This window comes from Lactuca serriola, chromosome 2 (assembly GCF_051521515.1).
Source record: "Lactuca serriola cultivar US96UC23 chromosome 2, Lser_US96UC23_V15, whole genome shotgun sequence".
In the NCBI taxonomy this organism is placed as follows: domain Eukaryota; kingdom Viridiplantae; phylum Streptophyta; class Magnoliopsida; order Asterales; family Asteraceae; genus Lactuca; species Lactuca serriola.
In genome coordinates, this window is record NC_136409.1 from 117,277,968 (window position 1) to 117,344,841 (window position 66,874).

Consider the following 66,874-nt stretch of genomic DNA (forward strand, 5'->3'; position numbering starts at 1 on the left):
CTCCACGAAGAGTCCTAGGCCCATACTTGGTTGTAGTACAAGTTTAGGGTCTTAGAAATGGGTTTGTGGTTCTATGGTGTGTGTGTATGGTCGCACAAATGTGTGTGCTGCCGCACACATGAGTGTGTGTCCGCACTCCTGCAACGAGATGAAGAACATGACGGGACTTTCATGATTCAAGGCCTAGATCAAGAGGTTCTTCATGCTCAACAAGTTAAGGGATGGATTACTCACATTTTTGAAGCCTTGGGAGGGTTTGCGGTTGAAGATTCTTGAGAGAAATGGTGTTGTGTGCTGCCAGGATGCTTAAGGAATGAAAGGAAACGGGTCTACCCTTTATATAGGGTGGGTGTGCTGCCTAGAAAGGAGTGTGCTTCCAGGAGGTGTGTGTGCGGCCGCACACCCATGTGTACGGCCGTACACTCCCTCTAAGGGTGTGTATGGCCCTTTTTTGACAGTATACGACTTGCTGACTCATTCCTAAACTCGACCTTGGCCATACTCAAGCTTAGAATCACTTAAACGAACCCTTAAACAGTGCCAGAAGTCAATGAAACATGTTTAACTTTGATTGAAATGGCTAAGTGTGCGAGATAGAAGTTTTGGATTGTCACAGTAACTTAGTCATAGGGGACCAGATCTATGGTTTGGAAGCATTGAACCCGACTAGAAACGACTGAATGGGTTTAGAGTATGGGGGACTCGACGAGTTGTTCATACAACTCAGCGAGTTAGGTCGTGGTCCCCCAACCTTTTTTGTTACTGAGCAAACTCGTTGAGTCTAGGAGATGACTCAGCTAGTTGGCCATGGTTTTGGGTTATGAAGATTGAGGAACTCGACGAGTTCAAGGAGGGACTCGGTGAGTTTTGAGTAAAATGCCCCGACTCTATATGAAGGGGAACTCGACAAGTTCATGAAATAAATCGACGAGTAGGATCGAGATTCCAGGGTTTTATGGATCATGGAACTCGACGAGTTCATGAAAGAACTTGACGTGTAAGATCGAGTTATACAGAGTTTTATGGATCAAGGAACTCGATGAGTTGATGGACCAACTCGGTGAGTTGAGTCATCCAGGATGTTGACTTTGACCAGGATGTTGACTTTATCTTTGACCTTTGACCATAATTGAGCCTTAAAGGGGTTATTAGTATGAAAGAGTAATTAAAAGAGATTTATGTGTAGGAGTTTTAAGAGAGTTGATCCTAGAGCCGAGGACAGTACAACTACTTCACAACATTGAGGTGACTTACCTTCCCATAGGAATGGGTCGAAGGCACCAATGCCGTCCCACTAGTAGGTGATTATAGTTGAGATGATTTTCTTTGTGATAATTTTCTGGTATGCCACTATCTGTTATGCTTTATGTGCTAGTATGCTATGATATTATGTGGTAGTGGTAGGGGTGAAATAGTCCCCGGTTGCCAGTTGAAAGAGACTGAATGGGAAGCCAACACCCAGATATTCTAGGCTGTATATGATTTATATGTTTATACTAGGGTATTATATGGTAGTGGTAGGGGGTGAAATAGTCCCCGGTTACCGATTGAAAGAGACCGAAGGGGAGGCCAACACCCAGATATGCTAGTTAGTTACCGGTTTTAAGAGACCAAAGGGGAGACCAGTACCCAGATATGCTAGGTAGTTACCGGTTGAAAGAGACCGAAAAGGAGGCCAGCACCCAGATATGCTACGCGTTATGTGATTATATGGTATGCGCTATGATGGGGGAACTCACTAAGCTTTGTGCTTATGGTTTTCATTTTTTGTTTCAGGTCCTTCTTCGAAGGGAAAGAGCCAAAATGGTAGCAGTGCATCACACACATGATTTTTTGCATATGAGATTCTTGGGATTTGTACTCTGACATTATTACTAACTTATGACATGCTTTTGAGACATATGATCTATGGTTTTTATGAAATAAGATAACTTGATTTTTTTCTCTATAATATGTTTTATGAATCAAAAATGAAATTTGTGGTCTTGAATTTTGGGATGTTACTGAAGGGTTTAATACAAACAATCCTATGTGTGCATACAACCCTAGATACAGATCTATGTTTTCACTATTTGTCATACAACATTATGAACACAAAAAGAAAACCTAGCATGCATTTACTATTTTTGAAATTGACATAGGAGAATAGAATACATACATTTTGTTGTTATATAGTAATAACAACTAATTCCTTGAGTTTCCTTAGCTCTTGAAAGCAAGTACCACAAGTGTAGTACCTCTAATGGCTCACAAACACACTTTGAGTGAAAGGATGAATATGAGAGAGAGGAGGAAAGGTACTAAGCTCCAAAATTTGGCCCTATTAGGGTTTTCCCAAGGGGTGGTCGAATTCTAGTGCTTTAGGGTGCTATTTATACTTGAGGCTAGCTAGGGCTTCAAGGTGGAAACCCTAATCCCTTAGCTTAGGGCCTAAGCAAGTCCATGGACTCCTTTCCTTAAGCCCTTGGACAAAAACTCCTAGATCCTTCTAGGATTTTCGTTCAAGCCTTAATAAAGGTGACCTAATAGCCCAAAGTCTCAACTGTCAAATAATTACAAAACAGTCCCTGTACTTTTAATTAATTCCTTTAATCCCGAAATTAATTCCTAATTAATTTCTGATTAAATACTAATTAATAATATGATTCCAAATTAATATATTATTCATATAATATATTAACAAATCATATTTATACCCCAATTTATTATTCTTGACAATAAACCAGCCTCTCTCCTGAACAGTCATCCTGTCTAGTCACTAGTGTGAAGGCAATCCAAAAGGACCATGCTCACAATCGGGTTAAGTACATACCAAAATAGTTATGGACTTAGACACTAATCCAATAATCTCCCACTTGGATAAGTCTAATAACTATTATGCGTATGACTTCAGAACCTGATCAACAATCGTAGCTTTCAAAAGCCGCTGTCAACTCTGATCTTATCAGAAACGTGTCCTTTAGATAAGGGATCATATATTCCTTCATTCTAGATATCGTATGAACCGAGACATGGATTTTAATCATACTCTTTGTTCACGTGTTGTTTCCCGATTTCTGATTTATGACGACTGACAACAGACTACAATTGAACACATCAACTTAGTCTCGGCTTGGCCAAGCGCTTAGGGTGTCATCACTAAATCATCGAAGGGCCCACATATATCGCTTTTATCCCACTTTGGGTAAAAGGAAAGGATAAAATTTGACTCAATGCTCACTTGCACTCACTCACCGAATCACACACAACAATACGTTTTATAACACCAAGTTACTGGTGCGTTTACATATTATCAATGTGTAACCGACTCGCAAGATACAACTCACACATCTTGGTTTCAAAAGTATAAGATATTATCGTCTCACCAATCATTCGTGATAAAACCCATGAAGCGATCCAAGTGAGCGTGAGTTTATTCAAATACTCTAATCTTATAGCAACATTCATGAACCCTGTAACAAACTTTTTCTATGTCTAAAATACTTTAGACAATCTACAGTCAGATTCATCACAGTCTTCTTTCATTCCTACTTCCAAAGAATGAGCAATTGTGGAGGGTTTGAATAATCTTATTATTCGGGAAGTTAAAACATGAAAAGTGAAACACAAGAATAATACTAATCATATATGGCCCCAAACCGTTGAGTATAAATAAAACACCTTTTATTTTATCACCATGTTGATTACTCATTATTTGTTGTTTCGGGTAATCAACTTCTTACTTGAATTATAACAACAATTGTCCCATGCTCATAGCATGCACACTATGTTTTCCTATGGTCTTTACTTTGTGAAATAGATCAAATGAACACATTTCCAATGATGCTCATTTAACAATTCCTACCCGTTAGTGCAAGAATACAAAATTCTCGCCACTACTAGAATATGTTAGATTTTAACATTTTATGCAACGGTCCTTTCGTAATATCACAACGCCAAAGTCACAAAGACTTTGCCAATGAAGTTGCAAAGCACTCTATTGAAGATTGTTACAAGACTATTCCATAGTCATGAAGTCTCATATTCAAAGTACATTCGTTTGAACATCGTTCTTGCATAGAAGTTTCTAATCTAGACATAGATTCTTAACGTCCAACTCCCAATAAGGAAACATTTCCATATTTTCCATATGACAACTCATTTTAAATAGAGTTTTATCTATTCATAATAATGTCAATATGGTCCATCCATGACTATACTTCCAACTATCTGCAAGCGACCAATCCTTGGCGAACCTTAGATTGTCCTTGAAAATTGTTTAATTATTTTAGTCAAATCCGGTTCTATTTCATTTTCCCTCTAAATGCCCTAGGCATTTTGAAATTTTAGAACAGTCAAATATTACTACATATGCAATTGATCCTATACCCGAAGCGTATGAGATACAATTCATAATGAAAAATGTGATACTTTACCAGTTTCTTACTATAATATTGTCATAATATTTCTATTAGCCATGTTCTCGAAATACGAACTACGAAGAGGGATGCCATAATCATAATCGTATTTTGAGAATGCAAATAATAAATATACCCTTGACTAAATACAATTAAAATTTCTCTATCAAAGCTTTTAGATTGGAAACGAAGTATAACATTCTCTCCCTTAATTATAGCAAACACAACTTTTCTACCCCTGCAACTTTGCAAAGTGAAACTTTTGTTTTTCTATAATTAATATTGCCAACTTTCAATACTTAAATAATAATCTTGCTCCCACTAACATGATGATTATATTCATTCCAGCATAACATTTATGCTCCCACTAAATTTGACACGTATTTAGAAACCAGCCAAACTTCTAGAAAACAATACTTATTGACTTCCAAAGTTCATTGTTTCTAATACGATATGCTTCGATAAGCCTTTATCTAAGCTTCTCAAAACCACACACCTTTCCTTAGACAACTCACATGTGTGTCTATACTAATTCAGAATTTATTTTACTAAGTCCCAAATGTTCAGACTAAATTCCAAATCTCACAATTCGAACTATGAAGATGGATGCCGTAATCATAATAGAATTTGAGGATGCAATTTACATAATCGCTTTCTCCTTAAAATCTCTCTTAGTGAAAGCGTTTCCTCACAATCATTTTCATGAAGGAGAGAAACCTTATGACACTTCGATTTTATGGTGTATGTGTTCCAATCCATGTGGATTTGCCATAACCATAATCGAAAGATAATGTTTGTGACAAATTCAAACTCTTATGGACAGAATTAGTTCATTCTTAATCTCTTTCCATCAAGGGTCTAACCATTGCTTCCAAGTTATCTAGCAGGTCACCTATGCTAGTCAATGTACTTTCATTGAACAAGGTGCTTCCCTTATGCAGTCTATTGAGAACCCATATAACTCATATGCATAATCACTCAACGGGATTGACACAAAAATAGAATTTTGTCAACACGATAGGTTACAAACCTTAAGTCGTGTGCTAGTGTTTAATAGGTTTACTCTTCATTAGTTCTTGATTTTTTTTCAAGATCTTTAGACTCCCACTGACCTCTTGACATATTACATTCTCTTATCAAGAAACATTTCTTGATAAACAAATATCCAAGAGTTAGTGTTTGTCTATATCAAGACAAAAACATTACACACATTTGGTCTTAGTTGGTCCTTCTCTTCTCCAAGACATCACAACTTACCAATTTCAAACGTGCAAGAGTAAGAAAAACAATTTTCTACTTCACATTTGATGAGTGTGTGTCACTCAATTCACAATCTTGGAGTACGATTCTAAGACTTGATTTTGGAACGAAGTATGACTCATCCTTTTGATTTAACCATTTCAACAATTTTTGATTCCTCTTCTTAGCCATACTAGTAAACTAAGATGTCCTTAGAGGATCAATTGTGATATGGTTCTTAATCATTAAGATGATTATAAAATTCGATACAAAAGTACTCTCCCTTCTTCTTAGATTGGAGAAACTTTTATCTTTCTGCCTAATTGATTCTTCTTATTCGTTCTGCCATTCATTGAAACTTTTCATTGATTTAGAATTACACTTAATCTTGTAAGTATAACCACAATTACTAAACCTTTTGGTAAATTATGACAAATATTCTTGTTGTTATTTGTGGTGGACTTGACTAGTGCACAACATTGTGTTCTAGTCCTTTAGTCTTTCACTTGACTCACATACTTGTGTGATCAAGGAATTAGTCTTAATTTCCTAAGTACCAAGATTTCCATACATCACATGATTCAAATCATATGATTCCAAGTTTCTGTCCAATTGAAACTTGGGTGATGGGAATCTTTCCTTACTTAGAAAATTTTTCCATAAATAACATAACTAAGAATCACATCCATATATAGAAATACACAAACATCAAATTTTCACAACGATTTAATTGCAAGGATATATAAATAAGACAAATCAAAATTTATTTTATTCATAAAAGCAACGGAAAACATGTCCTTACAATGCAAAATCAACTGGAAAACCATGTAATCAAATATTCCTAACAACTATATCATAACTTTCTAATCTCAAAATCTGATCTTCGAATCCATACGATCGTCATCCATTTCTTCGTGATTAGACTCATCTTGCTCTTCCATCAAGCTTCCTCTATTTTCTCTGATCGTGCAAAACATTCAAATGTAATCTTATCACATTATGTATTAAGAATCAATGAATAGGAACTTAATGGAGTTAGATAGTGGATTTTACCTGAAGTAGAGCCATACTTTTTGACTCTCCCATCTCTTAGATTCTTTAGGTCCTCTGGGTAGCTTCGTTTCCAACGCCCCTTCTCTTGGCAGCAGAAACAGGTGGCTTCTCCTAGAGTGACCATGGAAGCATGGTTGGTTGAATTACCAGAAAAATATGCTCCATTACTTTGCCAAATCATTTCTGATTCATCAACAATAAGCATGTAAGTTAGGTCAATGAGGGTCGCGTCAAGAGCCATCATATAATACTCTCTTATGAACTTATCATATGATTTAGGGAGTGAACGAAGAACCCAGTCTACAACCAACTTCTTTGGAAAAGATGCACCCAACATTGTCAACCTATCGATGTATGATTTCATCCATAGGACGTGAGCACACACGGATTTTCCATCTTCATGTTTCATTTCCAACAGGCTTGAGTGATTTTGAACTTTTCAATTCTTCGATCTTGTGGGTTTGGGAGAACAATAGGAGGAGGTGGAGGAAGTGAAACCAAGCTAGTCCACAATGGAGGGATCGATCTTTCACCTTCATTGTGTAATAGACTTTCACTTTGAGCAGGAAAACCTTTTCCATGGGATTCGAGAAGACCATGGTTAGATTCAGACATCTAAAAACAGGAGAAAAATCAAGTTAGTTGAGTAATTGAGTCCTTAATAAATCACCCAAATGAGATATTAAGGCTAGGACCCAACACAATACTCTACAACTTGGGAGAGGGATGCCGTAACCCAAATTGCAGAACATTTGAAGGTAATTGAATGACGATTCACTAATTTTCCACCATGAAAAACGAATAGGAGAGTAGATTTTAAATGTATTGAAAACTCCTAGATCTTTTGAGATTCACTGAACTTTTCAATGGCATGTTTAAATCTCGATATGCCCCTTGATTTGTGACTGGGATGCCGAGGATCACAAAACAGGGTGTGAATAACCATGCAAACTTACATGGTGCCCCCAATGTTACAGTCACCTATTCGATGTGCCGGTTAACCACACACGCTCCACCGAACTATAACAAACATTGAGTCACCCTTTATTACGTTTGCATAAAACCATTTAGTGTGCCAGTTAACCACATACGCTCCAGTTACGTCTTCACAAGGGTACAAAGTGTAATTTCATGGAATTGCATCAATTCACTTTTACCTAAAGTAACTAGGATTGAGAATTTTTTAAAAACATTTAGTTACTTTATAATTCACTATTCTTTTAATGGAAAGGGGTTGCCCTATCCTACCCGTTCGGCTAATGACCCTCCACCAATCAAGGAAGCGGTGGGTTAGAATGGACACCCATTAAACGAAAATTTTATAGGCCATAACCTTATACACCCCTTATAGATCGGCTTCATGAATGAGGCCTAGTAACGGTAAGACTAGCAGTTTAAGTTATACATATATAATATTAGACTTTAAATGTTATATATAGTATAAGGGTGTATTTTACACTTTTAAAATACTAGGTGGTTTAATTTAATAAATTACACTTTTAATTACATATAAACCACATGATTATGGATTTATTAATTCTCTTTTAATTAACTTAATAAAACCATAAATTTGAACTTTTCAAAAACTAGGGTTTTAATCAAATTTAAAATTTCTAAAATTTAAAACCTTTTAATTTTAAATTTTAAATATTAAAACTTTGATTTAATAATTATGTCAAAATTAAACAATTAATTTGAATTATCAAATTTTGAAGGATTATCTATTAAATTAAACAATTAATTTAACCTAATCCTTTAAATCCCCTAAAATTCAAAAATTGGGATAGGATAATTCAAAAGATCTTTAATTATCTATTTAAACAGTTAAGGGATAATTATAAGATATGACATTATCCACATCCCTAAAATTTGGAATCTTATCATGGGGGCAAGGCAAATTTCGAAACCCAAGGGTTAGACAACCCTAATTTCGAAATCTTGGTGGCTAAGGAAAAGGGTTTGGGAAACCCTAATACAATTCGAAAACTAGGGTTTTGAAACCCTAATTTAGAAAATCCAAGCCCTAGAGTTTATTAGCCATAAACCCTAATTTGTCCAATTCATACATTTGTATTGAATCTAATTGAAAAAAAAACCAATGGCTCTGATACCACTGAAGGATTTAATACAAACAATCATATGTGTGCATACAACCCTAGATATGGATCTATGTTTTCACTATTAGTCATACAACATTATGAACACAAAAAGAAAACCTAGCATGCATCTACTATTTTCGAAATTGAAATAGGAGAATAGAATACATACCTTTCGTTGTTATATAGTAATAACAACTAATTCCTTGAGTTCCCTTAGCTCTTGAAAGCAAGTACCACAAGTGTAATACCTCTAATGGCTCACAAACACACTTTGAGTGAGAGGATGAATATGAGAGGGATGAGGAAAGGTACTAAGCTCCAAAATTAGGCCCTAGTAGGGTTTTCCCAAGGGGTGGTCGAATTCTAGTGCCTTAGGGTGCTATTTATACTTGAGGCTAGCTGGGGTTTCACGGTGGAAACCCTAATCCCTTAGCTTAGGGCCTAAGCAAGTCCATGGACTCCTTTCCTTAAGCCCTTGGAAGAAAACTCCTAGATCCTTCTAGGATTTTCGTTCAAGCCTTAATAAAGGTAATCCAATAGCCCAAAGTCTCAACTATCAAATAATTACAAAACAACCCCTGTACTTTTAGTTAATTCATTTAATCCCGAAATTAATTCCTAATTAATTTATGATTAAATACTAATTAATAGTATGATTCCAAATTATTATATTATTAATATAATATATTAAAAAATCATATTTATACCCTAATTTATTATTCTTAACAATAAACCAACCTCTCTCCTCAACAATCATCCTTTCTAGTCACCAATGTGAAGGCAACCCAAAAGGACCATGCTCACAATCGGGTCAAGTACATACCAAAATAGTTATGGACTTAGACACTAATCCAAAAGTTACATGATGAAATCTTGACTTGGGAACCTTTGGAATCGGAGGATTCGACTTAACCCATTAAGATGCTTTGAGCCCAGTACCCACGTGGTGGCCTAGGTTGCCACGACATGGCGACTGGGGAAATGCATATGTTTTGTCGTTTGAGGGAGACTACATGGCCAAGTATGGCCACGACATGGAGAGTCAACTTTGACTGTTGACTTTGACTTACGTTGACTTTTGCTCAAACCTATAGCCTTAGAAGGAAAGTTAAGGGTGTAGTTCGTATGGCTGTATAGGTGGGTGATTGCATATGTATTCGCAATAGTAGGAGCAATAACAGTTGATCATCGTTGGTTAAGTGAGTCTCATCGTTGTACTTGTGGGTCAAAGGCATCAATGCCACCCCCATTGGATTATGTAATAGGATAGTAGTGGTCTTCGTGACACATAGTGATATGCCTGTATGTTCTTGTCTTCTTGTGACTCTTGCTAGTATGACTGCATGCTTAGTTGTAGGGGTGAAATAGAATTATATTGGTTGAAAGATACTGAAGGAGTTGGAAGGGACTCAGAGAGTAGCAAGGGACTTACCGATTCGAAAGGGACTCATTGGCGATGTTATAATAAATATGAGTAGATCTTCAAATTTGAAACAGGTAATTGAATCATAAATAAAGAACACGATGATCAAAGCTACGCTGAATGATTAATAATCTCTGCCTTAGAAGAATTCGATGATGAATTGCTACTGTAAAGGCAGAGTAGGGTTACAAGAGGATCGACCCTAGATACGGTGCATGCATGCACTATTTATAGCTAAACCCTAATCAATAAAGATATCGGGTGGACAAGCCTAACCCATTACATAAAATGGACTATATAAAAGAATTACAATTGACGTAATCCAATGACCCAACAATCTCCACCTTTGTGTCAATTGAGGAAGGAGGCTCTTCACGGTTGTGTTTGTTTTTGTGTCTTGAAGAGCTTGGGCATGATACTAAGAAATGAACTGCGAACTGCAATGTACCATCATGTCATATCAGAATAACACTTCTTTACAACTGCATCATTTGCCTTGCATTTGTAACATCCAGATTTTCAGGGACATTATTGTGTATGTTAATCTTGAGATTTAAGGAGGGACTCGATGAGTTGACGGACCAACTCGCCGAGTCGATTCGAGTTGCTCACGTGGATTTAATGAATGGACTTGACGAGTCAGAGGAGGGACTCGCCGAGTAGGTGTTGGGTAGAGAAACCCTAATTTCCTGGGTTTGGGACCTATTTAAAGGCATTTATAGCCTCATTTGTGGCTACCTTCCCCTAAGAGCAAACCCTAATTTCTTTTGGAGCTACAGAGTGAGAGAGAACCTCATATTGTGATTCTTGGTGCAATTCTATGAAGAAGGATGAAGAGCTTCATGATGGGGAACAAAGGAAGGCAGTGGATCTGTGGTATTGAGTGTTTCAGCTGCCAAGAGAAGGTACAAAGTCCTCATCTTGTTCACTCCTTGTACTAGATCTCATTTTGGGAGTTTTAAGGCTTTGCCTGCATTCTTTTGAATCTATGAGTCGAATGAGACCTGGTTGTGGTTGGAAACCTCAGATCTGGACCTCCTAAGGTCCTTAGAGTCTATATATCTCAGCTTTAGTGGTCCAAATAAGGGTTGATGAACAAAAACCTTCATAAAGAGCATGTATTGGCATTTTGAAGCAATAGCATCGTGTATGAATGTAAAGATCGAAGCTGTATGTAATTATTGAGCCTTGGGATGATAAATCTATAATTTAGAGTGATAGATTTGGTTGAAATCGTCTGAATGAGAAATCAGATCAAAGGGACTTGCCGAGTCCATGTCCTGACTCGACGAGTCGGCGACGTTTTGTCCTGATGGATTGATTGTGGGATAACTCGGCGAGTTGGGGGTCAACTCGACGAGTTGAGATGGACTTTTGAGACTTCGAAGGATACGAAGGGACTTGACGAGTCGTAGGAGTGCACTTGACGAGTTGGGTCAAACTTGGACCATTGACTTGAGTTTGACTTCTGTTGACTGTGGGGTTTGAGTCAACATATGTGATAGAGACCTTGGAGGGGTAAAATGGTCTTTTACCCACTTTAAAGAGTTAGAAAGAGAAAGAACTGCCTTCGATTATCTGAGTTGTGAAAAGAGTATTAATAAGAGAAATCCATCCTTTGTGTTAGGAGGAGGCTAGTTCGAGATCCGAGCACGAGGTTATTTGCTCACCTGCTAGCTTAGGTGAGTCTTCTCACTATACTTTACCTAGAGTGGTAATAAGAATTATGTGATAGAGTATTTTTTATGCTATTTATGTGATGTGATGCACTGCATTATTTCTATGTGATTTATGGTGTGTGTGTGTTCCAGAGTATACAGAGTTATGACCAAAAGGTCCACAGAGTTAGGACTAGAGGGTCCACAGAGTTAGGACCAGAGGGTCCATAGAGTTATAGCCTCGAGTGGCTAATATGTGTTTTATGGGGTATTTTGGGGAACTCACTAAGCATTTATGCTTACAGAGTCTGGTGTTATGTGTTTCAGGTACTAGTGAGGATCGCGGGAAAGCGCCGGCATGATCAGTACACACACGAGGAGTTTTATACATTATGATCTTGGGATGTGTTATTTGGATTGATATGTGAAACGATGAGATTTATAATGTTTATGAATGAAAATATGTTTTTAAAAATGTGAAAAATTGTTTTGAAATTTACGGTGTTACAAGTTAGTATCAGAGCCTTGGTTTGAGGGATTTGGGTGCACCTTTGGGCGTATCTGAACTGAAACTGAGGATTTGAGAGAATTTCAAATAAAATCACAATTTTTTCTCAAAGAGTAAAAGTTTTGAAAAGATCAGAGCAGAGCAGTGTGTACGTTCATTCAGCGCCGAACTGTGATTTCCCTAAATACCCTTACATTATAAGTTACGAGATATGAAATAATGTGTTATGCATCCTAGAGTAGGCTAGGTATTCTTATTAGGACTAGAGTTGCCTGATTTGTGATGCCTTAGCCTAGGAGATTACTGCTGCTATGAGATGGTTCGAGAGTGAGTAGGTAGAAGTGAGGAGCTTATGAGAAGTCCACCGAAGGGTAGCCTATTCTTAGCGAGATGTAGAGTGCTTGTGATCTGGGATCCTAGGAAGGAGGACTTGGAGTGAATGCTGATGCGGTGTGGAAGGTAGTATTGGGCCCGTACTACTAAAAACACCAGGTCAGTGCGCAGTCCAAGTAAGAATCCTTAGGGTACTAAGGAACAAGTAGGCTGAGTTATCGAGTGCGAGTACACTCGAGTGAGTCTCTGATATTTTTATGTTGTATTTTGGAGACATCATGGTTGAGACACGCCACAAACCAGAGACCAGTAACGTGAGTGACGAGGAACTTCGTTAGATGATCCACGACGAGGGGGGCTGCGGCTATCCGCACAGAGATACCGGGGATGTTTGGGTCTATCAAGACCACTTTGATTGAGACGTTTGACGAGAGTTATGCAGCGGTTACTGAGGCTGCGGCTGCTGCTAGACCTCAGGGGGGGTGACTCGATGTTGTTTCGGGAGTTCAGCAGCACGAAGCCACCGAAGTTTAATGGGACACATGATCCGATTGCTGCAATAAGATGAATTTCTGATATCGAGGGATGCTTCTACAACTGTTCATGTCCGGAGCATCTGAAGGTTCGGTTTGCATTGAACTAGTTTCGCTTGGGGGCGAAGGACTGGTGGAAGTTCGTGGCGGCGAACTTCACTCTTGAAGAGATTTCGGAGGTGACCTGGGAGAGGTTCACCACCATGTTCAGAGACGAGTATGTTCTCCCGTTGGAGCGGGAATGATTGGCACAAGAGTTCTTGTCCCTCAAGTAGGGGACGAAGTCCGTGACTGTGATTACACGGATGTTTCACGAGAGGGCGTTATTTTGCCCTGAGCACGTGTCGTCTGAGCAGGCACGCATGAGCTGGTATTTGAGCATTGAGAAGTGATGTCATGATTCGAGTACCATGATAAGTAGCAGATTGAGAAGTGATGCCATGGCTAGAGTCCCATGAGTTGTAGCAGGATGAGAGTTGATGTCATGGATAGAGTGCCATGATTTGAGGTGGATTGAGAAGAGGGAACGTGGTCTGAGTACCATGATTCGTAGAAGATTAAGAGGAGATAACATTGTACAGGTACCATGATGCATAGCAGATCGAGAGGTGACCAGACGGTTTGAGTATCATGACATGTGGCGGTTAGTGTTTCTGGTTTTTACCAGTTATTCCGTGGGGATTGTCTAGTCTGAGATCGAGGTGAATGAGTGTGGGGCCAGAAGGCCATGATGAACAAGTTTTAATGGAGCATCCCTTGAAAGGGGAAATCGAGTGGGCTCCAAGGGATTGTGGGTGATATGCTAGTTGGAGTCGCAAGACTCAGGGATGAGTAGGGATGGTGCATTATGCGAGAATACAGTCTGGGCTGGGCGACCGACCGATAGTGGACATGTCATTTTCTGTGATCTGAGTGGTGCTATATCCGTTTTCTGTGGGAGACATAAGAGGTGTTGAGATTTCGGTTTTCGAGTTTGGGGGTGAGCCCTGTGGGATTGCACGGATGGTGTTCTTCAAACAGAGTATGCGGCAGTAGGTCTGCCGCAAGGTAAAGATATAGCTTGAACAGGTCGTCAGTGGGGACTGAGATGGTCAAGGAGCAGGAGACACCCTAATTGAGTATAGTAGGGCATGTGTTAGCTGCAACGTCGGACGATCAAGAGGAGTATATCAGGGCGGTGGCCCTTATTGTCTTTGATGGGTATTAAGAGTGGAAATATGGTTTCCGCTCTTATGTTAAGTGACGTGATGGAACATTGGTTGAGGAGTCGATGATAAGGAGTATGGTAGATCATTACTTCCAGACTAAGAGTCAGGGTTTATACTGGACAGTTGAGAGGTCCGATGATGGAATGGTGTGTGATTCTGCACGACTAAAGGCGGTCATGGTAGGATGTTGTGAGGATTTCATCTGAGTTTTGGGGCAATTGGAGTTGCTTGATCTCTGTCAAGAGATCATCGAGTGTTGCGTAACACCCCCTAAGAGTAGGCGCGATGTTACTTGTGGAAACAGTTTGTGGAATAGATTGTTGGCAAACCAATTGGTGATGGTTCGGACCCTGAGTGGGGGAGGACTGGGTACTTTTGAGGAGATCCGAGATTTGTTCAAGAGTGGTTAGAGAACTAGATAGAGAGGCCTACGGTGCGGATTCTTGAGACCAGGGTTATTAGCGGTCAAGGAGCGGTGCAGAGTGAGATAATGCATGTGGTGCGTTTTTGAGAAAGGAGGAGTGTCTCCACGGTAAGTGGCCGCTGTTCGGAGACCTTGTGGTGGTTAGGAATCCTTCAAGGTTAAAATGGTGAATTCGAGGTGGTTGGCTTGTGAGGTTAGTTCAGTGGTTGAAAATTGCTGGTTTAGAGTATGTGCTATTATATGCAGTATGGGAAGGGAAGAAGTTGATTGGGCAACCAACTTCAGGGTCGTTAGGAGTATTCTTGCATGAGTTTTTGGCAATGGAGGAGGAAGTTTCTGATTGTCATCTTCGTGTTCTGAGTCGTTGGCAATTTCTCCGTGTTTTAATTTGGGAGATGGAGTATTCCGGGGTTACAAGTGGCACGAGAGAAAGACCGGTTGTGAGATTCCGAGGAAGCAATGCAGTATTTGAGTATGATGCCATGAGTATGATATCAGTGATAGAGTCTAGACACTGCGAGGCGTTGAGATGTTATTCCGGGGTATCCGAGTTTAATGTCCTAAATCTCGGGTTATTTTGAGTTTTGAGTTTGAGATGACTAGTGGTGTATCAAGTGTCTGTGGTTCCGGTGGGGGCCCTTCGGGTAATTAACATCAAATGGATTTATTTGAGAATGTGAATTGCAGTGAGAAAAAGAGGTTTTGTCATGATAGTGGTCGTCCGAAGCAGTGAGGCAAAGCCTGGATAGGTGTGTGTGTATCTATCTATGCTGGGCCACAAAGCATGAGTTAATGATCACAGTGTGATGTCAACCTGAGGGTGAGATTGTGAAGTGGTAAATGTAAGTGCGGTAAGACTGCAGGGAGCTGCAGTTTCAATGAGTCAGTGAGAGGTTGTGGTGATTCTATGGGGAGCCGTAGTACTCATATTCAGTGAGAGGTTGTGGTGATGCTACGGGGAGCCGTAGTACTCACTATTCAGTAAGAGATTGTGGTGATGCTACGGGGAGCCGTAGTACTCACTATTCAGTGAGAGGTTGTGGTGATGCTACGGGGAGCTGTAGTACTCACTATTCAGTGGGAGGTCGTTGTGATACAGCGGGGAGCCGTAGTACCCTCTAGTCAGCGAGAGAATGTTGTGATGAAGTGTTCTATTATCAGAGCTTGGTGCATAAGAGTTTTAGGCTTGGGTAGCCCTAATATTTGAGTTTTGGAAGCCTGGGGGCGAACCAGGGGTGAGACTGGGGTCTCCATGTTTGTCGGAAGTCGTTATATTCTAAATTGAGTAGTGATATTTGTGGCCAAAGGTAAGTGGATCAGTGAGGTTCGCACTGGTTACAGGTCATGAGTCATGAGTTGAGTGGTTCATTGGGGAGAGTGGTTCCAGCTCTAGGTCAGATCAAACTCTCAAGTTTGAGTTTGGCTCCGGTAGTGCGTTGAGTAGGTAGAATGAGATTCCGGATTTAGAGCTGAATTTCATTTGGATGGGGGTATTGCTTCTATCTGGTGCCTTAGACCTGAGTAGATAAACCGCGAAACACATGGAACTAATGAGTAGTAGACGACAGAGGTCGAGGGTGAAGCAAATTCTGTATTCGCTTGAGGAAAAGCAAACTTCGTGACTTGAGTGTCACACTGGGTCGAGATAGCTAGAGTGGGAAGGAAGTCAGTGCAACATGTTGAGGTGTGCAATGGGTAACCCTTGGAGGTTCAACTGCTAGGTCGGGAGATGACCTGGTGCTCAGTGTTGAAAGGGATTTGGAGAAGGGAGTTGGGGTTTGATTACAGTTCAGTGGATGAGTCCCTGGTGTGATGTAATCCTTCCATTCCTTGGTATATGACCTGGATTGTTATTCATGTCTGGGACGAGTGAGCGGTAGCCAGTTTTGGGCATGGACTTGTTTTATCGGTCCCCACTAGAGAATCAGAGGGGCAGTGAGCTGTAGGGTTCTGTTATTCAAGGAGCCAATAACATGGTGACATATGAAGACGACGGTCTGGCTGGGTGTCTGGCTACTAGAGTTCTAGATTCTTGAGAGTCAGAAGGGGTAGCATAGTGGCAAATGGGTATGTCTACGTTACAAGGAGGAGTTCCTGTTTGGATTTAGGTGTCCAAAAAGGAACAGAGTTGTGTGGTATGAGACCCCCTTTCGATGAAGCTGTTTAGTTATTGGATTGGATCTATATGTTGTGAAGGAGCGATTTCGAGGGTGAAATCTAATTCAAGTGGGGGAGAATTGTAACATCCGGATTTTCAGGGACATTATTGTGTATGTTAATCTGAAGATTTAAGGAGGGACTCGACGAGTTGATGGACCAACTCGCCGAATCGAGTCGAGTTGCTCACGTGGATTTAATAAATGGACTCGACGAGTCAGAGGAGGGACTCGCCGAGTAGGTGCTGGGTAGAGAAACCCTAATTTCCTGGGTTTAGGACCTATTTAAAGGCATTTATAGCCTCATTTGCGGCTACCTTACCCTGAGAGCAAACCAATTTCTTTTGGAGCTAAAGAGTGAGAGAGAAGCTCATATTGTTATTCTTGGTGCAATTCTATGAAGAAGGATGAAGAGCTTCATGATGGGGAACAAAGGAAGGCAGTGGATCTGTGGTATTGAGTGTTTCAGCTGCTAAGAGAAGATACAAAGTCCTCATCTTGTTCATTCCTTGTACTAGATCTCATTTTGGGAGTTTTAGGGCTTTGCCTGCATTCTTTTGAATCTATGAGTCGAATGAGACCTGGTTGTGGTTGGAAACCTCAGATCTAGACCTCCTAAGGTCCTTAGAGTCTAGATGTCTCAGCTTTAGTGGTCCAAATGAGGATTGATGAGCAAAAACCTTCATAAAGAGCATGTATTGGCATTTTGAAGCAATAACATCATGTATGAATGTAAAGATCGAAGCTTTACGTAATTATTGTGCCTTGGGATGATAGATCTATAGTTTAGAGTGATAGATCTGGTTGAAATCGTCTGAATGAGAAATCAGATTATCTGAGTCGTGAAAGGAGTATTAATAAGAGAAATTCATCCTTTGTGTTAGGAGGAGGCTAGTTCGAGATCCGAGCGCGAGGTTATTTGCTCACCTGCTAGCTGAGGTGAGTCTTCTCACTATACTTTACCTAGAGTGGTAATTAGTGTTATGTGATAGAGTATTTTTATGCTATTTATGTGATGTGATGCACTGCATTATTTCTATGTGATTTATGGTGTGTGTGTCTTCCAAAGTATACAGAGTTATGACCGAAAGGTCCACAGAGTTAGGACCAGAGGGTCCACCGAGTTAGGACCAGAGGGTCCATAGAGTTATAGCCTCGAGTGGCTAATATGTGTTTTATGGGGTATTTTGGGGAACTCACCAAGCATTTATGCTTACAGAGTCTGGTTTATGTGTTTCAGGTACCAGTGAGGATCGCGGGAAGGCGCCGACATGATCGGTACACACACGAGGAGTTTTATACATTATGATCTTGGGATGTTTTATTTGGATTGATATGTGAAACAATGAGATTTTATAATGTTTATGAATGAAAATATGTTTTTAAAAATGTGAAAAATTGTTTTGAAATTTACGGTGTTACAACATTACTCTGTGATCTCCAAAAGATAGTTCAAGCAGGAAGTGGAGAATATGTTTTTATCAGAAAAAGCAAATAGAAATTTCTGGACATCGACTCTTTCTTTTGATCCTCGTTGAAACATCATGATCCAGTTGTCCTTTTCAATCTTCCCCATCTTCATCTTCTCGATGTCATTCGCAGAAGCTTCAAGAAGGACTGTTGGTTTCTTCCGCAACACAGAGGCATTTTCAACATCCATCTTCACTACTTCATGGATGTACGAAACAAACATCCTCTTGATATGAGAAACAATTGGTTCATACTTCTTTTCTTCCTTCATCAAGAGGTGTAACAGCATAGTCCAATCGTTGGAATTTAAACATGACGGGTCTGCAAGTGAGAACTCAAACACTAAATTATTCGACCCTCAAGTTGTCTTAAACTTGACAGTGACAAAGCTGTCAGTTTGAATAGGTCCAATGACCTTTACGGTTGTTATTTTCATTATGCTCCAAGTGAGGTGTTAGGGCTTGCCATGCTTCAGATAAAACTTAATGAGTAAATTGTTAACACCTTCATTGATTCTGAAGCATTCGCAATCACATCAAAGGTACGAAACAAAAAGCTTTTGGGTAACTGGAAAATCAAGTTGTGAATGCAATGTGTTCTCTAGATCGAACGAGGTGAGCGTCTCTAACTAGTGAATGCTTGGGTTGTCAACTGCTTCGGTTAGAATTATCTCCATAGACCAAGGAGTAAATAACGTCTTCTTAGCTTCCAGAGTGATTTGAGCATCACAAAGCGCTTTCTATTTTTTTCAGCTTCTCTAACAATGTGATTGTGTTCATCAATCTCAGCTTCACGAGCCTTCCTTCGTTTCAACTCATGCTCATCAATTTTATCTTCTTCACTGTCATTGATAATCTTTTCTTTACCTTTCGAACCCGAAGCTACATTATCCTTCGGTTCGACATTTGAATTTGGCTTTTGAACATTAGATTTTTTAGTAGTAACGGTTGGTTTCTGGGTTTCTTTTGTAGATGGCTTCTTAGTGTATCTCCCTTGTTTCAGAAGTGTGCCAAACTTCGAAACACCCTCAAGCCTGTTTAGCATTGCGAACACAGGCCTAAGTTTATCAGTCAGATGCTTCCTTACAGATATCGTGATTAGAGAATGACGAGTTTCAACATAATTGTTAAAGTAAGCATTCACATAAGCTATGCAACTCTTCATCGTAGCTTTTTCAGACAAGAGATCGTTAATTCTCTTATTAGCATGAGTGAAATTTATAAATAAAACTTTCACCTTTTCCATTTTGACGGTGAGCTCATCCATTATTTTGGTCTCAATAGCCAAATCTTCATGAAGCTTGTCTATTTTCGAAGAGATGGAGGTGTGAAACTTTGTATTGTCAGATTGAATGCCAATGCGAACTTTCTGAAGAGCATCCTTCTCAGTCCGAAGGTTAGTTCTAAGACTAGTTATTATTGGATTCGCCTTTGCGGTGTTTGTTTCAAAGGAAGGCTAGAAAGTACTCATAAAAGATTGAGCATCAGAAATTAGTTTATCAACTTTTTTGGTTGTTTCCTTGCAAACATATGCAGTTTCAGCAACAACCTTGTTTGTTTTGCCAAGATTTGCAGTGTGCTCTTTGGTTAGGGTTTCAAGAAATTCCTTGATAGTTTCCTCAGAATAGTCACTGCGAGAGGATGCTTTGGTAGACTGAAGCAAGGTGTCTAACTTCTCATTGATGGACTTTAGTTTCCCTTTGATAACTGGAGCATCATCATCACTGTCTTCTCGAACTGTGAAAGGATCATAAGTAAAAGCTTAAAAATCATCATGACCCCCGAAAACAGTATCTGGATCATCTTGTCGGAGAGGTGAGATAGGAGTAGAACCTTGACCAAGAGTGAAACCGGAAACACCTGCCCCCGTATCAGATACGTTGACAGAAACTGGAGGTTCAATAGTGGTTATGGTTGTTGTTGTTGTAGAATCAGTGAACAAAAGAGTGGATTATACGAGAGTTGCTTGGGGTTGCGAGATACCCATAGTTAGACATGGTGCAATAGTGATGGGAGTGGTAGTAGTAATTGTAGAGTGAGGAGGTGCGAAACCCTAAAGAAATCATCTGTAATTGGAAGAGGTGTAGGCATGTGAAAAGTGACCATAGGGTTCATAGGTATTGGCTCCGAAACGTGGGGCTGCGAAGTTGCAGTGGTGTCATCTGTCACACCCCAAAACCGAGAACGGCGGAAACGTTCTGGGGAGGAGGACGTCATGTAAAGTATCACAACACAGTATAACAGTAAACAAGCAAACAACATCATCCATTGCATTAAATATATAATTTTAATACAAGCGTGTTCCGTACAATTATAGACACAAAAAATGTAAATCAAAATAATAAGATGAGTCTTGCATGCACTCCATCTTCTCAAAAGCTGGCCTCGGTACCTGTCTACTGATGACCTGAGAATACAAGTTATTTTGAAAGAGTTTATCAGCATTAAGCTGGTGAATTCATAAGTATTTTAGTGTCGGTATTTGTATCAAAACGTTTGAACGTGGCTTAAAGTATGAGTTTTGTAAACATTGGTGATAAATGTATGTGAATGTTTTTAAGTGTTTGTAAAAGTTTGAATCTCTTAGAAAAACCTATATTTTCTATTAATAGCAGCCTTCTACCAAGGCGTAACTGATTCGTAAGTTCGTTTATTGTAAAAGTGTGTAATTTTCCCAAGTGTAACTATCATTGTCAAAATATAGTTTGTACATTAATGTTTAAGTGAAATGATCACTAAATATATTTAAAGGGTAAATTAATGTAGTACCGTAGTGTTGTATTATAGGAACTACTGATGTACTAACTACCTTAAACCGGATTTATATCAAGGTATTATGTGATTAATTGTACCATACTATCGACTAAGTAACACGACAAATGTAGGTCGTAAAAAGGTATGACGTTTGGCACCCACAGACCTGCAAGTCCGGCTGTAGCTAGCAGCAAGGTGTAGGATAGTCAATCCAATATAGATCTATACGCAAACTCACGCTCTCCCTCCAAGAGACTCTGGCTATAACTCGGGCCAGGACATTTAAGGCATGCTCCGATACAGTGGATCACAATTTTGTTAACGTATTCATGTATATGTAATGTATTGTTACTCGTTCTATTATCGTTGTATATGTTCTCTTTCTAGTATAGTTGTATATGTTCTTCTTATAGTATAGTTGTATATGTTCTTCTTCTAGTATTGTTGTATATGTTCTCATAGTAATAAGTACTGACTCATGAATGAACTGACTCAATGAACATCTCATTGATCTAGCAAGTGTATAAGTATTATCCCGTGCTACCCATATGGTAACACACTAATGATGTAACTGGTACGCATGAATATGGAAGAACTTTTATGTCTATATATGTACGCATGATATATAATTAATATTGAGATGACCCTCGGACGACTACCCGATACCCCACGAGACCACATCTCAAGCGTGAAAAGGAAATAGGGCGGACGGCCTTCCTAAGCCTTTTAAACATTGCTTATATAATTATACATATATGGGCATGCAATTATAATAAGTATAAAAGAGTTTAAATAAAAGTATTTGATAAGTAAAAGAGTTTGTAAATCAGTTTGAAGTAAAACAGTTTGAACAGTAATAAAATCATTGGTTTTGTAGTTATTAATCACATGTGATTGATGTAAATAACTATAAGTATTCAACTTGTATTCCCCCCCCCCATAAAAGCATTTAAAACATTTAAAAGTTTTTCAAAGGTTAGTTAAAGGGGTATGAACTCACTTGTAGTGAGTGGATTTGATTGAAGTGTCGGATGCGGTGCTAGGTGACAAATGAAGATTTGTACACACACTCGAGCCTAGTTATCATATATTAACATATATATATATATATATATATATATATATATATATATATATATATATATATATATATAACTAATTAGCCAAATTATAACTAATAAAATTAAGTTGGGACACCCTAGAACATGAAAACACTTTGTTTCAAGTGTTAAATATCACAAGGATTGCATCCAAGTGTTTGTAGGGCAAGGCTAGATTGTTTGGAGTTCAAGGGTAAACTCCCTTGGAGTTTATGGTTTTGATGGTCATAACCCAAGGAGTTTACGGCAGTAAACTCTAGGGTTTACGGTCGTAAACTCTAATCCTTGTAACCATGTGTTGTTTTGAGGTTCCATAAGTCTTTTGAAGCACTTATACTTGGTGGTTTGGCCTTGGAAGGGACTAGGGCAACAAAAACACTCCTTGGAGGAGTTTACGGCCTCATGGCCATTTCCCTTTGGGTTTACTACCATAAAACCTTATGGAAAAGGGTATTGCCTTGGTTTCAAGTCCTTAACAAAACAAGGTAATTGTCTAGGTTGGTTTTTAGGGCTAAGGAAGGAAAAAGGACTCAAATAAACACATATTAGGGTGTTTACGGTTTTGGGAGCTCCCCAAACCGTAAACACTTAAAAGTGTTGGATTTTGACGTTTTTCCAAGGCTTAAACACATAAGGGAAAGTTTAAACATGTCAAGGAAAGCTTAAACATCAAACTAGGGCTTAGATAAGGACTTAGGCACACTTTGGTGCCATTCTTGGTGTTTACGGCCCAAGAACATTCTTGGACCGTGAACACCTCCAACCTTGTGTTCTTGGCATATTTTCTTGATGTTTAAATGTAATACTAGCTTAATAAGACTTAAGGATGGAAGTACTTACTATTAAGAAGCTTGATTTGAGCTAAAAATTCCGAGAACACTTAGTGTGTGTTCTTGGTGTTTTGGAAAATCTAGACAAAATACATAAATGAATGGATGAATAGATGCACAAACACTAGATTATGTGTTTTACTAACTTGAAATTGTTAGAACACTTACAAGTTTGAAGATCTAGGACAAGTTTTTGGATGATACTTGAAAGGATATTTTGGAGTTTACTCTTTTGAGATTTGGGGAGTAAACACATAAGTGACTAGTTGGTGAGTAAACTCATGCATAGGCATGAGTTCACGGTTTTTGGGTGATTTTTCAACCCGAACATAAAAGTTTGGCCGCAAACTTCAAAGACACGAGGTGTTTGCGGTTTTTAAAATTCAAAACCCGAGACAGCATTTTCTTTCACCCGTTCGCTTAAAAAATAATATTAAAATAATCAAACGAACTTTAAATTTCTTAAAAATAAGAAATAATGACATTAACTTATGATAAGAAGTGGTTGACTTTTAGGGTTTGACCAAATGGAAATTTCGGGTTGTCACATCATCTTGTTCATGCTGGACTTGCTCTTCGATGTGAATATCAAAGATAGTGTTGGATTATGCACCCTCCTCATCACTTGGGGTGGGAGTTCGTGGCTTGCGAGCGACTCACTTCACTTTCTTCTTTGGAGTCTGGACAGATTCAGATGGACCATCCTTCCCCTTTCGTTTACCCCCTTCTTTAGCTTATCAGCCTCATCAAGAACCTTTCGTATTGCATCATTCATTGGTCGTAGACCAGAAGGTAGTATACTGCGATAATCTTGAAGAACTTCACTGGCAGCTGGGACGTTGTGAAGCATCGATTCCGAGATTGATCCAATGAAGGTGAATCTGAAAGTGTCTGGAAGAATGATGTTTATGGTGTGGAAAACCTGAATGTTAGCCATAATCGATCCCTCTATCACCGGAATGCTTAGGCGATCGATAGCTCTGTATACAACGAGTGTCCAAAAGCATGCATAGGAGATCTCGTTGTGCCTAGTTGTAGAAAGCGTACTCTAAACGAGTGGAGCCCAAAGCATCGACCTGTAGTTGAGATTAACGCCTGAGTAAACACCATACATTATGGTCATGAATAACTTGCTAGCACAGTCTGAGCCTGTTACCCTCTCTGAAAAGCTTTTGAAAATCAGGGTGAACAGAGCATTCTAAACAAGTGGAAGATTAGGTTTCTTGAATTTGGAGACAATGGGCAGATACCCCCTATAGCCCATTTGATAGAACATCTCCAAGATAACAGAGTTGGAGATGGAATCTGGATTAATTAGGTCACGACCTTGAGGAAGCCCCATTAGGGTATAGAACTGGACTTAGTGATGTGGGTTTTCTTGTTGTCGACTTCAAAATTGATCATCTCATCCCCTTGGATAGATGAACCAAGGGTATATTCTCAGTTTTCGTCATGGCGATTACCAGTGGTGAATAATGCATGGACTCAATTAGAGGTTGAAGAAAGGCGTCGTACTTGGTAGGATCAAGGTCCAGGATTAGATTCTGGTTGGCCTTGATGTTGAGCAGAGTTGAATGTGCCATTTGTTCAACGACATAAGGTGTTTTAGAAGAGGCTGCCAATGTTGCTTAGTGAAGAAGATGATGAACAGTAGAGAGATAAATCGCTAGAAAAATTTCAATTGCTTTGAAAGTGGTAATGAATAATGAATCGTAGAAATCCTTATACACGATATGATTAGAGAGAGAAAAATCGATGAATGATAATCCTAAATTACTAAAAAGGAGCCTTAAAAGGCGTGACTGACACTTGTGATGTAAGGCGGCATAACTGATAGCGTGATGTCAGGGCCGTTTGAATTTTTCACACGCCTAAATCTTGTCCACGAATTCCTCCGTTTTAGTTGCCGACTTTCGCAGTTTCATACTTTCGCAATTGATTACCATTTACTGTCCTCTGAACCTGAAAGTACCATTAGGACAACGAACCAAAGTTTTGAAAATCATAACGATCTTCGCGCAAGAGTGTGCCAAAGATAAAGAAATAAACAAATTTTCTAAGGGATTCTATTGATGTCATTAAAGACATAAGGCATATCGATCCCGGGCTACGATCTCTTCCTTCACAGTCAAGAGAGACTTTAAAGTGCTTGTGTGGTGTCCCGTTGAATTACGATCATCTTTTTGTAGAGAAACAATGAAAGGCTTCCTTTAATAAGGCGAAAGGGGTGGCTTCTTCTTCAACTAAGTCCGAAACTCAAATTAAGTCCAAACGTTCGTATGAAGTACTTGTCTGACCAGTGTAGCCATAAGAACAAGTATGCTTTGGAATTATTTTTTGTGGCTAGATAAGTGTAGAAATCTCAAGAAAAAAAAAACAAAAACTGGATCTATTGGGAAGAAACGTCTTAGGACAAGTGCATTTCATTAAGATCGCACAAAAATAAAAAGAGATTTCAGGGTACAAGCTACGAAGGTGGACATTCGTTAATTCCTTGGTGAAAAATCTAGAACATGTTCATTGTTCATCGTCAATTCTTAAATATGTGTTGGATTTTGGGTTTCACTCAATTCGTGGTTGTAACGAATTTAAGATCATAAACACAAATGTTGTGTAACCATAAACCTCAGTAGTAATATCTGAGAGTCTCAAGGGTTACGTTCATGAATGCGAAAGAGATGCATAAGTAATGGGAGGTGGTTCCAAAGAAAAATGTACCTCTACTATGCAAAAGTGACCAAGCAGTCAACTCTTAACTCAATATGAGAAGAGTAAGTTAGCTCATGACTTATGTGAATGAACAACCTAATTTGGAAGAAAATATTGGTGTTATTGATTCATTAAGGCTTCAACATAGAGTATTAGAGACTTCAGACTACATGCAACATCATGCTTTTAGGGACACATAACTAGTGCATAGATTCGAAATATTTACCTGCCCCATCATTGATAATTGAGACCATCATGGTATGCATCTTCAATTTTACTCAATTATCCAATCTTTTTGGTATTTTTGAATATTTTATTAAAAATAATAAGAATTGAAGATAAAGAAAATATTTTTCTATTTTTGTTTTTTGAAAAAGAAATAAAATATTTTTGGTTTTTCGATTTTTTGAAAATGAAATAAAAACAGAAAAATGAAATAAGTAGCAATAATTAAAAATGTACAAAGGATACATGAAGTTCTGAACCACGAGTGGACTACGAGTCACTACCAATGTTCGCACCAATTCGTAGTGTGAACAGTAGACTACGAGCCACTGCGAACGGTCGCACCGAATCGCAGTCAACCAAAACTTTAAGACCGCGAAGGTAGTTTCAGAACTGATTCAACCTCAATCATTCCTAAGCCTTCAAGAATGCAATTAAAGGTTTTTTTTTGTAGGGCTTTTGTGAAGATGTCAGCCAGCTGATAAGTGGATCCAACAAAGTGAATCTCGACATTTTCATCTTCCACGTGATCTTTGATGAAGTGATACCTTAGTGCAATGTATTTGGTCTTAGAGTGTTGCACTGGGTTGTGACATATGCGAATGGCGCTATCAGAATCGCAATACAAGGGGATTCGCTTCATATTGATACCATAGTCATGAAACTGACTTTGAATCCAGATAACTTGTGAAGTACAAGAGGTAGTGGCTATGTACTCTACTTCACCAGTTGATAGGGGATGCAGGTTAGTTTCTTTGAATGCCATCTAACAAGTTTGCCATCAAGAAATTGACATCCTCCCGTTTTACTCTTCCGATCTAAACTGCAACCTCCGAGATCAGCATCTGAAAATGCTTGCACAAAGAACCCTGAACTGGGAGGGTACCATATTACGACCGAGGAGGTTCGTTTAAGATACCTGAATATGTTCTTGACAGCAGTCATGTGGGGTTCGCTAGGATTCGCTTGAAACCTGGCACAATATCAACCATAAAACATGATGTTTGGACGACTAGCAGTTAGATACATCAATGACCCTATCATTTGACGATAGAGTGTGATATCAGCAGCTGGTTTGTCCAAAGACGACGTTAGTTTTGTTTCGAATTCCATTGGAACCTTCACCTTCGAATCACCCACCATTCCAAACTTAGCAAGTAAGGTCTTCGTGTAAGCCTCCTGGTTGATAAAAATTCCCTCCTGACTCTCTCTTATGTTCAAACCAAAGAAAAAATTAATTCGACCCATAGAGCTCATCTCAAATTTAGTTTCCACTAACTTTTAGAACTCAACAGTTAAACTGGGATTTGTAGAACCGAAAATGATGCCATCAACGTAAATTTGGACAATCATCAAATGTTCACCATCTTTCTTGCGAAAGAAGGTTGGTTCAACCGAACCTTGTTTAAATTTAGCTTGTATTAATAATCTAGTTAGAGTTTCATATCAGGCTCGTGGAGCTTGCTATAGACCATAGACTGCTTTATCTAGAATGTAATAGTGGTTCATATATTTCTCATTTACGAACCCTGGTGGGTGTTCCACATACACTGTTTCTTCAAGTTCCTTGTTCAGAAAGGCACACTTAACGTCCATTTGAAACATTTTGAAGTTCTTGTTAGCTAGATATGCCAGAAAGATTCGAATAGACTCCATCCGTACAACTGGTGTGAAGTTTTCTTCATAGTCAATGCCTTCTTCTTGGCAATACCCCTTAATAACTAGTCGCGCATTTTTTTTCGTATCACATTTCCCTCTTTTTCTAGTTTGTTACGAAATACCTATTTTAGACCGACAACTGATACATCCTTCGGAGTCGGAATCAATCTCCAGACCTTGTTTTGTTCGAGCTCATTGAGCTCCTCCTGCATTGCTCTTACCCAATCAGAATGATCAAGAGCAACTTTAACATTTTTAGGTTCAATTTTGGAGATAAATGAATTAAACATGAAATATTCCACTTTAGAGAATAATGCAGTCTGCTTTGCCTTTTGTTGTGTTCTCGTAAGAACTGCTGAAGATGATTCTCTGATTACTTGTCTTTTGGGATGATCTCTGGTCCATTTGGTCAAAGGAGGGAAATTAGGATTAGAGGTTGGGTCCAGTTCAACATTTACATCCTCTAATTCTGACTGCATATCTGAATTATCATTAGTGTTTTCACTCTCCCCCTTGAATGATGTATGTGCCTCTTCTTCTGGAATTGGATTCTCCCCCTAGAGTGAACTTTCGTGAGTCACTTAAGGAGTTGAATGCTCCCCCCTCAAAAGGTGTATCAGGCATGGAGGTTGTGTAGAACCCTCCCCCTGAAATGGAGCATTCACAACTTGTGGATCTTTCGGATTCTGAGGCTCGCTCTTAAAATTCTTTGCAGCTTCATTGATAATTTTCTTTAATTCATTCTCCCTGTTATCCCCTTCTTTGGATTTTGAAGATGTCACTTTTTCTGGTTCATCAAATAAATTCATGAATTCGTCGTAGAGATTGGAGAGTGCAATCGTTGTTGGATTCGGCTTGGGAAAGATCTCCTTTGATTGACTGTCATCCTTCTGATACTTCTTTAAATAATTGCCATCGAATGTCACATAATAGGTTTCTTTTATGTTTTTAGACTTTTTGTTGAGAACCCTATATGCCTTAGAAGTAAGAGAATACCCTAAGAAAATACCTTCATCAGCATTCACATCGAATTTGTTCCTTAGCTCTTTGGAATTCAAAATGAGACACCTGGAACCAAATACATGAAAGAACTTGACATTAGGTTTTAGATTATTCAATATTTCATAGGGAGTAACAAAAAATCGCTTATTGAGGATTGATTGATTTTGAGTAAAGCAGGTTGTTAAAATAGCATCCGCCCAGAAGTAAAGTGGCAGATTCGCAAATGACAGCATGGTTCTCGCGGGTTCGCATAAAGACCAGTTTTGTCTTTCACCGACCCCGTTCTGTTGAGGAATGTAAGGAGCCGAAAAGTTGTGAGTTACTCCTTTCGAAGTCAGAAATTCTTTAAATGCTTGGTTTTTGAATTCCAAACCGTTGTCACTGTGAATGTTACGAACCAACTTTCGTTGTTGTATCTCAATTTGTTTTATAAAATCCTTAAGCGTGGGCGAGGCTTCTGATTTCTGCTTAATAAAATGCACCCAGGTAAATCTAGAAAAGTCATCAACAATTACAAGTATATATTTGTTACCACCAATGCTTTCAATTTCAGAAGGACCACAAATGTGTATATGTAAAAGTTCAAGTGGTTCTATGACTTTGGTGTTCACAACTGTTGGATGACTCTTCCTACTATGCTTTCCTAATTAGCAAGTTGCACAAAGATGTTCCTTATCGAATTTCAAGAGTGGAAGCCCTCGCACATGATCACCAATAACGAGTTTATTGATGTCTTTGAAATTTAGGTGCGAGAGTCTACGGTGCAACAACCATCTATCATTTGATGAAGCTTTTGCAAGTAGGCAAATATCAGGTTTCCCTTTGATGGGGTTCAGATTTAAAGGATACATCTTCCCTGTTCTCTTAGAGTTCAACAAGACTGTTTTAGTCTTCTTTTCAATGATCTAGGATCCCTCGTCGTCAAACGATACCTTCAATCTAGTACCTACAACCAATTGAGAGACACTTATTAGGTTGTGTTGCAGGCCTTCCACATATGCTACCTTGCGAATAGAAAATTCTCAATTCATGATCATTTCGTATCCCTTGATTTCTCCGAGTGAATTATTTCCGAGCTTCGCTCTTACTCCATCCTTCAATGCTCTAAACTCTCTCATCTCTTCCTTCCTTCCTATCATGTGATGCGAGAAGCCACTATCAATGTACCATTCGGATTAAAATTGCTTGTCACGAATCAGCTACAAAAATCAAAGAGATTTGGGAACCCAAAGTTGTTTTGGTCCACGTGAGGCTTTTACAGGAAAAGTAATTGCAACATCAACTAAATAAGATCTTTTAATTAAAGTGGAGTTATCTTTCTTTGTGATTTGTAAAAAGTGGTCCTATTATCTTTTTTGGATATTTTCCTTTGTTTATCTTGGATTTGTTGCTTGACAAACTTCTTCTTAACTCTCTTTGGGTTAGTTTTGGACCTCTTGAAAGGAATTTTAGGCTCCGAAACTACTTTTTCTTTGCCTTTAACTTCTTTTAATGTCTTGGCTGGATGTGAAGCATTCTTGTTAGGAGAAAAGTGGGACTTTGACTTCTCCAAAGGTTTCGCTTGATTTGAAAAAGAGGGTTTTTGTAAAACTTTTTGTTTTGAAACCTGTGGAGATCGAGACTGAGTTTTTGAAAAACTTCTAGGGTTCACATGTGAAGAGACTTTCACATTTGGATTTGATGACTTTTCTTGATAAACATAGTTAGGATTTCTGGTTTTCCAGAAATGCTTTCTTTCCTTTAGATTTTTATTATATCTCGCATTTCTTTGACGTTTTTTAGCAACAAATTGCTCAGAAGACTTATGAACACTAGCCCTAGGTTTTGACCTTCTGACTGGAGTTCCAGCATGTTCGGATGATGTATCATTTGGAACCATCTTAGTTCCACTCAGACTCCCTTTCTCGTAGCTTGAGTTGACCTTGTTCAGCGATTCTGCTACATATCTTCCTTTCGTTTTCCAATAGGTCATTGCAGATAAACCTTTGGTTTCATTTGCATTGTCAATAGGGGCTGACCGAAAAAATTCATCGCACCCATTAGCGTTGTCTTCTTCTACCAGGGATGTTAGTTCTATAGTCTAATTTTTTTCAGTCAGGTAGTTGTGAAAACTTGGTTAGGAACTGTTCTAACCTTTTGTAAAACTAAATCTTTTTTCTTTTAAAATCGTTTATTACTTTCAGAAATACGGGCGAACTCAACTGGATTTTCTCAAATTAAGACTTTCGTAGGTTCAGGTTCGCTTTTAACTGATTCTGAATAATCAACCTCATCCTCCATAGAGATCTCACTCATGTCATTATCATCATCGAATTCAAATACATTTTCAATACTAAGTTTATTTTTTGATCTCATCTTAGTGCATAGAGAGTCAAATTTCTATACAATTTCAAATTTGATTTTCTCTTTAATTTTTTCATCCAAAATTTGTCTTAACATTTATTTATGGTCTGTGGACTGTATGTAAGATTCAATTTAGTCCAGACCGATTTTGTAGGCGTCTAAGACTTCTTCTGATGACACGATTGATTCGCACCTGTAACAGTCTGCATCGATTCCGTCCTCTTTCAATTCAATAAATGGTAAAATCATCTTGTGGATTTTTTTCCTATTTCACAGTCAATATGCAGTTGTGTAATATTAAAATAAATCCGGTTTTACAATTAAACAAAAATGTTTCATGGTTTCAAAATCCCCAAATTGTCACGTTGCGAATAAATGAAATTATCCCTAGACTTAGCTAAATCTGACTCTAACTTTTCAATCCACATGCGCGTCTCTTCACTATTGTTCGAAACGATGCCGAGTTGATCGGTTAAGTTAGAACTAGTTAAATGGGTTCGCTTTAGACTATAACTGAAACTTGAAAATGTAAATCTTAAGTCTTTTAATTAAGTTTCATACCTGGAGATAGGAATGTGTCACACCCCAAAACCGGAACGGTGGAATCGTTCAGGGGTGGAGAACGTTATGTTTAGTATCACGAGATATGTATATGGTAAGCATGTAATGAACAACCATTTCATTTCCAAAGAAAAGTGTTTACAATGTGTGGGTTCACAAAACATAGAATTCATACACAAATAACGAAACAAGACTTGAAGCTATAATGCTTCATCTTCTGAATCCCCAACACGAGCACCTATCTAATAGTCTCCTGAGAATACAAGTTATTTGAAAGAGTTGATCATCAATTAAGCTGGTGAGTTCATAAGATTTAAGTGATGTGAGTAAGCTGTAAAATGTTGTTGAAAATGTACATGTAAGAGTGGTGTAAGCTGTAAGTTCTGTTTTAAAAAGTTTGCCTGTTCCTCTAGAAAATACTAAATTTCCTACTTGAATGAAAGTTAAATAAAATGACACTACAAGCCTTTCTATGGGTACTAAGTGGGTACAAGTTATATAAGACTCAGAGTAAACAAACAATCGATTGTGCACGTCTTCCCTAAGCTCACAACCCAACGAGGAACAGAAAGTAAGGCGGATAGCAAACATCCCATTGGTTGTTAGATCGTTGTCATATATAACCCTGGTGTTTTCACATGTTACTCATGGAGTTAATTGTAATGGTTCCTTTATATCTAATGAAAAGTTCTTTAAGAAAACCTATATTTCTTATAGTAAAATAGTGACCACAATGACTACTTTTAAAATAGCTTAGTTTATGCTGCTATATATAATATGATATCGGATAGAAAGTTAATTGAGTGAATCTGCCCTAAGCCCACAACCCAACGAGGAACAGGAAGTAAGGCAGAAAGCACACATCTAACTACCTATTGGGTATTAGCTTTATATATAAACATGGTGTATAAACTAAGCATTTATAGAGTTACTCGCTTAAGGTCTTTTAAATTGTACTGGTTTAATAAAATGGATTAAACCCTTTACTGGGGAGTTTCTAGTTTTGAATACCAAAAGTACTGATTTTGGAAAGTATGTTTTGTACTAGAAAAGTTGTGTTTTCGCTCTGTGTCCTATAACCTGACCCATACCTGGTACGCTTATGATGACTTAATGTATACTAAGCATACATGTATATAGAATCGGGTAGATAATAGATTGGGTGAATCCGTTCCAAGCCCACAACCCAACGAGGAACAGGAAATGAAGCAAAGAGCACACATCCTATTAGCTGTCGGAACCTATTGGTAGACATATATCTTGTGATGTATACATTAAGGAATCATAAGACTAGCATTATGGGCCTAGCTTTTAATCGTATCCTTCTACCAAGGCATCTTCTGTTATGTGCTACACTCGGCTGTTCCGTTTTGTCGTTAGTAAAAATGTATATTTTCCCTAGTTTATAACTATCTTAGCTCGAAAATAGTTCGACCTTCAAGTGGTACTGTCACTTTATGAAAGTAATGGGAAATGTAAGTACCCAGTTTTCGTTTATAATGACATGCGGATGTATTGATCAACGTAAAAACATATTTTTTTTATTACGGTTATAATGTGAAGGCTAGAACCCTTACTATACACTCCCCCTGTCAGGATATTAAGGGAACTAAACACGACCTCTGCAAATTCTTGCAAGCCATGTAATCCACATTAGAGTATATGACCATGTATACCCAATATAACTATCACCTTTTGTTTAAAACAATGAGTTAGTGATTCATTGGTATAATTAGATCCTGTAAGTGTGTTCTCATGCTATAGCAACTTAACTTGTTTGTTCTGTTTGTTTCTCTTAATTGTTTGATTCTCTTCACTATATGTTTTGTTATGGTATTGACTCTTTGTGTGCTTCATTGTACTAGAAGTAATGAATAGCATTCTCCTAAACTATACCTATTATAGTTTACTAATGTTCTACTTGGACTGTTATTGAAAAGACTCATTTATCTACTAAGTTATGCTTGTACTTTAAAAACGGAGTTTTGTATAACTATAAAGTAACATATCTTTAAAAGAGTTTTGTAATGTTTTGACGACTTATAGTGACATAAGTAACATTTTGAAAGATGTTTATAACAAACAATCACACAATTATCATTGTGTTCAACTTGTATTCCCCTCCTTAAAACAGTTAAAACAGTTAAAAGATTCATTGCGGGGTATGAACTCACCTGATGTACTTGATTCAAATGAGTATGCGTGTAAGGATGATAAGTTCCACGAATGAAGTCACGAGACACAATAGGTCCTAAATGACATATACGGACACATATTGACATGAATATGTTGTTTATAAACAACTATTTGTAAGGAAACACCTTCCGGGACTAGAAAACACCTGATCAAGTGTTGGAATCACATGTGATTCATCAAAAGGAAGTGAAATGGCACAAAAAGGTGTTTATAGTTTTGGGACCAACTCCGTTGGACTTTACGGTCGTAAACCCATGAGTTTACGGCCATAAACTCATGGTACCTCCACCATTTTGTGTTTTGAAGCCTATATGTCCTAAAGAAGCATTCCTACTTCATGTCTTAGCCTTAGGAAGTGTTTTTGGCATCATTTTACTTCTAAATGGAGTTTACGGCCCATGGACCACTTCTCCGTGTGTTTACGGCTGTAAACCCATATGGATTATGGTTTTTTGATGTTTTCAAGTACTAAGCACATCAAGGTAAGGGTCTAGGCTAGTTTCCAAGGCTTGTAAGGGAATAGGGCACACTTTGGCACCATTTTTAGGGTTTACGGTCCAAGAGCATCTTGGACCGTAAACACCTTTGATCTTGACTTTCTTGGGTGTTTTCTTGATGTTTAGAAGTGTAACAAGTCTTATAATACTCTAGGATAGAAGTACTTACTAGGTAGAAGCTTGAAAAGGTGCTAAAAGTCCAAGAACACTAGTGTGTGTTCTTGGTGAAACTTGAAGATCTACACTTTTGGAATGATTTCACGGATGGAAGTGTGTTAGATCACTAGATTAAGGTAGATATCAACTTATTAGGGCTAGAAACACTTACAAGTTGAAGATCAAGAAGGAAAATTTGGATGCTACTTGAGAGGATTTGAGTTCTTGCTTGAAATGGTGAAAAAGTGTGAAAAATGGCTAAGTGTCATATATATAGACATTAGGGTTTACGGTCCAAATACCATTTGGGCCGTAAACTCCAAAATCTTAGAGTTTTTGGAACTTTATTGATGCACAATAAACCCTAGGGCATCCTCTCTTCTGTTAACTTCCAAAGTACTAACTTTAAAACATTCAAACTTATTCCAAAAGCTTGAAAGTTAGCAGAAACTGTTCTGACTTCTATTGAATTGAATGGTTGTATAGAATAGAAATTTCGGGTTGTCACATCATCCCCCCGTTAGAAGGAATTTCATCCCGAAATTAGCTCTCTTAGCATTACTACTGGGGTTTCGCTTCTCTGATTTGCAGAACACCCACTCGTAGACCTGGCAACTTTGCCCTGGTGTTCTTGATAGGATTCATACTTGGTCCATCTATCATTACCTCGTGTATACAAGCCGTATATAATTAGAATTAGTAAGACGGTCGGATGTGTGACTCTGCCCCAGGTCCAGAACCCAACGAGGGACAGGAGAAAGGGTGGAAACACACATACTAAGTCTGTGTAATCATAATCATATACCACCCTTGCTTATACACCAAATAGTAATAGGTGGGCTGCATCGTCCATAGCCTTTGTGCTTGAACTTGGTCTGCTGGACTAGTGGTATTTCTTGACGGTTTGCGGACATCTGACGATAACGCTTCGGAGGACAAAGTACTCTTCGCACGAGTACTTCGGGGGCTTAGAATACAAAGGATAAAATTTTGGTTTAGGTCGGACCTTCGATACTAATGACGAAAGAAAACAACGGACTTATTACCGGACAAAGTTTTGGTCAAATGAAAGAAACGTTTGATAAACGACGATGTATCCCTGGTATGCTCGATACTGTACTCCTAGTATGTTCGACAATGTACTCTTTGTAACTGTTCTCGTGTTTCCCGTTTTCTAATTGAAGTTAACAGTCCTATGCATCGTACCGCTATGTGCGCATACATATGAACAAAAGTGTTCTACCAAATGGTGGGGATACTTTATATCATAATCCTCCTCGGTACCACTATCATCGCCCGTCAGATACAAGTTATGAATATTTAAGGTGAACCAGGCAGTCGACTGAGTATATTTGCCTCAAATCCTCAGCCATTTAAGGAAAGGGGACCTAAGAGGAGTCACTCACTCTAAGTCTGCAACATCTTAGTTGCACACAACCCTGACGTATATGGTGAGCCATAATAGCTTCTCTAAGGGATCTTTTAGTTCTCTTGAATACTGTGACCTATTTCAACATGTGAGTTGTTATAGTTACTTTTAAGTGTTATCCCCAAATTTTAATCTTATATGAATATAAATTAATTTTAAAAGTAATTACTATTTTGAAAACGTACCACTACTCGTCGACGAAGTCGGGGTAGATTCTCCTGCGGTGATCATCAGAATGCGTCCATCCGCTCCTGAGTTCCTTACTATTGGGCAGTCCCTCTAACGGTGTCTAGTCTCACCACAGCCATAGCAGGCTTGGTTTTCTTCAGCTCCGAGGACTTGGGAGATCGGTTGAGTCGGTGCCCTGCAGTAACAGACTGTGTGTCCCTTTCTGTGGCAGTTCAGACACTGCATTTCGCGACATACTCCGGTGTGGTGAAAGTTGCACTTTCCACACTTCGGAAGGTTTCCAGCATATCGACTGGCAGGGGCTGAAGCAGTAGGCGTCGTGGCGGTGTACATAGTACTCGCTCGTTGCTCTTGTGGGGTGTCCTGTGTTGTTTGCTTCTTCTTTCTCTTGTTCCCCGACTTCTGATTATAGTCCTCTTCCCTTGATGGCTCGGGAATATGGACTTTTACACCATGGCGGACTCCATGGTCGATGAGTCGCTGAGCCAGGCGTTTAGCACTATCGAACGTGGCGGGGTTAGAAGACAGCACATTTCCTTGGGTCGGAGCAGTCAGACCCCAAATGTATCTTTCTATCTTCTTGATCTCCGAGGTAATCATCTCAGGGCATAGAGCTGCTAGTTCGCTGAACCGGTCAGTGTAGGTCACTATGTCTGAGCCGACCATAGTGAGATCCCACAGCTCTTGTTCTAGTTTTTGAATCTCGCCTAACGAGCAGTATTCCTCCCGCATGAACTCTTTTAGGTTTTTCCAACCTATTGAGTTAGCCACTGATAGGGTCAGTGACTTAACATGGCTGTTCCACCATGTTAGGGCCTTGCCAGAGAAGGTGTAGGCAGCAAACTTCACTTTGCTTCCTTTTGGGCATAAACAGATTTCGAAGATCGCCTCTGTTTTCTCGAACCATTGCATGAGGGCAATGACTCCTTCAATCCCATTAAAGGAATATGGCTGGCATTTGGTGAAATCTTTGTAGGAGAACTCTCTCGGGCGCACAGGGACCTCACCTTGAGTAGAATCAGTAGGCGTTTCACGTCCACCTGTACTGATGGGGTGATATTGAGCCATGGTTGTTGCCACAGCCGCGGCCACTACATCGTTTATAGTTGCCATATCTATTTACGAAGGAGGCGGCGTTGGAGTTATCGGAGTAGAGTGTCTGGGTGATCTGTGAGGAGGCATCTTTGCTAAAAGAAAACAACGATGAGACGGAATAAGTCTATAGCAATGGACACAAGCCGAAAGCTGAAAAGACAAGGTTATCCTAGTTCTGGATGTATCGGGTCCTGACTTTCACAAGGTTCTAGAAATAATTCATAAATAAGTATATACCTAATAAAATCTATGAATTTGAAATAACTATCCTCGAATGAATATCTGTTTCCTGAATAACTGTTACCAGTTGCATGTAAGAAAATAATCCTAACACATGTAATGTGAGCAGTGTTTCCACTCGCTCGATAAATTAACATGATTAATATTTATTAGTGTGACGTGTAAGACGTTTTGGTTACTTCGGCTGATCTTTCCTTGAAAACTTCTCATGAACTTGTCCTTGTTCCTCCTAGACTCTTCTGTTGTATACTATGCGGAAGTGGTTACATTTATCTGGGCTTGTCGTGCGAGAATGAAAGTGACTAATGAACCTATGAGCTTTAAGGTAACTTTATGGGGTGATCCTTACGGAATCCTCCTATAATTGTACAAGGTACACAAGTTTGTATATAATTGAAGATTAAATAGACCTTCGAATAAGTGATCCCACCCCAACACTACACCCTTAAGAGGAATGGCTAGCGAAGCGTAGGCTACAGATTCTATGTCTATAAGATCTTGATTATATATATAAAACTTTAGGAATATACCTTGCAAGATTATAGACTTATCCGTAAGGGTCTTTTAAATTCTCACATAAGTTATTTATCTGGACTAAAATACTCCTATAGTATTCTAACTCTGAATGTACTTGTTATGGGGTTCTCTTGACTGTTGTTCAGGTAAGTTTTAACTCTGTTGCAACACCACATCATTCCCAAACACATGTCGGTCACATCTCGAATGAATATAGTTGATCAAGCTATATTGATCCTAGCTATGATTACATAACTGTTCAGGTTGACGACAGTGCCAAACCTTTAAATACTTTAGTTCTGTTCTCCTCGTGACACTAGTTCTATTATGTACATGTATGAGCAGGTAGGTATATTTTTTATAACTTGTAGTTGAACTCTAAAATATATCATTATCCAGAGAACTTAAGCCCCATTGCATTTATAGTTGTATATCTTTTATCGGTTGATATACTTAATTCACTATAAAGAATGCTCTAATACCAATCTGTCACACCCCAAAACCGGAACAGCGGAATCGTTCAGGGGTGGAGGACGTCATGTTTAGTATCACGAGATATGTATATGGTAAGCAAGTAATGAACAACCATTTCATTTCCAAAGAAAAGTGTTTACAATCTGTGGGTTCACAAAACATAGGATTCATACACAAATAACAAAACAAGACTTGAAGCTATAATGCTTCATCTTCTGAATCCCCAGCACAAGCACCTATCTAATAGTCTCCTGAGAATACAAGTTATTTGAAAGAGTTGATCAGCAATTAAGCTTGTGAGTTCATAAGATTTTAGTGATGTGAGTAAGCTGTAAAATGTTGTTGAAAATGTATATGTAAGAGTGGTGTAAGCTGTAAGTTCTGTTTTAAAAAGTTTGCCTGTTCCTCTAGAAAATACTAAATTTCCTACTTGAATGAAAGTTAAATAAAATGACACTACAAGCCTTTCTATGGGTACTAAGTGGGTACAAGTTATATAAGACTCAGAGTAAACAAACAATCGATTGTGCGCGTCTGCCCTAAGCTCACAACCCAACGAGGAACAGAAAGTAAGGCGGATAGAAAACATCCCATTGGTTGTTAGATCGTTGTCATATATAACCCTGGTGTTTTCACTTATTACTCATGGAGTTAATTGTAATGGTTCCTGTATATCTAATGAAAATTTCTTTAAGAAAACCTATATTTCTTATAGTAAAATAGTGACCACATTGTCTACTTTTATAATATCTTAGGTTATGCTGCTATATATAATTTGATATCGGATAGAAAGTTAATTGAGTGAATCCGCCCTAAGTCCACAACCCAACGAGGAACAGGAAGTAAGGTGGAAAGCACACATCTAAATACCTATTGGGTATTAGCTTTATATATAAACAAGGTGTATAAACTAAGGATTTATAGAGTTACTCACCTAAGGTCTTTTAAATTGTACTAGGGAGTTTCTAGTTTTGAATACCAAAAGTACTGATTTTGGAAAGTATGTTTTGTACTAGAAAAGTTGTGCTTTGGCTCTGTGTCCTATAACCTGACCCATACCTGGTACGCTTATGATGACTTAATGTATACTAAGCATACATGTATATAGAATCGGGTAGATAATAGATTGGGTGAATCTGTTCCAAGCCCACAACCCAACGAGGAACAGGAAATGAAGCAAAGAGCACACATCCTATTAGCTGTCGGAACCTATTGGTAGACATATATCCTGTGATGTATACATTAAGGAATCATAAGACTAGCATTATGGGCCTAGCTTTTAATCGTATCCTTCTACCAAGGCATCTTCTGTTATGTGCTACACTCGACTGTTCCGTTTTGTCGTTAGTAAAAATGTATATTTTCCCTAGTTTATAACTATCTTAGCTCGAAAATAGTTCGACCTTCAAGTGGTACTGTCACTTTATGAAAGTAATGGGAAATGTAAGTACCCAGTTTTCGTTTATAATGACATGCGGATGTATTGATCAACGTAAAAACATATATTTTTTATTACGGTTATAATGTGAAGGCTAGAACCCTTACTATACACTCCCCCGGTCAGGATATTAAGGGAACTAAACACGACCTCTGCAAATTCTTGCAAGCCATGTAATCCACATTAGAGTATATGACCATGTATACCCAATATAACTATCACCTTTTGTTTAAAACAATGAGTTAGTGATTCATTGGTATAATTAGATCCTGTAAGTGTGTTCTCATGCTATAGCAACCTAACTTGTTTGTTCTGTTTGTTTCTCTTAATTGTTTGTTCTCTCTGTAAGGTATTGTTTAATTCTCTTCAATATAAGTTCTGTTATGGTATTGATTCTTTGTGTGCTTCATTGTACTAGAAGTAATGAATAACATTCTCCTAAACTATACCTATTATAGTTTACTAATGTTCTACTTGGACTGTTATTGAAAAGACTCATTTATCTACTAAGTTATGCTTGTACTTTAAAAATGGAGTTTTGTATAACTATAAAGTAACATATCTTTAAAAGAGTTTTGTAATGTTGGGGCGAGGCCCTTATCTCCTAGTGATCAGATAAGGATCAAGAATGGGTAGTGGATGAGAATAGTAGGGAGCTTGCCTGTATAGCCCTAGAGAGGTGAGACCTTCGGAGAGGCCGCTCCAGGATGTAGTTGGGTGAGACCTGTGGGCAAGGCCCGTGTGAGAGTAGCAGTATAGGTGAGACCAGAAAGCAGGGTTGCTTAGTAGTATAGTCGGGTGAGACCCGTGGGCAAGCCCCGTGAGTTTTAATAGTACAGGTGGGACCTGGTAAGGATCTTAGGGTCAAGTTGGGGGATCGAGGATCCCAGGATTTGTAGCGCCAGAGTGGCAGAATTGAGGGGGCAGTATTAGATAGCCTAAGTTTCTTCGAAAGTTGCTGGGAGCGACTAGGAGGTTGTGTTGAGGTTAGCGACCGGTGGGAGCCGCTAACCCAGATATTGATAGATCAGTTGGGACCAGGGTGGTCTCGGTTCATCCCGAAGGCAGATAAGGGTCGGCAGAAATTTTCAGTCAGTAGTAGTGCTAGTAAGCAGTCTATAGTGGAATTCATTTAGCTGATCGAGGGGTGTTCGGCACCAAGTTATGGCAGAGGAAAATGTCCAGTGGATACTGGCGGTAATGACCTGTACTGGAAGTAGCGGGGGTGATGGAGTTGGTGAAGGATAGAACCTTCACAGTGACAAGGGAAGCAGTTGGTTATGGAACGTTGCCTTGGAAAGGCCGAAAATCGCATAAGGAAAGAAAGGGGTGTATCCCCAGGGCGTTCAACATGAGTACTCTAGGAGTACCAGAAGGTTTGTCAGTTAAGTAAGTTTTGTTTCCAGGGTGACCAGGGTTTGGGTGAACCCGAGGATGCTATTTGAAAAGATTAATGGTCGTCAGGAGGACTAGGCGAAAGGCCAGTGAAGCAGATTGCAGGGCAGTTGACCATAGAAAACGTCGAGGACGAAGTTTAGTTTAAGTGGGGTAGAGTTGTAACACCCAAAATCAGGAAGGCCAAGAAAGGAAAGAAAACCCTAAGTCAAAGGGTCAACTCGTCGAGTCCAGGAAGGAACTCGACGAGTCGAAGCGGGATCCTGGGGATCGATTAAGTAACCGACTCGGCGATTCGGCTAAGGGGACTCGACGAGTCTGGTCTGAACGAGGAAAACCCTAATCCTGGGAGTTGCATCCTATATAAAGGATGTTAGGTCCCTTCCTTAGCCTCCATATCATCCTAGAGAGCCTGTAAACCCTAGATTTCGTGTGAGCTTCCATCATTTGAGAGAAATAGCTTTGGAGGAGGGAACCTTTGAAAGGAACTTGAAGATCAAGAGGGTTGCTTCAAAGGAGAGGTGTAGATCCGAGATCTACTTCAGTTTGTGTTCATCTTGGAGGTAATAAGCTGTTATCTTCTCTCCTTTGCATCTAGATCTATTTTTGTTATGAGATTTGGGGGGGGGGGGGTTTATGGTTGTTTGAGATCCAATTCGGGTTTGGGGCTTAGAGATGTGACAACCATCAATTTTCGGTCAAGTCAAAGTCAACTAAAGTCAACAAGTCAAACCAGTCAACTCAATTTGCCGTGAGTATTAGAGTTTACGTTATGTAATTTCTAAACAACTCTCTGTTCTAATGAGAAATCATAAATTGAAAAGTGCGTACATCTAGATCTCCTTAACCTAAAACTGTGGTATGTGGCGAGCCAAACCGATAAAACAATGTTGCATACTCATCGGGAGTATGCAAGATCCTTAAACAAGGCTTAACGGGGCTTACGGACCCTGCATTGCAAAACCGAACACTCAAAAAGGGTCACCAATGAAACCTCTCTCAATCGTGTTCACTCCATCTCTTCTTATCAGAAATCTCTCCAAGAATGTCAAATCTCTCCCGAATCTCTCTAAGAATATAAAATCTCTCCCAAATATCTATTTGTATGTGAAATCTCTCCAAGAATGTCAAATCTCTCCCAAATCTCTCTAAGAATATGAAATCTCTCCCAAATATCTCTTTGTATGTGAAATCTCTCCAAGAATGTCAAATCTCTCCCAAATCTCTCTAAGAATATGAAATCTCTCCCAAATATCTCTCTGTATGTGAAATCTCTCCAAGTATGTCAAATCTCTCCCAAATCTCTCTAAGAATATGAAATCTCTCCCAAATATCTCTTTGTATGTGAAATCTCTCCAAGTATGTCAAATCTCTCCCAAATCTCTCTAAGAATATGAAATCTCTCCCAAATATCTCTTTGTATGTGAATTAGATTCGTCGTAAGTAGAGTTCATACCTCTCACAAGACCTTGTAAATTAGATTCGTGAGTATGCGTTGGTGCTACTCTATTCTAGGCGTAAGCACGACACTGGGATTTAAGCGGTCATACTAAACGAGGGATCTAGTTGATATCAAAACTTTTCCATGCACAAATGTGAGGTAAACCTACATCTAGGTCAAAAATTTTCACCAAAACCCAAATTACTACAGTCATATTAACAAGATGGGCTTAGGACATACCTAACAGACTCGAAGGTCTACTTAGCCTTAATTATATAACTAAGCATACATCAATTGGTCATAATAAGGACCTAGCTTGGGTCAAGTATAAGGGTTCACTTGGATACAGAACTACTAAAATACATGAGTTATCATGTAAATAATCTCGTTGTGAATTGTTTTTCAGAACGCTAGTAGCGACCAAATTACATTACAAATCGATATAAGATAAAACTTAGTTAGAAACTCGCGACGTATAGCCATTCTAAAAACTCATTATCATCTCACCCTTAATCATTTTGTTGAGAAGTTCCTTCTTCATAGACTTATGGGTGCAATCATACCAGCACTAATACACCGGGTCCCATCAAAACTCCTCAGCCAAGCGTGTTTGGACACACATGATTCTAAGACGAGTAAAGCTTAACTCCCGTATGAAACCTACTCCTACCCACTGCTGTAACTCCATTTCAAGAATGTTAGCGGAAACACTAAGAATAGTACAGTAACGTGCAAAAATTTATATGCGTAAATATAAATCGTAAGGATGCACTTAAGATAATCATTTCCACTAACGAAGACATTTTTCATCGTGAAACAGAGCTATGTCTTCACCAAGAGGCAACCAACCAACTAGTAAGGCGCCAACTCTGCAGATAGACGCTGCTACTTTTCAGGCTGCAGTCACGGCAGCCGTGACAGCCGTCATGGCGCAATTTGACGCTAACAACGCCAGCAGAAATGGAAGCGGTACTGACAATGCAGATTGTGGTAACAATCAGGAACACCAACAGGTGCCTGCCAGCAAAAATACCTCGGGCCACAAACCTACGAACAAGAAGAGAAAGTTTTGGAACATGAAAGAGCGCCACCAATCTCAAAGATTCACTAAAAGACATCAACCTATGGCCACCCCCACCATCACAACAGCAGTCACGACACATGCCTCAACACTAGCCACGAGGTCTGCCACCCAAACGTCGGCTAGACCATATGAGGGATCACTCCCAAAGTGTATCAAGTGTGGATTCCATCACAATGGGGCTTGCCGAGAGATACACTGTAAAAACTGCAACAGGAAAGGGCACACCGCCCGTTTCTGTAGGACCCCGACTCAGTACATCACACCAACCCCCATTACCAAAGTAATTCCAGTGTGCTTCCTGTGTGGTGAAACGGGACACTTCAAGAGAAACTGTCCAACTGAGAGGAATGACGGGGAAAGCAGAGGAGCATAACAAACGAACCAGCAAGGGTAATAAGGAACCATATTTGGACTTTTGTAATGTTTCCCGACGACAAAAACGTTTAAGTATCATATGTTTGTAATGAATTTTTATATGCTTGCTAAAATCCATGACTTTCTAAAAGTAGTTAAAATACTCCCTCGTCCAAATCAAACCAAAGTCATTCATATATGATCTTAGGATCATTACCTGTAAGATGTAATGACTTTGTGCATACATCGGGGTTAATTATAATCAGATTGCTGAAGTCATGAAACAAATAATTCCACCCTGACCCCTATTCCATGTCTAGTAGTAATAATTAAGTAGGGCCACCCACTCGACGATTTCACCAACATCAGATCACATACGACATTCATATACCGCTTGATCGTAGGGAGACCTGTCAGGGATCATGATATCAACTATCATTACTGGCTATCGAAACACGACATTCATATACAACAAACCGCGAAAGCAATGCGATCAGAGAAGCTTTACCCGAAGTTCTCTAGATACGAGTTTTGGAATTGAGGACTCAAATTCCTAAGACACATCCTTATCAATGTGGAGATCCTTAAGGACTCTTTCAATTGATCGAAACCGTTGAGAAAACAGTCAGCGCAAAAGACGTCAGCAGGAATACCCCAAAACTTTCGGGTCTCGCTGACTTACCGTCTTAGTCCCTTTGGGACTTCTCGTAAATTTCAGAATCCCCTTACGACTTTGACCATGAAGGGAGCAACCCTTGATTGGGAAGAAAAGCAAAAGGAAGAAACCTTTGGAACTCCAGAATAAGAGACCAGATTCCTCTGGAAACCTCACTCTGGGCAGGTTTAGTACGCTTTGGAGAGCGTGGAAAGCCAAAACCCCAGATAATTATGCCTTTCGAGATTCTTGTAAGAATCAGCCTTGTAATCGCAACTTCAATCTACTCCCGCGAGTTTGGTAAAGTACATTCTACCTGACGTGTCCCGAACTTGTAGAAGTATCTATTCGACGAGACTCTTGTAATCCTCCTCGACGAAATCGAGTTCCACAAGAGTCTCACCTTCGTGAAAGAACCATAGTGACCATGGACCGAAAGGTTAAGCGAACGCAGCAACGCCGCTTCCTATTAGTGGAAGTTCGCTGGAATATTAACCAAGGACCTGGAGTCACTTAGGAGTGCGAGAATCAGTCGATTAGGAAGTATCCCCACTTCATGGTTCGATTATTCGTGCCTACTCCTTGCCTAAATTCAAATTTCGGGACGAAATTCCCTCTAACGGGGGGATGATGTGACAACCGTCAATTTTCGGTCAAGTCAAAGTCAACTAAAGTCAACAAGTCAAACCAGTCAACTCAATTTGCCGTGAGTATTAGAGTTTACGTTATGTAATTTCTAAACAACTCTCTATTCTAATGAGAAATCATAAATTGAAAAGTGCGTACATCTAGATCTCCTTAACCTAAAACTGTGGTACGTGGCGAGCCAAACCGATAAAACAGTGTTGCATACTCATCGGGAGTATGCAAGATCCTTAAACAAGGCTTAACGGGGCTTACGGACCCTGCATTGCGAAACCGAACACTCAAAAAGGGTCACCAATGAAACCTCTCTCAATCGTGTTCACTCCATCTCTTCTTATCAGAAATCTCTCCAAGAATGTCAAATCTCTCCCAAATCTCTCTAAGAATATGAAATCTCTCCCAAATATCTCTTTGTATGTGAAATCTCTCCAAGAATGTCAAATCTCTCCTAAATCTCTCTAAGAATATGAAATCTCTCCCAAATATCTCTCTGTATGTGAAATCTCTCCAAGTATGTCAAATCTCTCCCAAATCTCTCTAAGAATATGAAATCTCTCCCAAATATCTCTTTGTATGTGAAATCTCTCCAAGAATGTCAAATCTCTCCCAAATCTCTCTAAGAATATGAAATCTCTCCCAAATATCTCTCTATATGTGAAATCTCTCCAAGTATGTCAAATCTCTCCCAAATCTCTCTAAGAATATGAAATCTCTCCCAAATATCTCTTTGTATGTGAAATCTCTCCAAGAATGTCAAATCTCTCCCTAATCTCTCTAAGTATGTGAAATCTCTCCCAAATATCTCTTTGTATGTGAGATCTCTCCAAGAATGTCAAATCTCTCCCAAATCTCTCTAAGAATATGAAATCTCTCCCAAATATCTCTTTGTATGTGAAATCTCTCCAAGAATGTCAAATCTCTCCCTAATCTCTCTAAGAATATGAAATCTCTCCCAAATATCTCTTTGTATGTGGAATCTCTCTCAAATCTCTCTCGAAATCTCTCCCAACTTTCTATAATCACTCGGGGCATCCCGACCCTCGAATTTGGCGAAAACAGCCGAAAAACGGAAGTCCACGCGAAAAACGGACTTAAGGAACCGAAACCCCTCTTAGGACCCGAAAGTCCTCTTAGGAACCGAACCTTCTGATGAAGAGGAACCGAACCGAAGGTACTGTTCACTACAGTTCATTCGGTTCTGACCATTTCCTCTTCTGATGACTAACCGAACCCTCCCTTCTGATGGCTTGCCGAACCTTCTCTTCTGAGGACTGAGGACCGAACCTTCCCTTCTGAGCCTCGCTTCTGAGCTTCTGACCGAACCCTCGGCCTAGGACCCTTCGCTTCTCGCTCCTGGTTCGCATCTCGTATCCGGCTCAGCAACCACCATGACCGAACCTCGGCCTAGGGACCGAACCTCGGCCTAGGACCGAGAGGGCTCGCTGGGAAGCCTTTTTCTCCCGGTTTTCGATTAAATTCGCGTTTTAAGCCCGTTTTTAATTGTTTTAGCACGGGATTTTCACCCAAAACTTTATTTTAACATATAAGGCCCCTAAACTATTAATTAATCACGTTTTTAAGGATAAAACCTTATCCAAAAGGGAGTAGGTGAAGTACAAAGATGGAGTGTTGACTTTCCTTTATTTTGTGACACAAGCAACCTCCACCACCCACTCCATGTCACTATTCCCCATCAGCCCTTACCTAGTCATTTCATTGTACTTTTCACACCTTTTTCCAACCCCACAATTGGTCAAAGGCTAGAAAAGCCTCCTCTCTCCTCATTTCTCTCATTTTCTCTCTTTTCACCAAAAAGAGCAAACTCTTTTCTCTCTCATTTTCCCTCTCTAGAACTCAAGATTGGAGGGCTGATCTTGGGATTTTCCTCCACATTTGGTAAGAATAATCCCTTCTCTTTATGCTTATTTCACTTCTTTCTACTCGAATCATGGATATCTTACACAAACTCGATCGTAGGGAGACCTGTCAGGGATCATGATATCAAGTATCATTACTGGCTATCGAAACACGCCCACAACCAGTGCTAGACACTAGGATATGAATTATCTACAATAATGATAACATCAAATAAAGTGTATAACCCTAAAAAGAAACACAAGATACTCTATCACTCTAGTGATCTCTTCTTGCGAACGCAGCCTAACTCATGTTATCTAAAAAGATATTGTGGTCATCATCCAATTTTCATAGATATAGCCCTCATCTTCCCGATTTAACGTCTACAAAAGGACCTTTCACCTAACCCCCCAAACATCGAAACCTTCGTCTCTCATAAACATCCAGCACGAACCTACGGATCATCTTTTGCTATGGAACCCCAAAACACGCATCAGAGGAGTGTTATACTTCCCGAAACTTTATCACAAGCATTTACAGGAGACCTTTGGGAATGTCACGCATGTAGCAGACAAGGTTCAAGCACGGAAGCTTGGGACGAATGTGGTACGAGTCCTGCCATGAGCTTCAGGCCAAGATTGCCCAGAGGGACGAGTAAATGTCCTACCATCCGAAAAGGCCTAGTCGCGCAAACCAAACCCACATGCTTCCTACCGAGCTACAAGAACTCTTAGGTCAAACCTGTCGAACTACTCAACAATGAAATTGAAGAACCAAGCTTCTCACCCTGGAAGGCTCTGGTCTTATTCTTCAAATAGAAAAGCAAATTGCTCATAGTTTCATCGACTTCAGAGGCCCCGACAATATCTCCAGTAGAAACCTTTACTATCTGCCTCACATAAACGAATAGGCCGACCAACCACAAGGAACGAGGTATCCTTTAGGAATCGGACCTAAGATCCGAATATCACCGGTCGTGAGTATTGGAAAAAGGGTGTCCGAGGACAACCCTTCAAATTCGATGCGGACGCTGCAAGTCCGTAGTGATACCCCCTCGGATAGGACCAACCCGTTCGCAGTATTCATAGGATGTGCCATTCTTACTAGGATCCGTTAGTCATTGTCATTGTAAGTGACTTGCTTATCTACCCTCGTAGTAAGAAGGAAACCAAGGTGAGTAACTACAACAAACCGCGAAAGCAATGCGATCAGAGAAGCTTTACCCGAAATTCTCTAGATACGAGTTTTGGAATTGAGGACTCAAATTCCTAAGACACATCCTTATCAATGTGGAAATCCTTAAGGACTCTTTCAATTGATCGAAACCGTTGAGAAAACAGTCAGCGCAAAAGACGTCAGCAGGAATACCCCAAAACTTTCGGGTCTCGCTGACTTACCGTCTTAGTCCCTTTGGGACTTTTCGTAAATTTCAGAATCCCCTTACGACTTTGACCATGAAGGGAGCAACCCTTGATTGGGAAGAAAAGCAAAAGGAAGAAACCTTTGGAACTCCAGAATAAGAGACCAGATTCCTCTGGAAACCTCACTCTGGGCAGGTTTAGTACGCTTTGGAGAGCGTGGAAAGCCAAAACCCCAGATAATTATGCCTTTCGAGATTCTTGTAAGAATCAGCCTTGTAATCGCAACTTCAATCTACTCCCGCGAGTTTGGTAAAGTACATTCTACCCGACGTGTCCCGAACTTGCAGAAGTATCTATTCGACGAGACTCTTGTAATCCTCCTCGACGAAATCGAGTTCCACAAGAGTCTCACCTTCGTGAAAGAACCATAGTGACCATGGACCGAAAGGTTAAGCGAACGCAGCAACGCCGCTTCCTATTAGTGGAAGTTCGCTGGAATATTAACCAAGGACCTGGAGTCACTTAGGAGTGCGAGAATCAGTCGATTAGGAAGTATCCCCACTTCATGGTTCGATTATTCGTGCCTACTCCTTGCCTAAATTCAAATTTCGGGACGAAATTCTCTCTAACGGGGGGATGATGTGACAACCGTCAATTTTCGGTCAAGTCAAAGTCAACTAAAGTCAACAAGTCAAACCAGTCAACTCAATTTGCCGTGAGTATTAGAGTTTACGTTATGTAATTTCTAAACAACTCTCTATTCTAATGAGAAATCATAAATTGAAAAGTGCGTACATCTAGATCTCCTTAACCTAAAACTGTGGTACGTGGCGAGCCAAACCGATAAAACAATGTTGCATACTCATCGGGAGTATGCAAGATCCTTAAACAAGGCTTAACGGCGCTTACGGACCCTGCATTGCGAAACCGAACGCTAAAAAAGGGTCACCAATGAAACCTCTCTCAATCGTGTTCACTCCATCTCTTCTTATCAGAAATCTCTCCAAGAATGTCAAATCTCTCCCAAATCTCTCTAAGAATATGAAATCTCTACCAAATATCTCTTTGTATGTGAAATCTCTCCAAGAATGTCAAATCTCTCCCAAATCTCTCTAAGAATATGAAATCTCTCCCAAATATCTCTTTGTATGTGAAATCTCTCCAAGAATGTCAAATCTCTCCTAAATCTCTCTAAGACTATGAAATCTCTCCCAAATATCTCTCTGTATGTGAAATCTCTCCAAGAATGTCAAATCTCTCCCAAATCTCTCTAAGAATATGAAATCTCTCCTAAATATCTCTTTGTATGTGAAATCTCTCCAAGAATGTCAAATCTCTCCCAAATCTCTCTAAGAATATGAAATCTCTCCCAAATATCTCTCTATATGTGAAATCTCTCCAAGTATGTCAAATCTCTCCCAAATCTCTCTAAGAATATGAAATCTCTCCCAAATATCTCTTTGTATGTGAAATCTCTCCAAGAATGTCAAATCTCTCCCTAATCTCTCTAAGTATGTGAAATCTCTCCCAAATATCTCTTTGTATGTGAGATCTCTCCAAGAATGTCAAATCTCTCCCAAATCTCTCTAAGAATATGAAATCTCTCCCAAATATCTCTTTGTATGTGAAATCTCTCCAAGAATGTCAAATCTCTTCCTAATCTCTCTAAGAATATGAAATCTCTCCCAAATATCTCTTTGTATGTGGAATCTCTCTCAAATCTCTCTCGAAATCTCTCCCAACTTTCTATAATCACTCGGGGCATCCCGACCCTCGAATTTGGCGAAAACAGCCCAAAAACGGAAGTCCACGCGAAAAACGGACTTAAGGAACCGAAACCCCTCTCAGGAACCGAAACCGCTCTTAGGACCCGAAAGTCCTCTTAGGAACCGAACCTTCTGATGAAGAGGAACCGAACCGAAGGTACTGTTCACTACAGTTCATTCGGTTCTGACCATTTCCTCTTCTGATGACTAACCGAACCCTCCCTTCTGATGGCTTGCCGAACCTTCTCTTCTGAGGACCGAGGACCGAACCTTCCCTTCTGAGCTTCGCTTCTGAGCCTCGCTTCTGAGCTTCTGACCGAACCCTCGGCCTAGGACCCTTCGCTTCTCGCTCCTGGTTCGCATCTCGCATCCGGCTCAGCAACCACCATGACCGAACCTCGGCCTAGGGACCGAACCTCGGCCTAGGACCGAGAGGTCTCGCTGGGAAGCCTTTTTCTCCCGGTTTTCGATTAAATTCGCGTTTTAAGCCCGTTTTTAATTGTTTTAGCACGGGATTTTCACCCAAAACTTTATTTTAACATATAAGGCCCCTAAACTATTAATTAATCACGTTTTTAAGGATAAAACCTTATCCAAAAGGGAGTAGGTGAAGTACAAAGATGGAGTGTTGACTTTCCTTTATTTTGTGACACAAGCAACCTCCACCACCCACTCCATGTCACTATTCCCCATCAGCCCTTACCTAGTCATTTCATTGTACTTTTCACACCTTTTTCCAACCCCACAATTGGTCAAAGGCTAGAAAAGCCTCCTCTCTCCTCATTTCTCTCATTTTCTCTCTTTTCACCAAAAAGAGCAAACTCTTTTCTCTCTCATTTTCCCTCGCTAGAACTCAAGATTGGAGGGCTGATCTTGGGATTTTCCTCCACATTTGGTAAGAATAATCCCTTCTCTTTATGCTTATTTCACTTCTTTCTACTCGAATCATGGATATCTTACACAAACTCGATCGTAGGGAGACCTGTCAGGGATCATGATATCAAGTATCATTACTGGCTATCGAAACACGCCCACAACCAGTGCTAGACACTAGGATATGAATTATCTACAATAATGATAACATCAAATAAAGTGTATCACCCTAAAAAGAAACACAAGATACTCTATCACTCTAGTGATCTCTTCTTGCGAACGCAGCCTAACTCATGTTATCTAAAAAGATATTGTGGTCATCATCCAATTTTCATAGATATAGCCCTCATCTTCCCGATTTAACGTCTACAAAAGGACCTTTCACCTAACCCCCCAAACATCGAAACCTTCGTCTCTCATAAACATCCAGCACGAACCTACGGATCATCTTTTGCTATGGAACCCCAAAACACGCATCAGAGGAGTGTTATACTTCCCGAAACTTTATCACAAGCATTTACAGGAGACCTTTGGGAATGTCACGCATGTAGCAGACAAGGTTCAAGCACGGAAGCTTGGGACGAATGTGGTACGAGTCCTGCCATGAGCTTCAGGCCAAGATTGCCCAGAGGGACGAGTAAATGTCCTACCATCCGAAAAGGCCTAGTCGCGCAAACCAAACCCACATGCTTCCTACCGAGCTACAAGAACTCTTAGGTCAAACCTGTCGAACTACTCAACAATGAAATTGAAGAACCAAGCTTCTCACCCTGGAAGGCTCTGGTCTTATTCTTCAAATAGAAAAGCAAATTGCTCATAGTTTCATCGACTTCAGAGGCCCCGACAATATCTCCAGTAGAAACCTTTACTATCTGCCTCACATAAACGAATAGGCCGACCAACCACAAGGAACGAGGTATCCTTTAGGAATCGGACCTAAGATCCGAATATCACCGGTCGTGAGTATTGGAAAAAGGGTGTCCGAGGACAACCCTTCAAATTCGATGCGGACGCTGCAAGTCCGTAGTGATACCCCCTCGGATAGGACCAACCCGTTCGCAGTATTCATAGGATGTGCCATTCTTACTAGGATCCGTTAGTCATTGTCATTGTAAGTGACTTGCTTATCTACCCTCGTAGTAAGAAGGAAACCAAGGTGAGTAACTACAACAAACCGCGAAAGCAATGCGATCAGAGAAGCTTTACCCGAAATTCTCTAGATACGAGTTTTGGAATTGAGGACTCAAATTCCTAAGACACATCCTTATCAATGTGGAAATCCTTAAGGACTCTTTCAATTGATCGAAACCGTTGAGAAAACAGTCAGCGCAAAAGACGTCAGCAGGAATACCCCAAAACTTTCGGGTCTCGCTGACTTACCGTCTTAGTCCCTTTGGGACTTTTCGTAAATTTCAGAATCCCCTTACGACTTTGACCATGAAGGGAGCAACCCTTGATTGGGAAGAAAAGCAAAAGGAAGAAACCTTTGGAACTCCAAAATAAGAGACCAGATTCCTCTGGAAACCTCACTCTGGGCAGGTTTAGTACGCTTTGGAGAGCGTGGAAAGCCAAAACCCCAGATAATTATGCCTTTCGAGATTCTTGTAAGAATCAGCCTTGTAATCGCAACTTCAATCTACTCCTGCGAGTTTGGTAAAGTACATTCTACCCGACGTGTCCCGAACTTGCAGAAGTATCTATTCGACGAGACTCTTGTAATCCTCCTCGACGAAATCGAGTTCCACAAGAGTCTCACCTTCGTGAAAGAACCATAGTGACCATGGACCGAAAGGTTAAGCGAACGCAGCAACGCCGCTTCCTATTAGTGGAAGTTCGCTGGAATATTAACCAAGGACCTGGAGTCACTTAGGAGTGCGAGAATCAGTCGATTAGGAAGTATCCCCACTTCATGGTTCGATTATTCGTGCCTACTCCTTGCCTAAATTCAAATTTCGGGACGAAATTCTCTCTAACGGGGGGATGATGTGACAACCGTCAATTTTCGGTCAAGTCAAAGTCAACTAAAGTCAACAAGTCAAACCAGTCAACTCAATTTGCCGTGAGTATTAGAGTTTACGTTATGTAATTTCTAAACAACTCTCTATTCTAATGAGAAATCATAAATTGAAAAGTGCGTACATCTAGATCTCCTTAACCTAAAACTGTGGTACGTGGCGAGCCAAACCGATAAAACAATGTTGCATACTCATCGGGAGTATGCAAGATCCTTAAACAAGGCTTAACGGCGCTTACGGACCCTGCATTGCGAAACCGAACGCTCAAAAAGGGTCACCAATGAAACCTCTCTCAATCGTGTTCACTCCATCTCTTCTTATCAGAAATCTCTCCAAGAATGTCAAATCTCTCCCAAATCTCTCTAAGAATATGAAATCTCTCCCAAATATCTCTTTGTATGTGAAATCTCTCCAAGAATGTCAAATCTCTCCTAAATCTCTCTAAGAATATGAAATCTCTCCCAAATATCTCTCTGTATGTGAAATCTCTCCAAGTATGTCAAATCTCTCCCAAATCTCTCTAAGAATATGAAATCTCTCCCAAATATCTCTTTGTATGTGAAATCTCTCCAAGAATGTCAAATCTCTCCCAAATCTCTCTAAGAATATGAAATCTCTCCCAAATATCTCTCTATATGTGAAATCTCTCCAAGTATGTCAAATCTCTCCCAAATCTCTCTAAGAATATGAAATCTCTCCCAAATATCTCTCTGTATGTGAAATCTCTCCAAGTATGTCAAATCTCTCTAAGAATATGAAATCTCTCCCAAATATCTCTTTGTATGTGAAATCTCTCCAAGAATGTCAAATCTCTCCCAAATCTCTCTAAGAATATGAAATCTCTCCCAAATATCTCTCTGTATGTGAAATCTCTCCAAGTATGTCAAATCTCTCCCAAATCTCTCTATGAATATGAAATCTCTCCCAAATATCTCTTTGTATGTGAAATCTCTCCAAGAATGTCAAATCTCTCCCTAATCTCTCTAAGTATGTGAAATCTCTCCCAAATATCTCTTTGTATGTGAAATCTCTCCAAGAATGTCAAATCTCTCCCAAATCTCTCTAAGAATATGAAATCTCTCCCAAATATCTCTTTGTATGTGAAATCTCTCCAAGAATGTCAAATCTCTCCCTAATCTCTCTAAGAATATGAAATCTCTCCCAAATATCTCTTTGTATGTGGAATCTCTCTCAAATCTCTCTCGAAATCTCTCCCAACTTTCTATAATCACTCGGGGCATCCCGACCCTCGAATTTGGCGAAAACAGCCCAAAAACGGAAGTCCACGCGAAAAACGGACTTAAGGAACCGAAACCCCTCTCAGGAACCGAAACCCCTCTTAGGACCCGAAAGTCCTCTTAGGAACCGAACCTTCTGATGAAGAGGAACCGAACCGAAGGTACTGTTCACTACAGTTCATTTGGTTCTGACCATTTCCTCTTCTGATGACTAACCGAACCCTCCCTTCTGATGGCTTGCCGAACCTTCTCTTCTGAGGACCGAGGACCGAACCTTCCCTTCTGAGCCTCGCTTCTGAGCTTCTGACCGAACCCTCGGCCTAGGACCCTTCGCTTCTCGCTCCTGGTTCGCATCTCGCATCCGGCTCAGCAACCACCATGACCGAACCTCGGCCTAGGACCGAGAGGCCTCGCTGGGAAGCCTTTTTCTCCCGGTTTTCGATTAAATTCGCGTTTTAAGCCCGTTTTTAATTGTTTTAGCACGGGATTTTCACCCAAAACTTTATTTTAACATATAAGGCCCCTAAACTATTAATTAATCACGTTTTAAGGATAAAACCTTATCCAAAAGGGAGTAGGTGAAGTACAAAGATGGAGTGTTGACTTTCCTTTATTTTGTGACACAAGCAACCTCCACCACCCACTCCATGTCACTATTCCCCATCAGCCCTTACCTAGTCATTTCATTGTACTTTTCACACCTTTTTCCAACCCCACAATTGGTCAAAGGCTAGAAAAGCCTCCTCTCTCCTCATTTCTCTCATTTTCTCTCTTTTCACCAAAAAGAGCAAACTCTTTTCTCTCTCATTTTCCCTCTCTAGAACTCGAGATTGGAGGGCTGATCTTGGGATTTTCCTCCACATTTGGTAAGAATAATCCCTTCTCTTTATGCTTATTTCACTTCTTTCTACTCGAATCATGGATATCTTACACAAACTCTCTCATAATTGTGTTAGATCTTCGAATCTTCAAGTGATTCTTCAAGTGTTCTTGGGTTGAACACTTCTCTTCTTCAACACTTACCTACTGAAATCACTTAAGGTGAGTTCATACCCCTACATTTTTATGTTTTCTTAAGTTTTTAGGGGGAGAATACAAGTTAAAAGACCAAGAACATAACTAAATTTTTCTAACAGCCTTCATCACAAACGTTCAACTCCATTCACGGACTGTTTTGGACGACTTAAGCATTTTTGCTTTCAAAACTGTTTTAGGTGTAAGTAGTTCAAGTTCTTAGCTTTAAAATGACTACTTGCACATCTCCATACGATTTTTCTACAATTTATGGTGAATTTTACAAAACTGCCTATCATTTCAAACACCAATCCGGACCAGTCTGTGATTATGGACCTTTTCACCCAAGTTAGAGATCATTAAAAATCATGATAATAATTATGAGTAAGCTAGACACATTTTGGGAACTCTCAGAAGTTACGGATTTAGTTTTCGACTTCGTATGATTTTTCTATGGCTTTTCTAAAACAGTGCAGGAAGGTCTAATTTAGTTAACATCATATAATTTTCATAACACTTTGTATTATGTTGAGCAAAGTGTATAATAATAAATTCTAAGTATTGAATGTGTTCCTTTGTAAATTTTATCATCATAAACTGAAAATAAGTCATTCATGATAAGATTATTCATTCATTTAGAACACGTACATAATCTATAATAAGCATAGTTTAATGGATTTCATAACACTAATGCTTTTTCATAAAAGAGTTCTTATACATTACGAACATTTTGGATAAAACTATAATAGGTATAGTTTATGATACATCACATAACACACACGTAGAAAAAGGGTACATTCATACAGAAAGGTTTTACACTCACGCACACAACTTGTAAACTTGTTAACCTAAAATGTGAGACAATCTCTTTCCGTACGTCCGAGTGCGGGATATAAATTCCTGTTAGTTATAATCAGAGTCTCTTGGAGGGAGAACGTGATAGTTGTGTATAGATCTATATTGGGTTTGACACCCCACACCTTGCTGCTAGCTACAGTGGGATCTGCAGGTCTACGGGTGACAAATGTCATTTCAGTTTTACGACGCCTGAGAAACGTCGTGGCAGGTTCATTTAGTCATAGTATGATTATAGCGACTCACATAGGGATATAACAATACATAAAGTTTACGGGATTTTTATAAAACTTAAATGGGTTTTATGTCGATTTTAAAATCACTTTTTATCTCAATAAGTACAGATATTACTGTACACTTTCGGTTTTGGTATTTATGACTACACATCATTTGAAACCACATTTATATCTTTAAGTATGGACAATACTTGTTATTTTCTCGGTCCTGGGATTTAGGACTACATATACATAAAGTATTAACAAACATAAGAATTTACGGGAATTTCATTTAATTCAAGTGCGTTTATGTCAATTTAAACACATATCATTTTCTATTAGTAAGAGAGGTTACTTATACATTTTGGTCGTCGGTTATAAGACTACATTACATAAATTTTATAAAGAAAATATCGGATTTTATGGATACATATTCTATCGCTTTTACAAGGAAAACGGTTTACTTCTCCAACAAAATCTCTTATGAACTCACCAACCTTTGTGTTGACACTTTTTCAAAACTACTTGTATTCTCAGGAATTCAGTGAAAACAGGAAATCAACAACGTTTTGAGGATGGGACGATAAATCGTCAAACAGTTCATTTTGTTTCATAATGTAATTGATTCGAATCATGTAAACATATACTTTGGTGTAACTTTTTCAATTATATTTATGATGGTTGTATTTACTTTGAGCACTATTATACTCGTTGTTGTGATACTCTACATGAAGTCCTCCACCCTCGGACGTTTCCGCCATCCTTGGTTTGGGGGTGTGACAAGATATGAGGTTGCCACTTTAGATCTAGTGTTGGGATGGTCCAATATGTCGTAAAGCATCAAATATTGAGTAGTTGGTGAAGCCCTTTTGTCCTAAAACCTAGCCCTAGAGTGTTTTCAGCCTAGATCTCTTTAGTTATACATAAAATTTGCAACTTTACGTAAGGAATGAGCCTTGGAAGTGTGGATCTACAGTTTGGAGTCCCTGCATGACTCATAAAGCTTCTAATTGTATGAAGGACCGAATAGACTCGACGAGTACTTCGAGTGGACTTGGCGAGTAGTATGAAGATTAGGAGGAACTCGACGAGTTGGATGAACAACTCGGCAAGTCTATTGAGGTTTGCCATGGAATCAGCGAGTCTGTTCTTGGACTCAGCGAGTCAGGTCGCGAAAACCCAAACCCTTCGAGTTAAGACTCGAATCAGTGAGTCGGGTGGAGACTTAGTGAGTTGGACAGGACAGGACTCGGAAATCGGTGGACTCGGCGAGTCATGGGCTGACTCGGCGAGTCGAGTCACGAATGGAAAGACTCTGAGCATATGAACTCGACAAGTCAAGAAGGCAGACTCGACGAGTAAGGTTGACCTGGAAGGTTGACTTTGACCAGGACTTTGACTTTGACCAGAGTTGACTTAGTTGACTTTTGGAGAACAGTTAGACTATGTGTTATATTGGTATTGATAGCTCGAGGAGCTAGTGGACCCGCAGTTCAGAAGAGTTGTCGGGCAGCAGCAGAGGGGTTTCAACAAGTTTAGCTAGTGCAGGTGAGTTTACCTTTGTGTGAATGGGTCTACGGCCACAATGCCGGCCCATATAGTTATGAGTAGGAAGACCCGGGGGTTAGCCCTAGGCATAGTATGCTAGTATGATATTCAGGACGAGGTCCAATGTTAGCGGGCGGGTGCCCAAGGAATGGTTTGCGTGATAGTTATACTTGTTATCTGTGTGATACATGTATGTGCCTGGTAGGAAGGTGAGTGTGGGCGAGGTCCCGTATCTTACCAACAAAAGAGTATGGACGGTGTTCCATATCTCATTAGCAGCAGAGTAGGGGCGAGGCCCAGGTTAGGGAAAGAGTGAGTGTGGGTCGGGCCCGTATCTCACTATTAGTAGGAGTGTGGAAGGGGTTCCATGACTCATCAGTTGTAGGACATGGGCGAGGCCCAAGATAGGCGAGGCCTTTAGAACAGGATTCGGTAGTATATGTTTGGTGTATGTGTTGAGATATGTTTATGTGTTAGTATTTGTTGGCGAGAAAGGCCCAATGACAGGCGAGGCCTAAGTGAAACAGATCTGTGTTCGAGCGGGGCTCGAAGCCAGGCGGGACCTGGAGCGGCGGGGCCGTTGTAGCGGGCGAGGCCCAGAATAGCGAGCGTGGCCCAGTATGTGTAGTATGTGGTTATGCATGGTATGTGGTAGGTTGGGGAACTCACTAAGCTTCGTGCTTACAGTTTTCAGTTTTGGTTTCAGGTACTTCCGGTAGCCGAGGGAAGAGCTCGGGGTGATCGCATGGCACACACCATAGTTTAGATAGCTTGGGATGTTTTACTCTGATAATGAAAATGTGTTTTGGAAAATGATACTCTGAATTGATGTTATGAATTATGATATGTTTTTATGAATATGGTTTGGTAATGATTTAAAGAAAATATTTGGTACGAATTTTGGGACGTTACAAGTTGGTATCAGAGCCTTGGTTTGAGGGATTCGGACATACTCTAGGGTGTGTCTGAACTCAAACTAAGGGATTTTGTCTAAAAGTTTTCAAAATGAAAAGACAGTTTTGTAAAAAGAGTTTTTAGAAATGAATCAGTTTTAGAAAAGCAAAAAGAATTCAGAAAGAAAAGGAACTTTGATAAGAGAAAAGGGTGTGGTGCATACAATCAGCCGAGCTCAAGTAAGTACGCCAAAATACCCATACAAGTTTATGTTATGATTATCAGTTAGTAGAACAGCATGCTAGATTAGGACTAAGGATCTAGGGAGGATGCCTTATGTGCCTGTTAAATGTGCTTTTGAGCTGCATGATAGTACTGGTTAGATAGTAGTAGGATAGCCTGTTTAGGTTATGCCTGAGTTTATGAGCTTATGTCGCATGCTAGTGCAGATTCTTGATATGAGATTATGATTGTTGAGTACGTTATGGTTAGATTTTCCCTTGTCAGAATGTTGCTTGCTTTGTGCATTGTGGAATTCTGAGTGATGGGAGTTAGCCTTTAGGTGGATACGTCATGTCAGATGTGATCAGGGTTGAATAATCTTAGAGTGCTGGATTTGGCCCTATTTCGCAGCTCTTGTTTGAGTCTAACCGTTGTAGGGACTAGTCTTTTACTTGAAGGATTATCTGAGCCTCGTCACATGTGATGGTATCCAGGTGATGGCTAATTGGCATCACAAGGAGGCCTTCAGCGGCTGAGGACTGGTTTGGTTTGAGTCAGAGGTTTCCTTAGGATAAACCTAGGATGAGGTAGTGCTGGGAGCAGTAGTAGTAGAAAAGGGGGACCTAGTGGAATCAAAGCAGTTCGTGAGGAAAGTACGGATAGATGTGGAAGGTATTATGGGCCTGTACTACTGAAAGTAGAGGATCCGTACTCGATTCAAGAAAGGTCGAGATGAGACTGGGAAACTTGTAGTGTGTGTGTATGATCCCCTAGCAGTGTTGAGTATTCTGATAGTTATTGCGATATGTTTTCAGCATGGTGACATTGCGAGAGAGACCAGTGGGCGGATCAGGCACCGGAGTGGGATCAGGCTCGGGTTCAGGGGCCAAGCAGCTCGAGGAGCAAATGAGGGAATTGATATCAGCTGAGGTTACGCGCAGCATCCTAGATCAGACTCCTGTGATCTTTGGCACGGTCAAGGAGGGTATACTGGAGATCTTGGATGAGAGGTTGGGAGCTTTTCGTACCGAGATTATGGCGTTGATGGGAGCGCGTACTATCACTTTCCGAGAGTTTAGAGCTTGCGGAGCGCCAGATTATCATGGGGCTAAGGACCCCATTGCTAGCATTAGGTGGTTAGGTGATGTTGCCAACGCTTTTCGTACGAGCCGGTGTCTCGAGGGGGACAAGGTCAGACTCGCCTCCTGTCTTCTGAAGGACAGAGCGAGGGATTGGTGGGAGGAGATTGGTCATGCCATTGGTGATGATGCCATGTTGGACGCGATGACATGGAGTGGTTTTTCAGCCAGGTTCAGGGCTGAGTTTTCACCGATTATTGAGGGGCAGCAGTTGGCACGGGAGTTTGAAGATTTGACGCAGACAATTGAGACTGTGGCGGAGATCACCGCCAAGTTCAGGGGAGAGGTCCCTTCTTGTTCCGCAGTATGTCGCGGATGAGGAGATGAAGAAGGCCCTATATCACGAGATGTTGAGGGCTAACATCAGGGAGTTCGTGAGCAGGTTCGGCTGTAAGACGCTGGAAGATATGATCTCTTGGGCTTGAGAGAGGGAGATTGACTTGGAGCAGATCCGGAAGAGGAAGCCGGATGAGGTTCAGGTAGCCACAGGCTCGGGAAAAAGGCCCAAGGGATCAGATTCGAGATCGAGGGATTATCAGGACTGCAGCCGGTGCGGGAAGTGTGGCAGGGCGTACGGGGGCCCGTGCAGGGGTAGTAGCGGTGGTGAGTCTGGCTGCTTCAAGTGCGGTCGGACTGGTCATTTTAGCAAGGATTGTACTATTACCACCACACAGGGATCAGACTTGATATGTTTTCATTGCAATCAGCGGGGCCACAAGAAGGCCCAGTGCCCCAGTTTGTTTCCGGCAGGACGGGTGATGGCACCTGCCCCTGCAACTTTGAGGGTCACAGACGGCCGTCAGGGCCGTACAAAGGCGCCTGCGGTAGAAGGTAGGGCTTTTTAGATGACTACCTTGGAGACGCGAGCAGCGTCGGACGTTGCAGGTATGCGACTTCCGTTTTTTGTTTTATTTATGCATGATTATATTGTTATGGATCTGCATCATTATCGGTATGAGTATTTTAATTTTGTGCTGCTTGCTTGTGATTGAGTTATATGCCATCTGCATACCTTGGATATTTGAATGGTAGTTAAGGGATGTGCTCTATTGGAGATGGTTACTTAGAATGCAGGAACTGTAGCATACCTGGGAGGGGCTTGGTATGTCTCTCTAGTTCGGAGCTGTGTAGTTTTAGTAATGGACTGGTTAGATCCCTAGCTATGGTAAGCTTGGGGTTCCTCAGCAGATTGATTATGGAATGGTAGCAAGGATTGGGATTTCTTTTCAAGCATTGAGCAGCGAGGTGTAAGAAGGATCGAAGTGGGGGAGAATCCTCCGAGTGTACAAGGGTAAGAGCACACAGATCCAGAATTAGTATGCGGTCTCTGAGAAGGAAAGGGAGTGGCACAACGTTTGATGGATTGAGAAGTTCAGGGTTGGGAGTTTGAGAAACTCCCCATGTCTTAGTGTGTGTAATGATGATGGTTAGTACGAGGTTGGGAATTCAGGTTGGAGGATCGCCTATAGGACTCGAGTGAGTCGGAATGAGAATCTTGAGAACTGATAGCATGGGGTGCTTTCGTATTAGCAATCAGTGGTGGAAGGTGTTGTAAGACTATGGGGCAGCCGTAGCATTCCATAGTAGCTTCGTTAGCAGAGTTGGGGTGAGGCCCTTATCTCCTAGTGATCAGATAGGGATCAGGAATGGGTAGTGGATGAGAATAGTAGGGAGCTTGCCTGTATAGCCCTAGAGAGGTGGGACCTTAGGAGAGGCCGCTCCAGGATGTAGTTGGGTGAGACCCGTGGGCGAGGCCCGTGTGAGAGTAGCAGTATAGGTGAGACCAGAAAGCAGGGTTGCTCAGTAGTATAGTCGGGTGAGACCCGTGGGTGAGGCCAGTGTTTTTTAATAGTACAGGTGGGACATGGTAAGGATCTTAGGGTCAAGTTGGGGGATCGAGGATCCCAGGATTTGTAGCGCCAGAGTGGCAGAATTGAGGGGGCAGTATTAGATAGCCTAATTTTCTTCGAAAGTTGCTGGGAGCGACTAGGAGGTTGTATTGAGGATAGCGACCGGTGGGAGCCGGTAACCCAGATATTGATAGATCAGTAGGCACCAGGTTGGTCTCGGTTCATCCGGAAAGAAAATAAGGGTCGGCAGAAATTTTCAGTCAGCAGCAGTGCTATTAAGTAGTATATGGAGGAATTCAGTTAGCTGATCGAGGGGTGTTCGGCACCAAGTTATGGCAGAGGAAAGTGTCCAGTGGATACTGGTGGTAATGACCCATATTGGAAGTAGTGGGGGTGATGGAGTTGGTGAAGGATAGAACCTTCACAGTGACAAGGGAAGCAGTTGGTTATGGAACGTTGCCTTGGAAAGGCCGGAAATCGCATAAGGAAAGAAAGGGGTGAATCCCCAGGGCATTCAGCATGAGTACTCTGGGAGTACCAGAAGGTTTGTCAGTTAAGTAAGTTGTGTTTCCAGGGTGACCAGGGTTTGGGTGAACCCGAGGATGCTATTCGAAAAGATTAATGGTCGTCAGGAGGACCGGGCGAAAGGCCAGCGAAGGTAGGCACCTGGTGTTGGATTAATAAGTAAAGTATTAGAAGCAGATTGCAGGGCGGTTGGCCATAGAAAACGTTGAGGATGAAGTTTAGTTTAAGTGGGGGAGAGTTGTAACACCCAGAATCAGGAAGGCCAAGAAAGGAAAGAAAATCCTAAGTCAAATGGTCAACTTGTCGAGTCTAGGGAGGAACTCGACGAGTCGGAGCGAGATCCGGGGGATCGATTAAGTAACCGACTCAGCGAGTCGGCTAAGGGGACTCGGCGAGTCTGGTCTGAACGAGGAAAACCCTAATCCCGGGAGTTGCATCCTATATAAAGGGTGTTAGGTCCCTTCCTCAGCCTCCATATCATCCTAGAGAGCCTGTAAACCCTAGATTTCGTGTGAGCTTCCATCATTTGAGAGAAATAGCTTTGGAGGAGGGAACCTTTGAAAGGAACTTGAAGATCAAGAGGGTTGCTTCAAAGGAGAGGTGTAGATCCGAGATCTACTTCAGTTTGTGTTCATCTTGGAGGTAATAAGCTGTTATCTTCCCTCCTTTGCATCTAGATCTATTTTTGTTATGAGATTTGGGGTTTTTATGGTTGTTTGAGATCCAATTCGGGTTTGGGGCTTAGATATGAGGTTGCCACTTTAGATCTAGTGTTGGGATGGTCCAATATGTCGTAAAGCATCATATATTGAGTAATTGGTGAAGCCCTTTTTGTCCTAAAACCTAGCCCTAGAGTGTTTTGAGCCTAGATCTCTTTAGTTATACGTAAATTTTGCAACTTTACGTAAGGAATAAGCCTTGGAAGTGTGGATCTACAGTTTGGAGTCCCTGCATGACTCATAAAGCTTCTGAATGTATGAAGGACTGAATAGACTCGACGAGTGCTTCAAGTGGACTCGGCGAGTAGTATGAAGATTAGGAGGAACTCGACGAGTTGGATGAACAACTCGGCGAGTCTGTTGAGGTTTGCCTTGGACTCGGCGAGTTTGTTCTTGGACTCAGCGAGTCTGGTCACGAAACCCCAATCCCTTCGAGTTAAGACTCGAATCAGTGAGTCGAGTGGAGACTTAGTGAGTTGGACAGGACAGGACTCGTAAATCGGTGGACTCGGCGAGTCATGGGCTGACTCGGCGAGTCAAGTCACGAATGGAAAGACTCTGAGCATATGAACTCGGCGGGTCAAGAAGGAAGACTCGGCGAGTAAGGTTGACTTTCACCAGGACTTTAACTTTGACCAGAGTTGACTTAGTTGACTTTCGGAGGACAGTTAGACTAAGTGTTATATTGGTATTGATAGCTCGGGGAGCTAGTGGAGCTGCAATTCAGAAGAATTTTCGGTCAGCAGCTGAGGGGTTTCAGCAAGTTCAGCTAGTGCAGGTGAGCTTACCTTTGTGTGAATGGGTCTACAGCCACAATGCCGACCCATATAGTTATGAGTAGGAAGACCTAGGGGTTAGCCCTAGGCATAGGATGCTAGTGTGATATTTAGGACGAGGTCCAATGTTAGCGGGCGGGTGCCCAAGGAATGGTTTGCATGATAGTTATACTTGTTATCTGTGTGATACATATATGTGCCTGGTAGGAAGGTGAGTGTGGGCGAGGTCCCGTATCTCACCAACAAAAGAGTATGGACGGTGTTCCATATCTCATTAGCAGCAGAGTAGGGGCGAGGCCCAGGTTAGGGAAGGAGTGAGTGTGGGTCGGGCCCGTATCTCACTATCAGTTGGAGTGTGGACGGGGTTCCATGACTCATCAGTTGCAGGATATGGGCGAGGCCCAAGATAGGCGAGGCCTTTAGAACAGGATTCGGTAGTATATGTTTGGTGTATGTGTTGCGATTTGTTTATGTGTTAGTATTTGTTGGCGGGCGAGGCCCAATGACAGGCGAGGCCTAAGTGAAACAGATCTGTGTCCAAGCGGGGCTCGAAGCCAGGCGGGACCTGGAGCGGCGGGGCCGTTGTAGCGGGCGAGGCCCAGAATAGCGGGCGTGGCCCAGTATGTGTAGTATGTGGTTATGCATGGTATGTGGTAGGTTGGGGAACTCACTAAGCTTCGTGCTTATGGTTTTCAGTTTTGGTTTCAGGCACTTTCGGTAGCTGAGGGAAGAGCTCGGGGTGATCGCATGGCACACACCATAGTTTAGACAGCCTGGGATGTTTTACTCTGATAATGAAAATGTGCTTTGGAAAATGATACTCTGAATTCATGTTATGACTTATGATATGTTTTTATGAATATGGTTTGGTAGTGATTTAAAGAAAATATTTGGTACGAATTTTGGGACGTTACAGTAGAAGCTTGAAAAGGTGCTAAAAGTCCAAGAACACTAGTGTGTGTTCTTGGTTTTCTTGGTGAAACTTGAAGATCTACAATTTTCGAATGATTTCACGGATGAAAGTGTGTTAGATCACTAGATTAAGGTAGATATCAACTTCTTTGGGCTAGAAACACTTACAAGTTGAAGATCAAGAAGGAAAATTCGGATACTAGTTGAGGGGATTTGAGTTCTAGCTTGAAATGGTGAAAAAGTGTGGAAAATGGCTAAGTGTCATATATATAGACATTAGGGTTTACGGTCCAAATACCGTTTGGGCCGTAAACTCCAAACTCTTGGAGTCTTTGGAAATTTATTGATGCACAATAAATCGTAGGGTATCCTCTCTCCTGTTAACTTCTGAAGCACTAACTTTATAACATTCAAACTTATTCCAAAAAGCTTGATAGTTAGCAACAACTGTTCTGACTTCTATTGAATTGAATGGTTGTATAGAATAGAAATTTCAGGTTGTCACAGAATGTTTAGAGATTCGAGAATATAATTTACCTTACTGATCATCTTCTCACATTCACTGATTTGCCCCAAAAGAGGTTTCGCAACAAAACAACTGTCTGAAGCATATCCTTTTTACTCTGAAACTTCATTTCTCACCATTAGGCATCTTCCACTAAACTGCGAAACATCATCCTTCGCAACGAAGCTTCACCCTTGAGTAGGTTTGCGAACCTCTTCGTCCTCTGAATCAGTCGACCACACTTCAACCATTCCAAACTCATCATCCTGTTCCTACATAATCAAAGCAGGTTTAGCTTCATCTGCATTTTTCTTTTTAATTTCCTACAACTTCTTGAGAAAATATGCCTCATCATCATCTTCCTCTTTCTTCTCATTCATTCTTCTTAGCATGCACTCCTTAGCTAGATGATTTTAGCCATGACAATAATTACAGTCATAGTTGGAGTCTCCTACAAGTTTTTTTTATCCTTCTTCAGTTCTTCCTTTTGAGAGTTCACAATCAGAGAGATCTACAACGAACCATCATAAGCAACCTTCTTACCTTTTGCTACAAGAGGTAGAAAACCCATGCTAGAAACAAATTTTCCCTCACTTGTCACTTCATCCTCGTGTGACCTTAGAATACGAATAAGCTTTGCCAACGAGTAGTTTTAAACTGGTCATGTGCTTTAACCTTCGACACCACAACCTTTCATTTGGATCTCAATTTGTTCATGAACGTGACCTTCTGCTCTATCAATTCAAGTTTTTATATTGTGCTTCACCATCCTGCTCAAAAGATGGTTGTAACGGTTGAATGTTTCGTCCAGTTTCTCCTCAGGCTTTTGAACAAAATCTCCAAACTCTGAAAGTAACAAAGTCTGAATAGAATGCTCAAGATCAGCGTCACTTGAGTAGAATTCCCTAAGCCTTTCCCATATTTCTTTTGCTATTTCACAGGAGCTTACTAAGCGAAACGTGTCGGAAGGAAAAGCAAAACGGATGATCCTCATAGCTTTGACATCACTAACTAGCTTGTCTTTTCCGTCTTTAGGCACATCTACAACTTCCTGAAGATGATCGTTGTACTCAGCTTGAGTTTTGATAACCCTTTTTTTACCT

The 66,874-nt window shown here is 40.3% G+C and overlaps 1 protein-coding gene across 1 annotated transcript; it reads right to left on the bottom strand.

Annotated features, from left to right (window-relative positions):
- Nucleotides 1–27,899: 27,899 nt before the first annotated feature.
- Nucleotides 27,900–29,630, bottom strand: LOC145089509 (uncharacterized). Its single transcript, XM_079027939.1, has 4 exons — nucleotides 29,484–29,630; nucleotides 28,755–29,243; nucleotides 28,446–28,673; nucleotides 27,900–28,334 (listed from the first exon to the last, which is right to left on the bottom strand). Exons 1-4 carry the CDS (start codon nucleotides 29,628–29,630, stop codon nucleotides 27,900–27,902), a joined length of 1,299 nt encoding a protein of 432 aa, XP_078884065.1.
- Between the last annotated feature and the right edge of the window lie 37,244 nt (nucleotides 29,631–66,874).

Bases quoted from the DNA above. Each gene is read 5' to 3' on its own strand.
- LOC145089509 (XM_079027939.1), bottom strand. From the start codon at position 29,630: ATGTATCCTTTAAATCTGAACCCCATCAAAGGGAAACCTGATATTTGC. The intron at 29,244-29,483 runs GTGCGAGGGCTT...TTTATTAAGCAG, and splicing joins AACTCGTTATTGGTGATCAT to AAATCAGAAGCCTCGCCCAC. The intron at 28,335-28,445 runs GTTGTGAATGCT...AGTTCACTCTAG, and splicing joins AGAATCCGAAAGATCCACAA to GGGGAGAATCCAATTCCAGA.